General features: G+C 47.3%; 2 protein-coding genes across 4 annotated transcripts; both read right to left on the bottom strand.

The window, feature by feature from the left end:
- Positions 1-1,832: 1,832 nt before the first annotated feature.
- On the bottom strand, positions 1,833-9,596 carry ETV3L (ETS variant transcription factor 3 like). The gene is made up of 5 exons (XM_010381269.1): positions 9,253-9,596; positions 8,928-9,165; positions 8,492-8,681; positions 7,658-7,778; positions 1,833-2,915 (listed from the first exon to the last, which is right to left on the bottom strand). The coding sequence occupies exons 1-5, from the start codon at positions 9,308-9,310 to the stop codon at positions 2,437-2,439; spliced, it is 1,086 nt and encodes a 361-aa protein (XP_010379571.1). The 5' UTR covers positions 9,311-9,596; the 3' UTR covers positions 1,833-2,436.
- Positions 9,597-30,962: 21,366 nt separating this feature from the next.
- ETV3 (ETS variant transcription factor 3) lies at positions 30,963-48,036 on the bottom strand. 3 transcript variants are annotated; one of them, XM_010381267.1, is made up of 5 exons: positions 47,761-48,036; positions 45,747-45,805; positions 44,909-45,146; positions 43,552-43,667; positions 30,963-35,741 (listed from the first exon to the last, which is right to left on the bottom strand). In XM_010381267.1, the coding sequence occupies exons 2-5, from the start codon at positions 45,790-45,792 to the stop codon at positions 34,606-34,608; spliced, it is 1,536 nt and encodes a 511-aa protein (XP_010379569.1). In that variant the 5' UTR covers positions 45,793-45,805; positions 47,761-48,036; the 3' UTR covers positions 30,963-34,605. The 3 variants fall into 3 exon arrangements, with proteins under 3 accessions (XP_010379569.1, XP_030792316.1, XP_010379570.1); XM_030936456.1 differs by having other exon boundaries at positions 45,747-45,802; positions 47,761-48,025; XM_010381268.2 differs by lacking the exon at positions 30,963-35,741 and adding an exon at positions 42,630-43,200.
- Positions 48,037-62,534: the final 14,498 nt, after the last annotated feature.

The raw sequence follows: 62,534 nt of genomic DNA, 5'->3' as shown, positions 1-62,534 counted from the left end.
TCCAATGTGGGCATCACCCCTTCACCTTAGAGTTGGCTGTGGGCTCTCCATCCAGCCTAGGCCAGGGCTCTGAGCTCCTCTGGACCGCCGATACTGACTGTGGCCACCAGAGAGCACTCTTGCCTTGTGGAGACCAACAGTCTTGGGAGTCCGAGGAACTTGGTTCCCATCTTGGCCAGAACATCTGGATTTACTGAAGCCTTTCTTTACTTAAGTAGTTCTCCACTGGGAGCAGTTTCTCCCCTCTCCCCAGGAGACATTTGCCAATGTCTGGAGACAGTTTTGGTTGTCCTAACCGGGTTGGGGAGGGTGCTCCTGGAATCTACTGAGTAGGGGCCCCAAATGCTGCTAAATGCCCAGGAATGCTCAGGACAGCTGCCCACAACAGAGAATTATGCAACCGAAAATATCAACAGTGCCAAGGTTGAAAAAGTCTGCTCCACTGGAATCTATTGCCTAAACGCAGAGTGCACCACCTGGAAATGTAAGTCCTCTGGGGCTGAGCTTTTGGTCTCTCAGGTTCACCTACTCCAAAGAGAAATTTTAGAAGAGTGACCTCAAGGCATTTCCCATTGCCTGAGATGTGAGGGTCACAGACACCACAAAGCACTGAAGAGGCGGTGGGGTCAGGCAGAGGGGCATGTGAGGACCACTGTGAAGGAGAACAATTCTGTCCCAGGGGCTGGTCTCTCTGAACAGGGCACAAACCCCGTGACAAAACCATCCAGTTCCTTATGCTGGAGCAGACAACACTAGCCCTTTGTCTCCCAAAACTGGGCAGGGTGATGGGAAAGCCCCTGGGGGCTCGTCCTTCCTGCAGGGCCAGGGATGGGCCTGTGGCTTTGGGGGCAAGTGAGAAGCAGTTTTCATTGTAGCGCTGGGAACTCTTGGGAGAGAAACTCTGTGGTCCCCACTTTCTTGGCATCGGGGTGAAGGAGGGAGACTGAGATGAAAAACTCTCATAGATCCTTTCTCCTGGCCTAGATCCAGCTTGGAAACCCAGGGCCTGTGTGCTGTGTCCATCACCACCTTCCTGAGGAGCGAGGGCCCATCCTGCCCTGCTCCGGGTCTCTCCTGTCCCAGTTCCATGTGTGGCCCTGAGACCATGCATATGCCACTAAGAAGGGCTGAGAGGCTGCAGAAGCACATGCTCAGGGCGTCCCTGAGAAGGATGCGTCTCCTCCTGGGACTGAGGAACAGGGACAAGCATTGAGTAAAGGGGCCCTCTGTGCCACACGAGTCCCTGCTCCATGTCATAGAAAGGGAGTAGGGACAAATCCTAGGCTTGTAATTGGCAGCCTAGAGACAGTAGGGTGGTGGGATCAACAGTCTTGGCTCCTGGAGCACCCCTCTCTGTTGCCATGTCCTTGTTTGGGCAAAAAGTCCTCTCTGTCAGATGTGCCCTACTTCCTAGGCACCTGACGCCTCACTGCTGCTCTGCTTGGCATTCCTAGGGCCTGGGGTGCAGACGAAAAGGGGCCCCTGGCAGCGCCCTCCTCCTCACCCAACCCTTCTGCTCCGAGGTGGTCCACAGAGATCTGAGGACCGTTCTTTAAGGACCCCTGCTGTAGTCTGAAGTTCCTCCCTTGAGGCGGGTTTCCCACTGTGTCCAGGAAGCTCCTCATGCCCTGGCTTCCTTTCAGCCTTTCTCTCTGAGAGGAGATGCTAGCGGGAGAGAAGAGACTGGCTGGTGGGATGTGTAGCTCCACTCCAGGCCTCAGGTTCTCCTCCAAACTTCTGCTCGGGCCCTTTCCCATCACACCAGACCAGAACACAGGAGGAGCACAGTGGGAGGATGGGGGTCCACTGCAGGGGGGTGGTCAGCCAGAGGGCAGTTTGCAAGGACATTTTATTCATGGTCACAGTGGAGTATTACAGAGCAGAGAAGGCCAGTGTCTCCCTATCCCACCTGCCTGGGTCCTGGGGAAATGGAGAGAGGAGGAAGCGCCTGCATGGGACAGGGGTTTCCAGGGCCTCAGAAATTAGAGGGATGGGAGAGAAGTTGCATGGAGGGGTGAGAAAGGGGCTGGAGACCTTAGCCCAGAATGGGGAGATAGGCCCCGAAGAAGACAGAGGGAACACAACCACCCTTGTCCTCTCCCCAGGCTAGACCCTTAATTTTCCCCCTTACGTGGGCAGGATGGAAATTATGGAAATCTTATTCTCACCTCCCTGAAGAAAAGTTGAGATTAGGAATGTCTCCTTAATCTGATTAGCAATATGGTGAGAGAGGAGGGACACCCTGTCTTAGTTTTTCCCGTTTCCACATTCACACCTTCCCTGCAATGCTCCCCACCTTTGGTCCAACTCCACCTCTTCAAATCCTGCAATTTCAGCCCATGTCCAGCAATGGGAAGGGGCTGACTCAGAGGCGGTGGGCAAGAGGAGAGATGGATTTTGGAGGACTCCTCCCCAACTTCCCACCTTCCTCTCCAATTAAGGAGGATCCAAGGGCCACAATGCTTTGAGGTTCTCCAGATTGGGGGAAGTAAGTCTCTCCTCCCCAGTTTTGAGTCTGCAGGTCTCTGGGCAGAAGCCCTCCCTGGGATCCAGGCACCCCTTTGCCCTCATCATGGGAGCAGGCTTTACTTCCAGCCCCTCGGGCCTGAGGGACAAGAGCCAAAGCCTGTCACCCGCACCCTGTCCCAGCCCGGCCAAGAGAGGAAGCCCTGGAAAATGCCAGGCCCCTGGGAGGCTCCTAGGTCCTGGGAGCAGGATGTCTGGCTTAAAGGCCCCTGGGAGCTGCTGCTCTGACGGGAGAGGAGGCAAGAAGGGCCCCGAGAGGCAGGTCCAGTCGGAAGGGAGAGGGGGCGGGAGGGGAGGGGTGAAGGAGGCAACACCAGGCAGCTCGCCTTGGACTCTCCCCAAATGGCAGCAAGGGCCCAGCTGGCAGGGGACTGGGGCAGAGCCAAGTCCTAGAGAAAGAAAGAGAGAAAGGGTCAAGGGAGCCCAACCTCTCTCAGATGCCCGTTGCTCCTCCCATTTCCCAGGCCTTCTTATTTCTTGCTTGGAAGTCTCTCTTCCTCGCCCCACTGCCCTTCCTTTTCTTTCTGTCTTGTTTTTTTGAGAGAGAGTCTGTCTCTGTCACCCAGGCTGCAGTGTAGGCTTGAACCCTTCCTGGGTTCAAACGATCCTCCCACCTCAGTTTCCTGAGTAGCTGGGACTACAGGCACGTGCCACCATGCCCAGCCAAGTTTTGTGTTTTTTGTAGAGATGGAGTCTCGCCATGTTGCCGGGCTTGCCCTTCCTTTTTCTTTTTTTTTTTGAGACGCAGTCTCGCTCTGTCCCCCAGGCTGGGGTGCAGTGGCCGGATCTCAGCTCACTGCAAGTTCCGCCTCCCGGGTTTATGCCATTCTCCTGCCTCAGCCTCCCGAGTAGCTGGGACTACAGGCTCCCGCCACCACGCCCGGCTAATTTTTTCTATGTTTTGTAGTAGAGACGGGGTTTCACCGTGTTAGCCAGGATGGTCTCGATCTCCTGACCTCGTGATCCGCCCGTCTCAGCCTCCCAAAGTGCTGGGATTACAGACTTGAGCCACCGCGCCCGGCCTTGCCCTTCCTTTTATGCTTTTCTTTTCTTTTTTTCTTTTTTTCTTTTTTTTAAGACAGAGTCTTACTTTGTCACCCAGGCTGGAGTGCAGTGGCACGATCTTGGCCCACTGCAATCTCCACCTCCCGGGTTCAAGCAATTCTCCTGTCTCAGCCTCCTGAGTAGCTGAGATTACAGGTGCATGCCACCACATCTGGCTAATTTTTGTACTTTTTAGCAGAGACAGGGTTTCACCATATTGGTCAGGCTGGTCTCAAACTCCTGACTTCAGGTGATCCACCTGCCTTGGCCTCTCAAAGTGCTGGGATTACAAGCATGAGCCACCGCGCCCAGCCTCTTTTCTGCTTGTCTTTAGGCCTCATCATAAATACCATTCTTTGGAGAAGCCTTCCTAGACTCCCAGCCTAGGCGACAGTGTCTGCTGCCTGCCCTCGCCCTTCCCTGAACCTCTCCTCCAAGGGTGCTTGGCTGAGTTAGGGTCAGGTAGTCATTTGTGTGCTTTTCATTAATGTATGTGAGTCCAACTCTGTGGGGGCAGGAGCTGTATTTGTTTTATTTTCCCTCGAATCTACCCAGTCTGGACACAATCAGTGCTCAAGAAAAATGTGTCCAGCAAATTAAGGGAAGGATATTCTCTGCTATATCTCAATGGATCCATTCTTCTCTCCCTGTCCCTGCAGCAAGGGCCTCCAGTCTAGCCCGGCAAAGAACTGGTTGTGTGGCCTTGGCCTTGTCATTTAAATTTGCAGTCCTCTGTTTCTTCATCCATAAAATCCCCTCTCCTAGCTTAGATTAAGCTGTGTCATGGGTAAGAAGGGGCCCTGCAGAGTTCATGACTGGGAGGCCCAGGGCAGGTATGGGGAGCCCCAGCCTTCCTCTTCTCTGTCTCACTCAGGTCCGTAACTTTCCACCTCCAAAAAGGCTTCCTTCTTCCTGCTCCTTCCAATCCTGCCTCTTTCCCTCTCCCGGACCCTGCCAGGGCCCTACAGTAGGGCCTCCCAGCTGGGGGCCTTGGAGATGACTATATAGAACTTCACATCACTTTCTGTATTTCAAAAAGCCTAACTGCCGCTCCACATTTTTCTCAGCAAGACCACATCATTTAACTAAAAGAAGAAGCATCAACCCAACGTAGTCACATTGGTTGGGCTACAGCGAATAAAAACTGGAAAAACAGGCCGGGTGCAGTGGCTCACACCTGTAATCCCAGCACTTTGGGAGGCCGAGGCGAGCAGATCACCTGAGGTCAGGAGTTCGAGACCAGCCCGACCAATATGATGAAACTCCGTCTCTACTAAAAATACAAAAATTGGGCCGGTGTGGTGGCAGGCGCCTGTAATCCCAGCTACTCAGGAGGCTGAGACAGGAGAATCACTTGAACCCGGGAGGCGGAGGTTGCGGTGAGCCGAGATTGCGCCACTGCACTCCAGCCTGGGCAACAAGAGCGAAACTCTGTCTCAAAAAAACAAAACAAAACAAAAAACCACCAAAACAAACAAACAAGCAAAAAACTGGAAAAACAAGTTAGTTATTATTTAATGTGTCCAATGTATTTGATAGGAACAATATTTCTGAAGTCAGATCTATGTAGGGAGAAAACAGTGACAGTGATCCTCTAGGAGAACAAGTGTGGAGGCCCCTATCAGAGCACCTTTTCTCTGGGTCATTGTCTTTTCCTTGGGTCCTTAGATGAGGTGGAGACTGCTGTTGCACAGGAAGGCTGTGTCCCTCGGGGTTCCTGAGGTCAAGGCACGTGGAAGAGATATTTTATTTCTAAGAGTCCTCTCGTTCTCCCACCAGTTCCTTTCCATTCCCAGCACTGGCCCTGCAGCTCCCTACCTCTGGCTCAACAGACCCGGCACTCCCAGAAGCAGCTTCCTTTCTTGGCACCAAATGCTCTGAGTGAGGGTGGAGGTGAGGGGCTGGCACAGGCTTCTGGAATCTCAATCTAGAAGTGGGGCATGTGGCTGCTTCCAATCTTCTGGTGACCTACGCCTGCTTAGCATCCCTTAGGGCCCAAGCATAGGCAGGGCGTGTGTGTTTGCCTGCAGAGGGGAGGGAGGTGCAAAATAGCCCACTACAAATGGGGCTTGGGAGGGAACACTTTTTTCTTTCTTTCTTCTTCTTCTTCTTCTTCTTCGTTTTTTCTTCTAACACTATCCACCTGGAATGGGAACACTTTTTTCTTTCCCTCATAGTTTCCCAAAGAGAGAAGCTCTCTGCCTAAGGCATTCCCAGTGCTAGGTCAGGGTGGGTGGGAGTGGAGAAACAGGGAGGGCTGTTCAGGTGCTACTTAGCTGCAGGCTACCAGACCAGGCCCAGCGAGTCCCAGCAGGCCCTGGAGCACCCCACACCCATGGCCTCAGCTGCACTCCCAGGGGTGCAGAGCTTGGGCTTCCCAGCAGCCCAGGGGTGGGGTGAAGGCCATGGATCCTTCTTCCATGAAATTGGCTGGAGTGGAGGGGCAATTCTTGGACCTCTGCACAAGAGCCTTGGTTTGGTCAAGTGTCTCTGTGATCTTTTTCACGGAAAATCTAATATTGTAGGTTCCCAGCTCACAGCCTCTGTAAGAGCTGATGTCTGCCTACATTTCCACCTTCTTCTCCCACTCAATGGCCATGTGCTTCTGCACTGGCCTTCTCCCAGTCCTTCTGTCCCAGGGCCATTGTACACACTGTTCTCTCACTCGCTATGCTCTCCCTACTCCCTCTGAGCTCAGCTGACAGTCAAGTACACTTTGGGTGTCATCTCAAGTGTCACTTTGTCAAGGAAGTCTTCCCTGATGCCCTTGGCACTCTGCATTTCTCCTCTGCAGCAGTTAGCACAGTTATAATCACTCATCAATCATTAGTTGAATATCTGCACCCCCCCTTGCCTATAAGTCCTATAAAGGCCGTGTTGCTCACATTGGTTCCCCAGCCCCTAGGACAGTGCCTGGCACATTAAACAGGGGGTCATTAAGCATCTGCTGAAAGAAGAAATGAATGAGTGAGTGAATGAGTGAATGAACTCTGTCTTCCCAATCTCTCTCCCGCTGAGCCTCCGCCTTCATCCCATGGCCCTTGTCTTGGTTACCGCCCCGTCATCTCCTGCCTAGATTATCTTCAAAGGCCTTCCGACTCCAGTTGTATGCCTCCTCCAACCCAAAACTCTACACACACATAGTCATCTTTGTAAAATGAAAGTCTGACCATGACTCTCCCTCCCAGTCCCTCCTGCCCACAGGAGAAAGTCCTGCTCCCTTAGCATGGCTTGTGAGGCCTCTGTGACCTGACACCGGTTTACCTTGCCATTCCCATCTTTTATCCATCCTATTTGTTCCCACCCCATCACAAGACTTGCTCTCCAACAGCAAGCTACCAGCAGTTCTCCAGATTTGCTGCACTTGTTCCCAGCTTTTTGCTTTATAAATGCTATTTCCGACTAGGTGTGGTGGCTCACACCTGTAATCCCAGCACTTTGGGAGGCTGAGGCGGGTGGATCACCTGAGGTCAGGAGTTCGAGACCAGCCTGGCCAACATGGTGAAACCCCATCTCTACTATAGATACAAAAATTAGCCAGGCATGGTGGTGCACGCCTGTAGTCCCAGCTGCTCGGGAGGCTGAGGCATGAAAATCACTTGAACCCGGGAGGCAGAAGTTGCAGTGAGCTGATATCCTGCCACTGTGCTCCAGCCTGGGCAACAGTGAGACTCCATCTCAAAAAAAAAAAAATAAATAAATCAATAAAAATAAATAAATAAATGCTATTCCCTCTGCTTAGGCATCTTTTTCCATCTCCTTCACCTGCCCGAGTGTTGTGTCCTCTGGGAAGTCCCAGTTCCTTCTCTGGGCCTGAATGTACAGCACCTAGTGCTTACCTGAATGCCCGCAGCAGTCGCTGGCAGTAATCCCATCTCTGCTCCCCACTAGGTTCTGAGCCTCTTGAGCCTTTCATCTCTGAACCCCCACACTTAGTAAATAGCTGGTGTTCAATAAATGTTGGTCGAATGAATGAATGAGTACATAGTATCCCTTGTCTTATGCCCCCTCAGCCATGTACTCAGCCAGGAGGGCCCTTCCTCCTCTGGCTAGGATTCCCTGGGCCCTCCCAGCCCTGAGCACTTACGGTGGATGCTGCTGCTGCTCCCCTTCTTTTCACCAGGGGCCTCTGGTGCTTCCCAGGGGGTCTGCTCTCCTGCCAGCTGCTCCACCATGGCGTGATGGGCGAACAGCATGCTGTGCAGGAGCTGAGGGGTGAGAAGTAGATGTGGGGTAGGATGGACTCTCCCTGGCATGTATCCTCCAGTACACTCTAGTACTGTCAGCCAGTTGCTAAAACAATGAAATACTCTCATACTAACTTTTTTTTGAGTTGGAGTCTTGCTCTGTTGCCCAGGCTGGAGTGCAGTGGCACCATCTTGGCTCACTGCAACCTCTGCCTCCTGGGTTCAACCGATTCTCCTGCCTCAGCCTCCCTAGTAGCTGGGATTACAGACATATGCCACCATGCCCAGCTAATTTTGTATTTTTAGTGGAGATGGGGTTTTGCCATGTTGGCCAGGCTGGTCTTGAACTCCTGACCTCAAGTGATCCATCCACCTTGTCCTCCCAAAGTGCTGGGATTACAGGTTTCAGCCACCGCGCCTGGCCTCTGATACCTATTGTTAAAAGCCCACTGCCAAGGCTGCCTGAAGTCTCAGATGCCCTGGGCCCTTCCCTCTGATCCACCCCTAAAGGAGTGGCGCCTATCACAGAAGGAGCCACCCTTTCTCACAGGTGGGTCCCGTACCACCTGGATTGTTAACACCCCTGCCTCTGGGGCACTCAGGGACTAGGATGCAGGAGGAAAAGAAAACTGGAGGCTGATGGGCCGCAGAGGCAAAGAGGAGGGTGGGGGGCCTCCTGGGCAGAGGGGCAGGACCTGGTGGAGCCCTGAGACAGGGGCCACCTCTGCTCTTACCTTGCTCTGCACACCCACGGGCACCAGCGCCGGCTGACACAGGGCAGAGGCCCCCAGCAGCACGTGGGGGGATGGTGGCACCCACACTTCCCACAAAGGATAGTTGACTACGATGAACTTGCTGAAGTTGAACTTGTACGTGAACCTTTTGCCTTTGGTCTTATGTAGGATCCTCTTATTGTAGTAATATCTGGAGAATTCAAAGTTGAGAATAGAGTTGGCCCAGTGGTCAGAGAATAGAGTCAGGGACCCAGTCACATTCTCCTCCCTAGCCGGGCTGACCCTACGCTGTTCCCCAAGAACCACTACGCAGCTCACCACAGGCCAGGACACTTCCCAAGCCTTGGAGGGGGTGGAAATCAGTAGGGGTGCCAGAAACCACGGCCCTTTTCCTTGAACTCTTCCCTCTTTGGCCATGTCAGCCGCCTCCTCTCACCTGAGGGCCCGGCTCAGCTTGTCATAATTCATCTGTGGTTTGCATTTCCTGCGGCCCCAGAGGCGGGCCACCTCATCTGGATCCTTGATGACAAATTCCCCGTACTCTCCCTGCTGCCAGGCGATGACATGGCGGAACTCTTCCTTCTGCAGCAGCTCCAGGATGAAGTGCCACAGCTGGATCTGCCGGGAGCCTGGGGACGACTCGGCTTTGTAGGCCCAGTCAGGAAAGGCCAAGCCTGGGTGGACAGGGCAGAGTGAGGGCTCTGGAGGCCCTGCCCTAGGCCACCGTTGGATCAGGAGGTAGACCTGGCCAAGAGGCTCACCTGAGATCCAGTTGCCGGGGGTGGCTGGGATGCCCTCAGCCAAGCAGCTGCAGTGCATGGTCCACTCTGGCGAGAGGGGCTGTGTCTGGGCCTTGGGGAAGTGGTCACCACCTAACAGGAAGGGAAGGAAGGAGGGAGAGGGCAGGACAGTGAAAGAGGAAGGAAAAATGGAGGGAAAGAAGGAAGGAAGGGAGAGGGTCAGGAAAGAAAGAGAGAAAAGGGAAGGGACAAGAGGTTGCCAGTGAAGGGGAGAAAAGGGAACCAGCAAGCAGCAAGCTTCCCCATACCCAGACAGAGTTCAGCCTCCTCTGAGGAACTCCCCACTGCCCAGGGCTGACTTGGACTCAAGGCTTCCGGCTGAGCCGCTTATATAAATGGAGAGAAGTGCAAAGGGTCCTATATCCTGCCCTGCTGGGGGATTTAGACAGAGAATGAGATCTCTTCTTAGGGCTTAACAGGATTGGAGTTTTTCCCAAGAGAAGACAAAAGAAAATGTAATTAATCATGGGCTCATTCTAAATCTTGAGTGGGAAGGAGGTGGCTTATACACATACCTGTGCCTTTACAGTATGTCTTTTTTTTGAGACAGTCTCTCCCTGTCACCCATGCTGGAGTGCAATGGGGCTATCTCGGCTCACTGCAACCTCTGCCTCCCAGATTCAAGTAATTCTCCTGCCTCAGCCTCCTGAGTAGCTGGGATTACAGGTGCGTGCCATCATGCCCAGCTAATTTTTTTTTTTTTTTTTTTTTTTTTTTTGTATTTTTAGTAGCGATGGGGTTTCACCATATTGGCCAGGGTGATCTTGAACTCCTGACCTCATGATCCGCCCACCTCGGCCTCCCAAAGTGCTGGGATTACAGGTGTGAGCCACTGCACCTGGCTGCCTTTATAGTATCTCAAACAATTTCACATTTGAGACGAGCAGGAAGTTTTGTTTTTTGTTTGTTTGTTTGTTTGTTTTGAGTTGGAGTCTCGCTCTATCACCCAGGCTGGAGTGTAGTGGCGCTATCTCGGCTCACTGTAACCTCCGCCTCCCAGGTTCAAGCCATTCTTCTGCCTCAGCCTCCTGAGTAGATGGGATTACAGGTGCCCACCACCATGCCTGGCGTATTTTTGTATTTTTAGTAGAGACAGGTTTTGCCCTGTTGGCTAGGCTGGTCTCGAACTCCTGACCTCAGGTGATCCGCCTGCCTCCACCTCCCAAAGTGCTGGGATTACAGGTGTGAGCCACCACGCCCGGCCGAGCAGGAATTTTTGTGGGCTTTTTTTTGTCGGTCCCAAGGGCCTGGCACACAATAGGTGTTCAATAAATGATAGTTAATCGAATGAATGAATGGTAATGGACTTATAGATAGTGTCTTCTTTGTTGAACATCTGTACCCCACTCAGAGTGTCAAGCTTCGAGGTCAGGAACCCTATCTGTCTTGTTCTCCTCTGCTGGCTCCCCAGATCCCATCCTAGCACAGGACCTCGTACTCAAAGGAGCTCTATAGATGTTTGTTGAATTGGTGAACCATGGGCAGGAACTGGGAATCTTGTGGTTCTCAGCTGAGAAGGATGTGGAGTTTATGGAATAAGCCCAGTGAGATGTACTTGTCTGATATAGGAAAAGAGAAAAAATGTCTAAGCCCTCAAGCCTTCTGGATGGAACAGAAAGCCTTCTGGATGGTGCAAAAGGCTGGTTTCCACTATAACTAATGCAAGATGAAACAATATGCAAAGGGACTGAGGAGGGATGGGAGAGGCTGCGGTGGGGATGAAGCACGTGGGACCTGCTCCTGGTGGGCCAGGGCATTGGGAGGTTCCTGGGCGCTTAGGACTGCCTGTGAACAGGATTACGTGACCCGGGCCTGGCTCTCCATCTCTGATGGAGTTAGTGTGCAATACCTTCAGCGAGAACTTATTAGACTGTGAGGTCTGGAGGGCACGTGAGGATTTGTCTGGAGTTGCTTCCTCACTTTCCAGAGGAGGCTCAGACAGGGAAAGTGACTTGACCAAAGACAGATGGTGAGTTAGCTGCCCTGCCCCCTGACTCCTAATCCATAGCACTTTCTCATATACTGAGTTGCCTTCTTAAGGCTTACTTAAAAAAAAATCATCTATGTTGGTGCTTTTCAGACTCTAATGTGAATAGGAATGATCTGAAGGTCTCTTTAAAATACAGATTCTGATTCAGTGGGACTTGGGGGACCTAAGACTCTGTAATTCTATTTTTTTTTTTTTTTTTTTTTTTTGAGACGGAGTCTTGCTCTGTCGCCCAGGCTGGAGTGCAGCGGCACAATCTCAGCTCACTGCAACCTCCACCTCCCAGGTACAAGCGATTCTCCCACCTCAGCCTCCCAAGTAGCTAGGACTACAGGCACCCGCCACCACACCTGGCTAATTTTTGTATTTTTAGTAGAGACGGGGTTTCATCATGTTGGCCAGGCTGGTCTCAAACTCCTGACCTTAGGTGATCCGCCCACCTTGGCCTCCCAAAATGCTGGGATTATAGGCGTGAGCCACCACACCCAACCAAGACTCTGCACTTCTAACAAGCTCCTAGTTGATGCTGCTGCTGCCGGTCCGCAGACCATACTTTGAGCAGTGAGAACCCACAGAACCTGTGGGATGCAGCAAAAAGAGGCTGTGGGTGTCAGAAAGTCAGGGAACCCTAGACACGTCAGGTTGTAAGAACCCTGGCACCTCCCACTCCTGGCACCAAGAGATCATCTGGTCTCTTACTCTCCCTTTCCCAGGGAATGCTCAGTGCCAGGATGTAAACTGACAGGCAGTTAGGGCTGGGATCTTGGAAGCACACATTCTGCCCTGAGCTGAGAGTGTTTCTGGAAATTAAGGTGAATAGGGCAGTGAGTAGATCCAAGCTCACCCAGAAACTGGATGAATAGGTTATCCTACTCATTCCTCTGTCTCTAAACTGGCAGCTGACATTCTGGAGTCTTCTCTCCTTTCCTCCCCTGAAGCAGATGCCCCCACTCCTCTTCCAACCTCCTTTCCTTCCCTGTCCACTTGGGAATTCCTCCTTGGTTGAACCTCAATCTGATTAGGATCTCTTCCGCTTCACCTTGGGAAAATGGGCTGGGAAATGGGGCAGGGTGCAGAGGTGAGTTTTGAGAGATTCCAAGGCATGACTGTTCTCTGGAGGAAGCTGATAGAATTACCTATGGCTCGCCCTGGCACCTGCTGAGTCTGATGGTGTTTTCTGGTTTGAAGGATGTGAAATCTTAGGGTAGATTTAGGATCTGGCAAGAAGAGAATGATGAACCCCACCACTGACCAGACACTCAGTGTGCTCTGCACTACATTAAGAGATTGAAATAGACATATACTGAAACCTCACAGGAGGTAGCAGAGGGGTTGCATAACTTCTCTAAGGCCATACAGCTCTTAAATCAAAGAGGGGAAAGTAAGATCTTGAGGCAAGATTTAAAATGTTCTGCCATCTAGTTGGGCTCCCAACATCTCCTTCCCTACCCCCCCAAAAGAAAAAAAACCTCAAAATGCAAAACCAAAGTGGCATGAGTAGGCAAGGTCAAGTCTCCAAGCTTCCTGATGCCAGCAGCCTCCTCCCCAGCCTCTCCCGTGTCTGTGAGAGTCCCTGATGGATCCTTAAGTCTCTGAGGAGCTTGCCAGTTCTGGTGTGAAAATCCTTGCTGCTGACAAGTCCTGCCAAATGCCTTCCCTCCATCCTTCCTTTCCTACATGAGCCTCTGAGCTGACTGGTGAACACTCAGAAAACACCAGGTCTCAGTTCTGCCTTCGTATCCAAGAGCTGTTCTTGGCACTTAACCTTAACTCCATGTGCTTCACTTTAATCCGCACTCTGGTGGTGATGCTCCCAAGGCTGGGGGAGGTAGTCCCATTCTGTCCCCACCCCGCTCCTATCTTCCAGGCTCCCACTCCTCCCCTCTTGTGCTATGGGCTAGACACACAAAGCTTGGGGAAGCTCTAACCATGGGTTCTGCACAGCCTCTGATTCCCCAAGACCCCCCACGGCAAGATCAGTACAGTGGCCTTCTAGGAGAATGAGTATTGAAAACTATAAATCAAAAAGGATCATAACCCAATCTCGAATGATCAAAGTGCCTTCTCTTAAGCACTTTGTGTTTCTTGAAGAGTTGTAGCAGCAAGCAATTAGTATTGTTATAACCACCATCATTCTGATTACTAATAATATGATTAACCCCCTTGGCCAATGTAAGTGCTCATTACAACACATGTAGGTTTTAGGTCATTACTTAATAAAAGCAATACAGATGCTGAAGATAACAATAGAGAGTAAGCCTTAAGCTAGGGCTTGGAGCCAAAGGAAATGTCCAAAGCACAGTTCACCTTTTGAAGATTTTATTTAATATGAATTGGGCCTCTATCATGCTCCCAGTAGTGGATTTAACGTGTTTTCCTATGTTACTTCATTGACTCTTCACAATAACCCTTCTAGATGGGTATTATCTGTTTTGTATGCTAAGGAAATTGAGGCTCAAGAAGATTAAGAGACTTGCATAAGATCCTGGCCAAGTGGTGGAGCCGGATGGGAACAGGTCTGTCTGACTTCAGGCTCCAAGCCGTAATCAGTCAATCAGGGCAGAAAAGTTGAGAATGAAACTTCAGAGCAGAGAGGTGAGGCCGATGGGAGACCCTGGGCCCTGAAGGAGGCACTTCCAGTCTAAACCCTCCATGTGGGCTCTTTGCTGGAAAAAGTATCCACAGAGTCCCCAGAAAGCCAGAGGACAGCCAGCCAGATGGGCAGACAGCAATACAGAAAGCATGAGAAAGACAATAACATACACGATAAAAAAAAAAAAAAAAGAGTTTTCAAGACCAATGCTGCATGTATACAAAGTGGAAACTTGCATCAAAAGTTGCTTTGTTGTTGGGGCCTTTAAGGGTCTGAAGTGGATTGACTGCATAATCAGATTGATTGGCCAAACCAAGTGTTTTCAGTGACTGCTTGATTGATTCAGTGGGAAAATGGGACTGTGTGTAAATACAAAGGCAGCGGAAAGAGACGGCCATGTGAGTCAGCGAGAAAGAGAGTGAATCAGAGAGTATTAGACAGAGAAAGAGTGATGCAGAAATCAGAAGCTGTGGGGGGGAAGGAAAGATCAGAGTAGAGAAACCAGCTTAGAGGGGCGACAGTGCAGGGAGAAACCCCTTGGAGACATAGCGATGGTGATCTCCAGGGGGTATTTCGTGCTTGTTAGCCCTGAACAAACTGCATCCCCCACCCCTACACCAAATCCCCAATCTGATTAGAAGCCTCTGGTCTCTCCTCTTGATCTCAGCCCCAAGTGGAGAGTGGTTAGTCCTGAGACCTGCTTTAATGCTATTAGTTAAAGCTGCTTAGGTAGGAGAGCGAGAGCGGTTGGGGGCCTGGGAGGGTCAAAGCTGGTCGCCTTTTTCCTTGGGGAATTTGGGGGAAGGAGAGGGTTAGATGCCCTTCCTTCATGTCCCCTTAACCTCTCTTTCCTTCTCCTCTGGCCAAGGGATATGCTGGCAGTGACCCCAGAGACAAGGACATCTTGTCTCTCCCTGCCCAGGCAATAGAGAGGACCCTTTTTTCATGCTGGGTGCTGGGAATCAGCCAGATGAACCCTGTCTCCCTCCTGCAGCCTCAGCTCTTCCTTCTATCTCTGCAGCTGGGAGAGGCTCCCCCCGTGGGGTCCAGCAGCAGTCCTGCTTCTCCTTCTCTGTCCTCAGTCCTCAACCCCCCTCCAGGCTCCCTCGCAACTGCTGTCACTGCCCAGTCCCCTCATTCAGCCTCAGATCTCTGCCCAACCCCTCCTTAGTCCTCCCGCCCCTTGCAGATGCCTCCAACCCTTGTCTCTTGGGTCCCTGGGGGCCGTGATATTTAAAAGGTTTGTGTAACTCCATGGAGCAGAAATCCAAACCCAGACACTCCCATGCCCTGCCCCACAGACCTGTCATGATGGACAGCTGAAGGTCAGGGGGAAAGTAATCCGTTCAACACCTTCAGGGACCCAGGGGCTGGGGGAAGTGACATGGGTGTCTGGAGACCAGCTTCCAGCTCCGCACCCATCCCTCTGCCTGTCAGGCCCCTGCCAGTCTCCACTTTTCTCTGTTTGACCCGTTTATCTTTCTTCAGCTCATTTGCTCCTTCATTGTTCTCTCCTCTTCCCTCCCACTTTAATTCTTTTTCCTTCTTTCCACTTGCGACCCAGCAACCTTCTCTTGGCCTTTCTTCACCACCATTATTGATTTTGCCATATATTTTCCCACTCTTTTCTCTCTTCTCCCTTGTCCTCTCCTCTGCCAGTTTCTCTTGGTCTCTCCATTTCCGCCTTTACTTCCTGTGTCTGCTGATCCTGTGGCCTCTCTGTCGCCCTACCCGTCCTGCCCCCGTGAGATGCCCATTCCCCTGTTGCCTGTCTCACCACTTCCCTCCCAGCCTGGCGCTCTGTTTTGCTGTCTCTGTCACTGTCTCCTCTTGTTACTTTCTGTTTCCTTGTCTGTCTTTCCTCTCCTGCCCCCCATCTCTTATCCATGCTTTGGAGAAGGAAACCGACCACAGGCCTCCCAGTTTCCCTGCCCTGCCCTTACAGCACCACTTCCCTACTCCCCTACTTCCTCCTCAGATCCCCCCAGCACGCCTTGACCTTCCCCCAGTGGCAACCTCACTGTGGGTTCCTTTCATCTCATTCCCATCAGCTGTGCCTGGGGGAGTCCCCTGTCTGGACACCCCCTGATCCTTCCCTTTGTCCCCCAACACAGAAACAAGAAATCCCCTCCAGCAGGTGATGACGTGGCAGAGGAGCAGGCCAGAGGGAGAGGAAGTGAAAGCTCCTAGCAAACAGCTGAGCTGGATGAGTTGGCAGGGCCGGCATGGGGCTGAGTAACTGGGACCAGGGCACCAGCATCAGAAGCAGGCATCCGAGGCCATTCTCCTCAGCTGGGGGCCTCTGACACCTTCGGACTCAATCACCAACCCTCAACCCTCATGTCCGCTTTCAGCCTCAACCCCGACTCCAATCTTAACAAGAACCTTCAACTTCCACTAAGCCCCAAGCCTCATTGAAAGCTGCACTCATGCAGCCTGGTCCCTGTGCCCATGGGAGCCCCACTGCCCTTGGGCAGGACCAAGAAGGGGCTCAGAGGTGGAGAGACAGTGGCACCACACTCCCCAGCCTTTCTCCTCTTGTCTCCTTTGGGAAGGAGTTAGGGAGACAAGCAGGACTTCTCTCTGCCACGGGAACATCATCTCTGTGTCTCTCTAGCCTCACAAGCCTGCATCTGCCCTCACCATCTCAGGGGCTCTTGTGAGAAGTGGGGGACCCACGTTCTCAGACTTCAGGCTTCTTCTAGTTCCTTAAGAAGGATCCCAAGAGTCTGAGGAAGGGAGGGAGGTAGGTAGGTGAGTGGGGCAGAAATCTTCTCATCCCATCAGAGGTTTCAATTCAGAACACCCCAGCCCGGTTCAGGTGGGAGCACAATCCTGGTGGCCCTCTGGCCACCCCTCCTCCTTCCCATCCCCATGCTGTGAGGTCCACACCCTCACCTGCCTCCCTCTGCCCAGTGGTAGCCACCAACTGGTTGTCAATCTTCACCCACTGCTCTTCAACCTCAGCCACAGGGATGACAGCAGAGAGCTCCCTGAGACACAGAACCCTGGGGCAGAGAGATAGCTGAGACCAGCATTCAGTCAGTCCCAGGATCCAACTTGATCCATTCATCCCAAGAGCTGAATCTGCGAATAACTGACCCCAGTTATGCCCCATCTCGGGGGAGAAGAACCTATTGGCAGACTGGACCTGCTGTCATTATGATGTCCTTCTGTAGGTGCCAGGGTTCTCTCTCGCCTAAGTGCCCAACACCTGGCTCTGCGGCTATCCCGTTCCTGGATGGAAGAGCCCTGCCACCTCCCGTGCAGCTTCAGTGTGACTGTTGGGTTCCCCTCTCCACCCAGTGCCTAGCTCTCCTTATTTCTCCCCTTCCTAATTACCCACGATCGGCTACACCATTGAGGTGGTGGGGGACAGAGAAGGGCTCTTCCCTGCCAGCTGGCCCCAGCTGCAGACCTGCCATCAGAGTCCCTTACCTCGGAGCAGCAGCCAGGTCCCCGTTCTCCTCCGACTGGCTCCCTCTGGCGCTCTCCTCACCCAGCAAGGACCCCTCGCTCATCACACGCGTTAGGGTTACTTAAAATGAGAGCGGGATCTCCAAGCTCCCAGGGGAACCGATGTGGTTTTGAGACAATAGCTTTAACCCTTTGGGGGCCAGCAACACCATGGCCTTGAGCCCCCTCCCTTGCACCCCCGCCCCTTTGGGGGTGAGGTGGGAGGCAGTATCTCTTACTGGGTCCTTTGCATCCAGATCCTGCCTCTGGGGAAGACTGGACCTAAAACATCTGACCTACAGGGAGACTGGGGAGAGAGCTACCCCTTCTTTAATGCCAGGAAAAGGGACGCTGACCTATTGGGAAGGCCTTCTGCTGTCCACCCTTCCCACTTTGTCAGCCCTTCTTTTATGCAGCTTTCTGTGGAGATGGAGGCCAGACCTGCAGAAGAAACCCGCTTCCCAGCCTCTGATTCTTAGCACCCCCTCACTCTTCGTTTTCCCCTCTGACCCCCAGGCCGTGCTCTGCTCACCATGGTAGTGCTGGATCTTTGCAATTTGTAACTTTTCTTCCTAGTCTCCAGTAAAATAATACTAATCATTTACCTAATCTCTTTTCTCTGAGGATTTTAAAGCAGTGATTATGTCTCTTTCCTCTTAGAGTTGTAGAAAATGATTTTTCCTTTTTTTAAAAAAATTAATATGACTTGAAGTTAGACAGCAGGAAGAACTTCCAACTAAGGGATAAACCAGGCAGGAGAAAGTGATGACAGGGGCATCAGATAACCTGCCAAGGAAATATTAGAAACAAGAGAAGGGGTAGGAATCCAGAATATCCTGGGAGGGGACGGAGGACGTGGGTAACTGACCTCGGAAGAGGCTTTTCCAGGGAAACTGAAGGAGGGAGGATACTGAAGACCAGAGCCTCTGTCGTTAAAGTCTTGGGGATCAAGTGACCCTGGAGCCTGTCGGCCCTGTGTCCAATCTCCCCACTCACCATCGGGGAGAAGATTAATGGATGTCATTGGGGAAATCAATATGATTTTCTTTTTTTTCCCCCTGACTCTGCGATACCAAGTTTCCGCCTACCCTCCACTCCCCTCATTACACAGTCCCTCCCAACCCTGAGCTGATTGAGATGGGAATGGAGGGCCATGGAATTAAATTCTGGGGGTTGTTTTCTGGTTAAATCAACCGAAGCTAACATGATGGAAAAGTGAGAGAGAGGCTGATTGATGGAGGAGACAGGAGCTGGGGGCCATGGACAGAGGGTCCTGGTCAGGGGGACGCAGGGAGGACTGGGCTCCGGGCCCTCTAGGGCAAAGAGGAAAGGGGCTACAGGGTGAAATGGCACAGAACACTGTTCCAGGGAGTCAGATGGGTGGGGGGGATATTAGCAAGGATTAGACAGACTTGATCTCCATAGAGGACCGAGATCTATGGCAAGAAAGACTGAAGTTAGAGCCAAGATGCCGTAACCTGGGCATTTCTCTTAGGTGTCATTGGTACTTTCTCGTCTGGAAAGCTTATTCTGCCCCTTGCTCACCTCCCTACAATCCTCTCTTCTTCGTTGAAGAGTTTCAGGATCATTTGAGTTAGCTGCAGAAGATGCCAAGGCCAAGGAGGACTCCACTGGGAAGAACGACTGCCCCTCCTCTTCAGGAAGTCCCTGCCAATGAGGGGTCAGAGCAGAACTGAAGTGGGAGAACAGGGGCCTACACCCAGGCACTGGACTCCCGGGATCATTCGGACCTCCTCTTGCCTCTGTAGGCTTTCCTGAGGGGTAATATCTGAGAGACCTCCAGACAAGGAGGCTCCAAGCTATTGTGGGGGTCCCACTTCCTGCGACCATCCGGCTCCCAGCAAAGTCCCTCATGAGGCTATCTTCAAGATCTTTTTTTTTTTTTTTTTGGAGAGATGGGGTCTCAAACTTCTGGCCTCAAGTGATCTCCCTGCCTTCAGTCCTCCAAGTAGCTAAGATTACAGGTGTGCGCCACCATCCCTGGCCTTAGGAGCTGCTTCTGAGTGGGGTTTTCACTCTTCTCTTCTGCTGCTCCTTCCACTGTCCCTACCTGCTTCCTCTCATCTTCTAGGAAGCTAGATAAAGGTGGTTCTCCCTGCCTGCTCCCTACTTTCTGTCCAACTCACACTTCAGTGGTTGGCCCTTGTGGACTAGGCTGGGCATGGACACTATAGACCCTTGGCTCAGACCTTGGCTGCTAGAATGGCAAGCTGAGCCTCCTCTGCTTCTTCCTCTAAATATAGGCAGATGGCTTAGCTCCCTGTCAGTGGGTGGAGGAAATGGCAAATGGCAGTGGGTGGAGGATCTTCTGACCCAACCAAGACCCTTCTAGATTATGAGGCTTTCTGCGTGTATCCTAGTGTGTAGCACAGTGCCTGGATATGGGGGCTGCTGTATCACGACTGGGAAGTGAATAAACCACAAAGTACCCCATGCCTCAGTCAGCGCCCCACACTCTAGCCAGCCCAATTCCCTGGACTTACAATAGGCAGCCTCAACACATTTTATTTTATTTTTTGGGGATAGAGTCTCACTCTGTTATCCAGGCTGGAGTGCAGTGGTGCAATCTCAACTCACTGCTACATTCGCCTCCTGTACTTAAGTGATCCTCCTATCTCAGCATCCCAAGTAGCTGGGACTGCAGGCATGCACCACCATGCCCAGCTAAGTTTTGTATTTTTGGTAAAGATGGGTTTCACTGTGTTGCCCAGGCTGGTCTCAAACTCCTGAGCTCAAGTGATCCACCCGCCTCAGCCTCCCAAATTGCTGGGATTACAGGCGTGAGCCACCCAGCTTCATTTCCATTAACTGTCCGGCTTCCTAAACTCCCCTGACACAGTGAACAATAGTGGGGTTGGGCTAAAAGGGGGTGGGGGGTGGAGCTGTCTCTGTCTTGGGACAGAAACCCAGCAGGAGGCAGCCCTTCTTGCTTTGGTGCTTAGAGCTGGCTCTGGGTGTCTGTCAGCATCCACTTGGGCCCAGGGAGGCCAGGGAGGGAATGGGAACGGCCTCCTCTCCTGAGCTCCCCTCCCAGCCCCTAGAGAGTAATGGCACAGACTCAGGCAGGAAGGGTCCTCTCATAGGAGGATGCCAAAGTATATGCTATTTGAGCTTCAAGTAGACTTTTCCTGTTCTAGTTAGTGACGCTTTTTTCATACTTGAGTAACTACCAGCACAAGTGACTAAATTCAGAGTCTATTGACTTTGTATCAAGATCTCACCATCTGGAATGGGTTCTCTCAGGCCTCACTGTGCCTTTGTAATCATCTGACATTAAAATGGGCAGGACCAGAGAACACAGGGATGGGATCAGACGTTGGGGAGTGTTTCTCAAGGAGCTGCACAGGGCAGAGGGGTGGAGATGACAAGATGGTGCCATTGCCCTCCTGAGGAATAGGAGGAAGCCAGGAAAACAGGCTCATCTCTTCTCCACTGGCTCCTCACCCTTCTGCCAGGGATCTGGCCTGGACTCATGGCAGCCAGTGAAGTAAAGTTCAGGGGGGCCTGGCTGATTCCAGGAAGGTCTGTCTGGCCAGTCCAATAGTGTCAGAAGAATACCCACTCATAAGCACTCCTTGCCAGCTGTTGGAGAAAGAGGGCTCATTCTTTGCCATCCTGATGGGGTCCAATGCATCCCCATTAGAGGGGCAGGGGCCAAAGTGGTGACCGAGACTGAACTCAGAGGGAGGGGAGGGAAGAGGGGCGCTCCTGCAGGGAGGGACTAGGCCCCAGGTGGCCAGAAAGGGGACAGGAAAGGAGGCGCCAGGTAAGCACTGGGAAGGAGGAAGAAATCTGATTTAAGGAGACAAAGAAGAAGAAGGAGGGGGGAAGATTAGACGGAAATGATGAGGCCGAGGGAAGAGGAGAGGGACCAGAGAGGGCAGGAGGAGGCCTGGCTGAGGCAGCCCTGGAATGCTGCATCTGGAGGGACGCAGGGGCTGGGGGAGGGCAGGGGAGGAGGCTGTGTGTGAGTGTGCGGAGCCGGTGGCTACCGTGTCGGTGGAGACTCTTCACGTCCCATTAGTGGCAATGGAAGGTGACATGTGGGGATCGATACCAATCGAGGCAACAGACTCTCAGTAATAAACCCATTTCACTCACACTTCTCCACCCCTGCCAGCCCGACCCCGCAAGAGGGAGTGAGGGCTTCCCACCCCTGACCCACACTCCAGAGAGGCTGCGCTCAGAACCGTCCCCAGCCCTGGCACTGGGCAGGTTCTTGCTACCTGGCCCTGTGAATCCCAGGTCCAGTTCTTCCTTCTTTCTAGGGGTGAGGAGGAGCTAGGGCCACCTCCCAAACCCTGGGGCTATTTCCAAGTCAGAACAGAGAAAAGCTCTGGAATTTGTTGATCAGCTCACCCTGTGGGTGCAGGTGAAGGCGTCTTTGTACTCCTGGGTCTATAGAAAGACGTCTCTCCATATGTGCCTCCGTGTGGGAGTCTGAATGCGTGTCTGTCTGTCTCTGTTAGCAGGTGTGCGTCTGTATGTCTCAGGATTCGTGTGTTCGTGGCTGGATGTCTCTGCAACCACGTATTTTTGTGCGTAGGTGTTTGTGTCAGTTTTTGTGTTTCCAGTGTGTGTTGGTGGGCTGTGTGTGCCTGTGTCCATGCACACCTATCTCTGAGAATGTGGGTGTGTGAATCTGGGCTTGTTGTGTGTGAATCTGAGTGTGTGAGCCCATGTTTCTGGGGGTGTCTGCTCTGGGTGCGTGGGCTGTGCTTTGTTTCGGAGACTGTGCGGGGGTGTCTGTGTGTGTGTGTGTGCTGGGGGCTATGACTGTCTTTGTCCCCTGTACTTGTGGGAAAATGCTGTTGGCCTCTCAGTACTGGCACCAAAACCCTGCCCCAACCTGGCCCCTTGAGCTGGACCTCAAGCAATGTCCTACCTTCCAGGTGGGTGCTTCACTGTCCTGCTTTGCCTGGGACTGACAGGTTCCCCAGATGCAGTACTTTCAGTGCTAAAACTGGAACAGTCTCAGAAAAACAGGGCAAATTATTCCCCCTCCTTCCAGGCATGGACGTGAGAAGGCCAAAGTGAATGGCAGTGCGGGTGTCAGGGAAAGAAGAATGGAAGACCGGTAGGGTGAGGAGAGTGGAAGGAGTAGATGGAAAGGTTGAGACATTTGAATGGAGGAGGAACTAGGGGAAAAAAAGGCTGTGAGAGCAGCAGGAGGAATGATAGTTAGATCAAAGTGGGAACTTCCCCAGGGCACAGAGGGGACTCTGGAAACTAACACAGGAAGGAAAAGAGATGGGTTGTCCCCCGCCCTGCAGAACTCTAGAGGGAAGTCGTGCTGGGCTCTGCAGGGCACAGCAGCAGAGAGGGTGCTTGCCTGCGCGTGGCTGCTCATGGCTCATGCCTGCCTGCCCGTGGCTGGTGGGGTGCACCCAGACAGAGCACCTGTGGGGCTCCCACCCTCATCCACACCCCACGCCGCTCTCTCTGTCTTCCTACTGGGCGGGAATGAGAGCATGGCTCAGAGATGGGACTCCCTCAGCGCGCATTCCCGCATGGCTCAGAGATGGGACTCCCTCAGCGCGCATTCCCGCATGGCTCAGAGATGGGACTCCCTCAGCGCGCATTCCCGCATGGCTCAGAGATGGGACTCCCTCAGCGCGCATTCCCGCATGGCTCAGAGATGGGACTCCCTCAGCGCGCATTCCCGCATGGCTCAGAGATGGGACTCCCTCAGCGCGCATTCCCGCATGGCTCAGAGATGGGACTCCCTCAGCGCGCATTCCCGCATGGCTCAGAGATGGGACTCCCTCAGCGCGCATTCCCGCATGGCTCAGAGATGGGACTCCCTCAGCGCGCATTCCCGCATGGCTCAGAGATGGGACTCCCTCAGTGCACATTCCCGCATGGCTCAGAGATGGGAAATCCCTCAGCGCGCAGTGTGAGGGTATCTGGCTCTGTGTCCTTCCCTCTCTCTGTTTGGTGGGCCACCTCCCCCAAAGAGGACAGACTGGGCCCTGGATGGCCCTGGGTGATGGGCGCGGAGGTCAGGAGGCTTTGGGGAGGGAGAGCTTGTTTATGGTCTCCCAGAGTCTCTGAACTCCAGCAGGAGGGTTGGAGCCTTCATCATGTTTACCATGGAATTCCCAATCCCATCTCAGTGCCTGGCACATCGTGGCCCCTCAGGAAATGTGTCTTGACTAAACTCGCAGCTTTGCACCTGCTCCGGAGTGCTTTAGCCATCCTCCTCTCCTGGAGTGAGTGACAGACAGGCCCTTTTGGTTCTCTGGCTGTGCATTCTCTCAGCCCCATCCCTCTAATCCTTCCTGCTCCTGTCTTCCCTGGGGTCTCCTGCACTGGGCCTCACAGGTGAGCTCCTGCAGCTCTCATTCCTACAGAAGCCTCTGGTAAGTCAGACACAAGCTGGCTCCAGCGGAGGGGCCTCCAGCCTCTGCTGTCCCTTGCTGTTTTGTCTCAAGGCAGCGTCTTTCAAATTGCCCTGCCATTGCCCTTTGGAGCCTTTGAGGAGTTTGAGAGGTTGTCATAGTCATGAAGATTTGAACTTTGGAGGTCACACAAGGTTTTAAAAATCTGTTTTATAAACTGAGTTCTCAGTAGAAGTTTTGAAAACAGAGCCCCAGTACTAAAAATCTGTACGGCCTGGCCTGCTCCTGACATTTGCAGAGGCCTATGCGGGAGTGGAAACAGAACACCGCTCCCTCTCAGGAGGATGTGCCCAGGCAGAGGCTCGTGCACTCCTGGATGGGGCTCCTGTCATTTGGACAGGGAATTGCAGGGTGCCAGAGACCCAGAGTGTGTGCTAGAAAGGAACGTGGCTCCAGGTGGGCCCGTCTCCTTGGCCTTGAAGAGCCTCACCTGGGCTGGGGCACTGGCTGCCCTGGTCTCATTGTGATACCCTTTGAGAATGACAATTTCAGTATGTACTCTCTGCCTCTCTGTGCTACTGGTCTGTGAGCTGGTCTAGGGCTGTGTTCTGGAAGACGGTGAGAGAACTGAATCTTGCCAGGATCCCACCCTGTTGACTCTCCCTTGGGGACTTCCCATTTGATCTTTTGTGTAGTGCTCTTGGCTGGTCCTCACATGGCTCTTGTCTCTTCCCTCAGACTGGGGGCTTCAGGGAGCCAGGAGCTGTTGCCTCTCAGATGACGAGCTTCCTGGAGGAACTACATCTCCTTCTTTGGACTGGGGGGCCCTGGAGAAGGGGCTGAGTCCCCTTTCCAAGTCCTCCTTCCTCCAGGTGAAGGCCAGGTGTGTGGCCTGAGCACTAGGGGTTGGGGGCTCTTGGAGAATGGTAAGGGATGGGAGAGTGAGGGAGCTGGGTGGGAAGAATACATGCACAGGGGTGCAGACAGGCAGAACCCAACGGGCATGGTGCTCAGTTCCAGGGGCCCCAGAAGAGCAGTAAGAGGGTTGGATGCTCTTCAGACTTCATGAGGGCTGGCCAACAGCCAGGCATGGGAGCTGGGGGCACAGGATCGGGGCATGGTGAAAAGAGCACATAGAGGCTGAGGCTCTAGGCCTCTTGGGTTTGAGGTCAACCCTGGATTCTATTTCCCCTGTTCTTTTCCAGACCTCTGAGAAACTGGGATGGGCAGATATTTCCACTATCTGGAGCCAGGAAGGATTTCTTGGGAGAGGATAACTCAGGGGCTCCGAGGGGAGGCAGGTCTCTCCCTCCCTCCCACCCGCTTCCCCTTCCCCAAACACCAACCCAGGGCAGGCTAACCAAACTTCATATATATTCTGAGTTAAGGAGCCCTGTGTCAGGTTGATAGGAAAAAACAAGAGAGAGAGAAGGGGAAGCCAGGAGAATGCAGAGCTCAAATGAGAACCAAGATAAAGCAATTACCTGATCAATACGGGTGAAATTGAGTAATCTAGCAGATCAATACCATGGGCAGGAGGCTGGGGGGTGGGTGCTCCCTGCTCTCGGCCCTGCTCCCCTGCCCACCCCAGCTGCTGTCCCTCCTCCACTTGCTCCAGTCCCCTCCTTTGGGAATTCATCTCTAGGTCTGCCTTCCACCTCCACCTCTGCACTCCCATCCCCCAAGGTAACCCCCTGCTCCTCCCAGCCCCCAGTCTGTGCTCAGACTGCCACCCCTACTCAACTCCCACCTCAACTCCCCTCACTCATGTCCCTCTTCTTCCTTCCCAAACTGATCCCACTCTCTCAACAGCCCCACTGAATTGATGCCCCCTCTCCTGCTCCATACCCCAATGCACACACTGGGGCTGCAGCTCATGCCAGCTGGAGAGCCAGCTGCCCACATCTGTGTCCTGGGGGCAGGTGTGGGGAGGTGGTCTCGCTCCCTACACCAGGAAAAGAACTAGGTTTGCAGGGACCAAGTCTTCCCCCATCGGCCAGACCTGACTGGAGAGACAGCTGCGCTTCTTATTCCACTGTGTTATTGGTAATACAACCTATCATGCCATTTATGAAGCATTGATGACATGCTAGGCATGGGCTGAGCTGGGCTCTGGGGGCGGGGAGCTGGGAGGAGGCCCCTGGTTCCTGCTGATGCAAAGGCGACAGTCCCCACAGTGAAGGGCACTTGTCCATCTGGGGACTGCTGGTGTTTGGAAGGGGATCTTGGGGCTGTGGCTTTTTCAGAAGGGGACTGGGGGAGAAGGACAACTTTCCCAGTATTGTAGGAACACCTGAGTTCCTGCCGGCTGAAGTGAGTACTGAAAATTCTTTGGCGACCAGAAAAGTGACAGCTTGCTTGGTGTTGAAAAGCAAGGCTGAAGCATGTGGAAAGAGCACAAAGTAGGATCACAGCTCCCGATTTACTCCGTCCTCCGTCACTGCTGGACTGGAAGCTCCTGGCTGGTCAGGAGTGTGTTGATTTGACTTTATGACTACAGAACTGGGCCTGGTATCCAGCAGGCACTCGGAAACGTTGGATGAATGAATGAATGACTATTGTTACCTGGCCGCAGTCTGCCTTGTAGTTCAGTTCATTATATTGGCTTGCTTGGCCCCAGGGAGCAGGGACCTCCCATGTCTCCCAGCCACCGCCTGGCATCCAGCAGTCCTTCAGCAAATGTTTGTTTCATGTAATGAATGACTGCCTGAACATGTGTATGAGTCTCCGTCTCTGGGCCTTGAGATTGTTCCAGGGGAGCTCAAACTGGCAATGACTCCACAAAGTTCCTTAGAGAAATCAAGGGCCTCTTTAAAGCAGCTCAATGCCCGACCCCTCCTTCCAGCTGTCTGTATCACCACTGAGAGGCAGAGAGGTATTTGAGAAAAGACATGAACTTTGGAGTCAGGAACACTCTGTGAGTCCTGGTTGGGTTACTCACTAGCTGTGTTGAACTTGGGCAATTCACTAAACCTCATCTGCAAAATGGGCATAATAATAGTACTCTCCACAGAAGGTGATTTTGTGGATCAAGTTAGTTAACACAAGTGACAAGAACATATAGATGTTCACTGTTACTTTTAACATGGGGGAGGAGGAGTTGGTTAGCAGAGAGGCAACATTTTTCAACACGTGCGGATGAAGACTTCTTCCGGCTGGGCTACAAGTGGCAGAATAAAAACAAACTTTCCATACCTGTTTTATTCTGAAGGTAGATTGATGCCTACATACCTCAGTTTCCCCTTCACTTCCAGTTAGTTATGGAGGGGGCAGAAGTGATACAAAGAAGACACTTAAATTCTGGAACACTCACCAGATTGACCACCCTCCCTGTCATCATCTGTTCATGCTTCTCTTTGAGAGACCCTGGGAAAAAACAGAAGGCAGGCCTAATGACTCTCTGTAACAGAGTCCCTCCCCTGCAGCCAGAATCTGGTGCTGACCTCTGCCCCCTGGAGAGAGGGGTCCTTCTGTCTTCCCCTCCCTGGTGATGCCCTGAAGGACTCCAGGTGAGAGGTCAGTGGCTTCTCCCTTCACTGGCCCTTAGCTCTCTGGGACCCAGGTTGTAAGGCTTGGACTGTCTCCTAGACCAGGCTTTGGGCTGAAGGTGGGCTGGAGTTGACAACCTGATAGAACTGAGACAAGCTAGAAAGGCCTGCTGCCACCGGGTCCCAGACTTTCACTTCTTGTTTTGGCTGCCTCTGCAGGGCTCACGGCCCACTCTCCATTGTCTCTAGACCAGATCCCAGATACTGGAGCCAGGGGTCTGGAGACAGAGAGGGGGACCCCCCACCCCCAATTCCGCCCCATCTCTGTATCAACCCGGGCCCAGCCTCCACTGTCAGTCACGGGGGAGCCAGATAGGCTCACCTGCATTCTGGGAAGGCTTTGATCTTTGATCTTTCTCCTTCCTCTGTCAGTCCCCTGGAGCCTGTTTGACCAGAGCTGAGGGGACCCTCCCCTGGGCCTGCTCACAGGTGCTTGTTCCCCCTCCTGCTGTGTTCTTGCCAGGGTCTCAACACTCCAGACTGGGACACGTGGCCTGACACCTGGAGAAACACTTAAGTTTGGGCCTTCCCCCTCCTCTTCCTATTCTGCATGTCTGATTCTTAGACGTTGCTTACAACTGTCTCCATCCTCGCCTCAGAGATTTAAAGCAGTGGGGAAAGTATGTGATCTGGAGTCAGGAGACCTCGGTTTGAATCATTAGGATAGGCCACCCGCTCCGGGCCTCACTTGCCTCATCTGTCAGACAGGGATGGTGGTACCAAAAAAAGCCGATGTGAAGTCACAAAGCCGTAGAGTAAAATAACCATGATGATGGAGTGGGACCTCACTTAAACATTGTGGTCACTTCACTAAATGCTTTATGTGCATCATTTAATCCTTGAAACAGCCCTAAAACATAGGGAAACTGAGGCACAGAGAAGTTCCATAGCCCACCTGAGGCCTCACAGGCAGTAAGTGGCAGGGGTGGGACTATGGGATTTGAGCCAGTTCCAGAGCCTCTCCCTTCCCCAGGGAGGCAGCACAGCCAGCCTGGGAGAGGAGAGGTGCAGGGACACGTGGGAAACAGCAGGCCTCCTTGGGGTTTCCTGCTGTCCTCCTGCTCATCCTCTTCCTTTTTCTTTTTTTTGGGGGTGGGAACAAGAGGTAGGTGAGTGAAGTTGGAATTAGTGAGTCTGCCTGAATTCTAGGGAGGGGGCAGGAAGGGAAAGCCCAGGTGGGGCTCTTCAGGATTATAGGTGTCATGGAAACTGGGAGGCCAGAGGAGCACCCTTAGTGGGAGGGTTCTCTATAATTTCAGTTCATTTTTCTCTGCACATTCTGCTTGGGTAGATCAACACCCCACAAATATATCCTGTGTGTATTCTGAGGGGAGTCAGGGTTGAAGGAAGGGAGGAGGGAGTACAGTTGCAGATAGAGGGTAGGAGAGAGGCTGAAGATAGAGGAGAGGCAGGGAGCCATGGTAGACACAGGGGCCAGGAGGGTAGAAGAAGGTTGTGATCGAACAGGGGCCTCAAGGTGTAGCTCCTCGGGCAGGTGGCCCCTACACTGGGGCTGGGAGCTTGACACTATACCCATGTCACTCTCCCCTCATCCCTTTGCTCATCTTTATTCCAAACCTGCATCTTCTATTCCAACAGTCACACCTCCTTCATACATCTCTTGTTATTCACTTGTTAAACATTTATCAAGCATCCTCAGGCTCCAGGCAGCGTGCTAGGCACTGGAGAAAGGCCGTTGAATTGAACCCTGCGCTGGCCTGCAGCTTCTTGACTGTTCTGTGAAAAGCCAGACAAGCAGGCAATGACAACACAGTGTGGTGAGGGCTGTGATAGGACACGCAGGAGTGCCCCCTGACCTTCCAGGAAAGGCCATGGAGGCGGTGACATCTGAGTTGGATGTTGCATGGTAAGATGTAAAAATTGTCTGGTGAAGTGGGGGAAAGAAGGGTGTTCCAGGCAGAAGGGACAGAGCCAATGGGCAGTTTGTCAGCATGGCAGAGAGGCCTTGCAGCAGAGTGGTTATGAGCACAGAACTGGGGCGTGAATCCTGGGCAAGCCAGTTAGCTCCTCTGATACTCAGTGTTCCCACAGTAAAATGGTAATAAACATAGCTCCTACCTCAATGGGCTGTCATGAGGCTTAAATGAGTTGATACAAGTCAGTCCTGGCACAGGGCAACTGTTGTATTCGCACTGGGCGCAGCTTAGGCTTTGTGTAGTATGGGAGAGAGTGTGTCCGCATGGGTGTGTGGTGAAGGATGAGGCTGGAAGGGAAATCAGGGCCCAGGTTATAAAGGGCCTGCCGAGCTGCTAAAGACTGTTAACAGGGAAATCATGGTGAGTTGGTTATTCCCTAACTCACCATGAAGGGCTCTGAGGCTTACCTTTCCCCTTTGTCCTCACCCTCCAGGCCTCATCTCTTTCCTTACTTCTTTTCCAAATGCTGTCACTGTTTTCCTTCTTTGCTCAGAATTCAACTCATCACCATCCAATTCTAAGCACTGAGTGGCCAACTTAGGCTGGCAGAACCAGGTGTCTGGGATTCTGGTCTCAAAACTATGTGCAAGTTCATTCGTAAAACAGGTTTTCTTTTGCTTTCAGCAATGAGGAGGGAAGAGAAGCAGGAGGCTCTCCCAGTTGGAGGGTCTCATCCAAGCCCATACCCAGTTTCTTGACTTGGTTACTTCGGGACGTCGACCAGTCAGCCCATCACTTTTACTTTTTCTCACCTAAATGAGTTGTCTTTTTGAGCAGATATACTGACAGGGTAGTTAGTTTCTTAGGGCAATGTCCTTCAATGGTCCTCCCTGGCTCAGCCCACTCTTTTGTGAAATACCAGGGATGGCCATTGCTAGAATAAAATGCAATCCTTCCTAATCCATCCCAGTCGGACTCTTCAGCCACATCCCTCACCATTCAATTCCAGCCTTCCCCAACTACTCACAGTGCCCTTTAATAGATGCCAAATTGAACACCTGGCATATTGGGACCCCCCCCCAGAAAGTCACTTTGCCTATCTCCCACGGGTGAAATGAGATTACTGTCTGGCACCATTTTTCTGAAAGTGTGTTATATGATATTCAGTACTCCACCATTATCCTCTCCTACCCCTCTGGATTCTTGTCATCTACTGGGAAATACTGTTTCCCTAGTACTGGTTTGCCCTTAAAAAAGGTGTTTTGTACTTAAACCCCAAAACACCCAATGAAACCATCTTTACTGAGATATAATTTACATGCCACAAAATTCACCCTTTCGGAGTGATTGTCATTCAGTAGTTTTTGCTATATTCAAATAGTTGTCCAACTATCACTAAGTTCTGAACATTTTCATCACCCTAAAAACGAAATCTGACTTGTTAATGGTTACTCCCCACTTTACCCTAGCAACCACTAATGTGTGCTCAGTCTCTACAGATTTGCCCATTCTGGACACTTCATGTAAATGGAATCAGGCAATGTGTGGTCTTTTGTGTCTGGCTTTGACATGTACTCTTAAAGAATCTTCACAATAATCTTGAGATAGAGATTTCCACCTAACTTGGGTCTCTGGCTTCAGTTAGTTTTACCTGGTAGCAGCCATTCACTCAAGAAAATGGAAAATCTCCAGAACTGTTAAGAACCTATTTCCTTACTATGTTGGTACCTGTACAATAGGAATAAAAAAGCATAAGGGTGGGTGAGCGAGGACAGACTTGGCAAATTCTCTGGCGTGACCACCCCAGCACAGTGTATGATGAACAACAAAACCAACTCTCAGCAAACATTACTTAAAAGTATTTTTTTATTTAACTTTAATTTCTGAGGTAAAATACTTTTTTCTTTCAACTTCCATAACAAAATACAGAGCTATCAGATACCCCTGGAAAAAAATATGTATATTATACATATATTTCTATAACATTACATCATATATATAATATATATGCAAAAATTTGAAGACTTTATAGAAAGCGGAACATCTAAAAGGCACTGCACAATGGAGTTAAGATTACTTACATTTTATGTACATATACACACTTTGCTTAAGCAGGTAACTAGTGAAGTCACCGTTCACATGTAAATGTCTCATTCACAAATCCCTGCATCACAATTCTATAACTCAAAGAATGCTTAAATACCTCAAAACAAATTAACTGGTAACTTTTTTCCCCCTAAGAAGAAACCAAGAATGGAACAGTTCTTCAAAGACTGAATCAAAGTTGTCTTCTAAACAAAATAAAAATGTACGTTCCATTACTGTTTACCAAACAAAAAGCACAAAAATTAATTATGGAATAAATAAAAAACAAGGGACAAACAGCCAACTGACTCTACCCACTTCGTGAGAAGTGATATATTTCAACTATTTTTTTAATGCTTCTGAAAGTTTCTTGGCCCACATAGGACTAGGGTGCAATCCCTGTGTTAGTGAGTTGGGTTTAATGCAGCTTCAAAATTAGGGTGAAGGGACTTGGTGAAATGTTTATATTAAATATTTCACTCTTACCCATTCTTCAGGAAAAAAGGTGAGCTCAGCAAGGCTGGATGCCCTTAAGAGATACTTACTGTTTTCTTTTTCTATAGCTAAAAAAGCAAACTTTACACGAAGAAGCTCTTGATTAATGAAATTTCAATAGATTTATATTTGCAAAATTTTAAACATTTGGCACAGCAAAATTTGGAAAAAATGGGGGAGAAAAAATAGGTCTGGTTGTTTCCCCCCTTTTTCCACCTGCTGCTGGACAGTGATGAGATGCTCACAGAAGAGAAAGGCCTGGCTTTGTACCAGGCTGGCGACAGGTGCTACCAGGAGTGGGCTGAGGGGAGAAAAACTATCTCCCACTCTTTTGTCCCAGGCAATGTCAATGACCTCCACATTCCCTGGTTCACTTCCTGAGCAACCCCAAGTTCGGCTCTGTATGAGGACCCTCCCCCACCAACCCCAACCCCAGTGTGCAGTGCAAATCAACCAACAATTTACTGGTGGAATGGCAATCAAAGGAAACAGTTAAACACCAAACAATTTCTTAAAGCCAAAAAATATTTTTCATGGAGTTGAACATTTTTCGAGTGTGTTGTTTTTCAAGTGTAAAAGCAGTGATGTTTTGTTCAAACAGAAGCAGCATCTAGGAATTGATTCTGGCACTTGGGTTCTAGGGGGTTACAGGTATGCATCATGGATTCTTCTCCCTCTTATTTAAAAAGGCCTCGTGTTTCTATTCCTGAGTTCATACCAACACCTGCTGGCTCTCCCCTCTAGCGGACTGTGGGTGGCCAGTCAGCCTCCCTGGTTAGATTGGGCAATGCCAAGCAGACATCCCTCATTCACCTGCTGGGCTTGCTTTCTGATTCAGAGGTAAGTCGAAGTGCAGAGAAAGAAACTTACAAAAGCACAACCACCAAAGGCAGCCTGAACGGGGAGCCCTGTGCAGCCTGAGTTGCTGGGGACCACTCTCTCACTCCCGTTCCTGGGGAAAGGCAGGTCACTCCATGGAATTTGAATCAAACAAGGGGGAGGACACCTGCCAAACAATAGTATGATGGACTCAAGTCATCCCAGGCCATCTACTGTCTCCCTCACCACGCTAACCTTTTCTGAGTCCCTCCCTCTCTTGTCTAAGCAATGTAGTCTAAAAAGGAAAAAACACCCCCCACGATTAAAAGACAACCCTCAAATGTTACTCAGTATATAGTTTGTTTAGGCTAAGGTGGAGTCAGGAATGTCTCTAATTGTAGACACCATCCCTGTGCCACCCTTCCTCTCATCAGATATGGAGTGACTTCTTCTCTCCCTGCTGCTACGCAGATCTGAGCCACAGTCAGGTACTGATGTACACAACATAGGCACACGTGCACACACATAGAAGGTGAGCTGCTGCTTCTTTCTCTCTGCCCCTAGTCCAGGCTCCTTTGCTTCACGTAAGATGAATACTTTCCCATTCCTCTGAAGTTGTTGGAAGGGAATTTCCCGGGAAGAAACAATTCCTCACTGCCTACAAACTGGAGTCTCATGTGGGATAGTCAATTGAACATGAGAATCAGAACGATCTGGGCAAATGGGTATGGCAAGAATGGGAACACCACAACAGGACAGATGCCAACTCTTTCATTCATGCCAGGCCGTTTGGCATCTGGTTGCCTTCTGTATCTTCTTTCCACCTCTTTCTTCAGTCTCAACAAACATCCACTTGTACCCCCAGCTACCTTCCATGTTTCCAGGTATCATCGGCTCTTAACTCCCACAAGCCTGCCTTTTGGCTACCCATCCCAACAATATCAAGAGGGAATGACTAAATATCAGCTAGAAACTTAGCCATGTCTCAACATTCCTGGATTATCTGAAAAGCTGTCCATGCCCTTTACAGGTTTATGGTGACAGACCCGTATCATCTTAAAGTATGTTCATAGTTAAGGCTTGACTTAAGAAAATAAGAGAACCAGACATAATGGAAAGACCTCTTCAATAATGTTGTCACGCCTCTCAGTGAATCTGCTCACAGTCACACTTTGGTTTGGCTCCCCAAACCCACAATAGAAAAGCAAAAATGAATATTTTTTTTTCATTTGTTTTGTTTTTAAAGGCATTGGGTTACTTCCTCCTGCCCTCTTTTCTTCCCTGAACAAGAGTTTACAACTCCTCATGGCTTCTTAATAGGTGAAGTAGGTGAAAAGTCTGAGAAGCTCACAGCAGGGCTTGCTGTCTCAACTATGCAGCTGAGAGGCTGCCAGCTCCTGTGCCTTCCCAGTCCCACTATAACTGGCAGTATGTTTGTTCATGTTTCCTGAAAACATTTTCTTTAAAAAGGAAAAGAAAAAAATGCCAAACACCACCAATCCAAAAAAACAAAAAAGGGAAGAAGAAAAAGAGTAACATCTGAACATTCCCCAAGCCCCACCCCAGTAAGTCTGAGATTATCTTATTCCTCCCCTGAAATAATATAAAGAAGCATTTCAGGCAAAATACTTAGTATTAATGGTGTCTTACTGCCCAACCTCCCAACCATGCCCTTTTCCCTTTTATGTATATCTCTTGGAGCAAAATAAATTCATTAATGGCTTTCCACATATAAATACAATAGAAAAGAAAAGTCTGGAACCTGAACTATCATGGGACCAAAAAGTATCTTGGCCTTTTGGGAGTTTCCTTGTCAGAAAGTGTAAGCCTCAACAGGAAATAGAGGCTCCTTCTCCTTTGAGTTCAATACCCTCCCTGTGTCCTACTCACCAGGAAAATAAGTGTGTTCATATCCCACCTAATTTACAACAGAAGATAACCCCATCCCATCCCCAAAACATAAAAATGCAAGTCTATGCCCCCAGAATGATCAAACCGGTTTAACTCCCTCCCCCCTACCCTGAACTCTTGCTACATAAATACATGTATGTATTTGATTATAGTATAAACAGCTCCTAATCCACTTCCAGTTCTAAGCATCAGCTGCTGCTGTTGCCAAGCTCTGGGGTCCTGACCCATTCCAGAGGAACTTGCCACTCTTGCTCAGCTCTCGGGCTTCAGGGTCATCATTCCAGCGCCGCTTCAACCGAAGCTTGGGGGGCATCAGGGCATCTTCTTTCTTCTCAGGTGCAGTGGGCTCTTTGCCAGGCCTGTCCTCACCATCTTCAGTCACCTCCAGAGGTTCTTCACTTGGGGTGCTAATGGGCACAGAGGGCCAGATGGGTGGTGCAGGACGGGCAAAGATGGTGCCTTTTTCCTCCTCAACGGTCCGGCTTGGCACAGTGCCCTCTTCTTGAGTGTGCTCCTCCTTCCCTCGTGCCGACTGCCTGAGGCTCTCAGGATCCTTTTCAGAGGCAGGTTCCACCTTGATTCTTGGGGGAATAGAAGCCATGGTGGGCACGGTGACTGGTGCTGACTCCTCGCTGCTCTCAACCCTCTCCCGGTTCTTCCGCCCAACTGGTGGGGGCTGCAGCTTGATGGAGAACTGAGTTGACTCCTCAGGATGCATCTGGCACTGCAGTGGTGGAACCATGAGCCCCGGGTAACGGGGAAAAGTCCGAGGACTCAGATGGTAGTTGAACACAGAACAAGCTTGAGAATGAAGGTAGTGTTTCATTTCCTCAGGGTTGAAGGAGAAGCAGCTGCTGCTGGTGAAAGGACTCAGGCCTGGTGATGGGCTATAGGAGAAGATGGTGGGAGTCAGGGAGAGGGCTGGTGAAATGGGGACATTAAGGACACCTCCGCGGCCAGGGATTGGAGAAACAGCGAAGGGACTGTGGGGGTCAGGGTACATCCCTGGCCTAGCAAACAGAGGAAGCATTATGTCAGGCTTGCGTTTCTGATGGCCAATCCCTCCTCCACCAATGGCATTCCTGGAGGACATGGGATCCACACCCCGGCGCCAGTCAGCAGCTGAGCCATCCTCCAGCTCTGAAAGCTCAGCCTTTCTATCAGTACCATTACTGGACTCCTGGCCAGAAGCAGTTAGGGAGCTAGCAGAGAACCGTCCCGGCTGCACATCACTGGTTGGAGAATGGGTGTCCAGAGGTGGGAAATGGAACCGGGAAGAGGCTGTTGGCACTGGTGGCGCACTCTGAGGAACCACACCTGTGATGGTGGAAAATACAAAAGTCTCTATCAGAGGACTGCTCATTCATTATCATCACTTACGCTAACTAAGTGCAAAATATTTAGTAGTAATAGGAAACAATCATTCCAACTGGACTGAATCCCATAGTTCTCCAACTTCCTAGTAACTACTGTTCAGCTGCTTCTACTCAATTTGTCATCCTTTTCTAGGCTCTTTACTGTCTTCACAGTACTCCTTACTGTCAAAAACATTGTAATTGCTTATCCATATTCTAAAACCTAAATTCCACATGGCAGGGACTTCCTATTGTTCACAACTGTACACCTCGCGTTCAGGGCTTAACAATTAGGAAGTACACAATAAATATTAAGTGGAAGGAATGAATGGGTACAAGAGCCTTCTCTGCAACTCTAAATATTGTGTATATATTACCTGTTTCAATTTTTAGCTCTGCAAATAGTCTTATTTCCGTAATTTTGGCCATATATATATATTCGTGTGTGTGTGTGACGAGGTAGAGGTTTACTGAAATATAAACATTCAAGAACATTTAAGATAGAAAATAATAACAACATATAGATATTTGCTACAAGAGGACATCTGATGTTTACTCACTGCCTAGACTACCCACATGCTATCACATTTTTCCTTGTTGGAATAAAGATATATTTCAAGATGGGATGTGGGGAGGGGACAGAGCTGCTCTGGCTGCCTGTACCTTCAAAGAAGCTCTGCTTGGGCCAAGGCCCCATTCCTGGATGCACTGCTTGGCCACATATAAAAAGCAAGCAAACCAAACCAAACCAAACCAAAAAACAAATCAACAAAACTGGAAATGACATGCATGTAAAGTAATGCCTTAAAAACTCAAAGACCCTGTACCTGACATACACAGTACAGGGTCTGTTTTATTTTAGTAAAAACTGTTTATTTAAGCTGTTTTATTTTAGTAAAAACAGCTTAATTTTTAAAAAGGCTACACATTTGTTAAGGTAAGTTCTTATTGCCAAGTGTTTTATCATTCCTGATATACAATCACTACTTCACAGAGATTCAAATATTTTTCAATCTCTCCAAATCTACATTCCTCTAACAAATTCTACCGAATGATCTCCATTTGCAACCTGCTTTTAAACATTAAAGAGGCTGGGAGAAAATCCAGGACCTACTATTCCTTCTCCCAAGTTTGCTTACTAAAATGTAAAGCTCTAAGTGATAACATATACTGTGCTATTTATGTCTACTTTTTCTCTTCTTCTCTGAGACAGGATTTCGCTCTGTTGCCCAGGCTGGAGTGCACTGGCACCATCTTGGCTCAATGCAACCTCCACCTCCTGGGTTCAAGTGATTCTCGTGCCTCAGCCTCTGGAGTAGCTGGGATTACAGGCATGGGCCACCATGCCCAGCTAATTATTATTGTTTTTAGTAAAGACCGGGTTTCACCATGTTGGCCAGGCTGATCTCAAATTCCTGGCCTCAAATGATCCACTCGCTTCAGCCTCTCAAAGTGCTGGGATTACAGGTGTGAGCCACTGCGCCCAGCCCATGTCAACTTTAGTGGCTCATGGTTCTCAACTTCCCTCAGTGGTCCTCCTGATGAGACATGAAAAAGGTATGTCTTCTGAGGCCTCAGGAACCTGTGGGTTCCTGGGAAGTGTCAGCAGCTTCTAAAATAGTGTCAGCAGGGTTCTGAGGCAAAGATGAATAAGGAAGAAGGAAAAAGGGAGAAGAAAAAAAATAGAAAAAAAACCCCAAAATTTTAAGCAAAAGTATAGTGATCTATAAGTGGAAACAAAAAAGGCACACAGATATGGTATGGTTAGGAACTGCTTCCCATCAGCTGGTGCCTTCTCCTCTTGGTTTAGCATACTCTGGAGTCTGCTGGTATTTGTAAGACTGTAGCTTTCTAGGTACATGTGACTGAATAACACTATGACAGAGCCTCATTTCCTAAACTAATGTTCCACAGAAAACTGTTCTGCAGGCCTTTTTTTTTTTTTTAAGCGTCTGACTGAGAGGGCAGGACGTCTGGCTTCCGAGCAGGAACCTTCATAGCGTCAGTGATGAAAAAGAGAATTAAATATGGGTGATGTTGAGAAAGGCAAGAAGATTTGTGTTCAGAAGCGTGCCCAATGTCACACTGTGGAAAAGGGAGGCAAGCACGAGACTGGGCCTAATCTCCGTGTCTCTTTGGGTGGAAGACAGGTCAGGCCACTGGATTCTCTTACACAGATGCCAATAAGAACACTGATGGAGTATTTGGAGAATGCCAAAAAGTACATCCCTGGAACAAAAATGATCTTTGCCAACGTTAAGAAGAGGCAGAAAAGGGTAGACTTGATAGCTTATCTCAAAAAAACTACTAATGGGTAATAATGGGACACTGCCATTATTACAAAACAGAAGCCTTATGACTTTTTTACATGTACCATAATTTAACAGATCTCAAAAACCAGAATCCACATCATGAATGACTGACAGAATTATTTTTGTTGGGCAGTCCTGATTTAATTAAGACTGACTTGAGGTTAGATGAGTATGTTTGGCTTTTGGAATTTTAATAGTAATTCCGATTTAGTAAATGCTCTCTATCACTGTTTACCCCTTCTAAATATATGACTGGACTTCATTAGTAATGTTCAATTTTTCACAAAGATGATGAATGCCATCTTAAAACCTATTGGAGAATGGTTTTATATTTAGATTTACATAACTGGTTATGTGAATCTATTTAAATACTGGGGAAATTCCTTCACTGTCTGAGAACCAAGCAAGATTCACCAGTGTTTTATGTTCATTTGCCTCTTCAAGGCAAGGGATGAATATAAGGTAGCAATGTCTACTTTATATTTTTGGCCTTAACAATAGCCAATCTAATTAGAATTCTCTGTATCTAAAATGATTCCTTTTACTTATTGAAAGGCATTTTAGTGGGTTTATGTGTAATATCAAATAAAGATTTAACATTTCTCACATTTTATAGGTATTCTATAGGATCAGATACTTATTAATTCTTTACTATCTAATTCAGACTAAGTTATAATTTGGGATTGTCTTTAAACAGCCATTCAGAAACATAACACTGTAGAACTGCTATGTATTTGTGATTGGAAATGGTGCTTTTGCCAACTTAAAAGGAATTAAGTAGAGGAAATATACACATTTAAAAATTATGCATGATTATAAAACTTAAGATAATTAAAAACAAAATCACAGATTGAAAAAAAAAAATAAAGCCACTGATTTCATCTTAAAATTAGGAAGAACAGAGGGATGACCTTGCAAATGATTTGAGTAGAGCCAAGAGGGTCCCAGGCCAAATGTATTCTTCTACTAGCCAGTTACAGTGGCTACAATTCTACCCTTTTTGATTCTTTTGGATCTTGACGTTTAATTAAGAGTACATCTACTCAAAAGCAAAAAGCCACTTCTATGTACTCAGAAGAATGAAGTATGTCCTGCCCCGATCCTGAGAGTATCTTCTGTATCTTTCCAATGTGCAGGAAAAGGTCCTGTCTCCTAAGCAATTTAGAAATGCTCGATTCAATCTAGTTTTTTTGATGTTGTTTTGTTTTTTTGAGACAGAATCTTGCTCTGTCACCCAGGCTGGAGTGCAGTGGGGCGATCTCGGCTCACTGCAACCTCCAACTCCCAGAATCAAGCAATTCTTCTGCCTCAGCCTCCCAAGTAGCTGGGACTACAGGTGCGCGCCACCGTGACTGGCCGATTTTTGTATTTTTAGTAGAGATGGGGTTTCACCGTATTGGTCAGGCTGGTCTCAAACACCTGACGTCATGATCCACCCACCTCCGCCTCCCAAAGTGCAGGGATTATAGGCGTGAGCCACCGTGCCTGGCCCAAAATCTAGTTTTTTATTAAAAAAACTAATAATAATAAACTGGAGGAATCTCAGTCTTTACCTATGTTAAGGTATACTGTAAAGGAGACATAATAAGCAGTATTTTCCTAATGCATTTAGGTGGCGTAATGGGAGGTGAGACTAGAAGCAATACTGGGAAGGTAGCATTCTGGAACTCTTACCTCTGATTAAATGGAGTAGCCCTACTTTTATATGTTGATATATCAAACCTAAGGTTTTGCTTAGAAAGAAAGTTTGCTGCTAAAAAAGAAAGTTTGAATATCATTGCTTTATAAGACCACCTCCATGAAGTCACCATGAAATTCAAGTACTGGGGTTGAAAAAAACTGGCTCTGAATCTCAGTTCTGGCACCTTCTACCTTGTAGCTTAGTACAAGTAGCACACTGGAATCTTTGACCCCCTCTGGCAAAATGGAATTCATAAAGTCTTCGCCTAGGTTCAAATCTTGGTCCTACCACTTACTAGTTATGTGCCTCTGGACAGCTTACCTGTCTGTGCCTCACTTTCCTTACCTGTAACATAGGTCAGAACAGGGCCTATTGTTATGAGGATTAAGAGTTAATATTTGTAAAGCCCTTAGAATAGTACCAAGCATAGCAAATTGCATGTCATTGTTAAAATAATTTTTTTATTAATCATGGTACAAAAATTAAACCATAAAAAGACAACGATCATTCAAATATGGACTATGTATTAGATAACAGCATTATATCAATATTAAACATCCTGGGTGTGGTAATGTTATTGTGGTTACGGAGGAGAATGTCCTTGTTCCTGGGAAATACAAGCTGAAGTACACAGGGACGAAATGTCATGATGTCTGCAACTTAATCTCAAAAGATTTAAAAAGTATATATAAATAGAAAGAGATAAAGCAAATGTGGCTACAATATTAACCATTAGTGAAACTAGATAAAGGATATATGGGTGTTTACTGTCCTTTTTCCAATATTCCTATAGGTTTGGAGTTTTCCAAAATAAAAAAAAAAAAAACTGGGGTTGTTGGGAGTAGAGAGGCATAGACTGCGAGGTATCAAGTCCATCCCTAACTGGTCTGTCCTGCCCCGATCCTGACAGTATCTTCTGTATCTTTCCAATGTTTCTTACGCAAATATAAGAAAATATTTTAATAATGTATTATATAGGATGCTTTTCATGATAAAATACACAGACCAGAATACCCCAACTCTTATCAACCCACCTTGTAGACATGATCTCACTGGCCTCCAGGATCTATATCCACACAGCTCTATTTAGGGTACTTATCACATTTCACATTGCATTAAAGCCGGCATATCTTATCTCTCCTGCTAAATTCTAAGTTCCTTGAGGTAAAGAACTCCCATTATCTGTTGAACAAATGAATCCCAATCTAGAGGAGGAATATATGATCTATTAAATAAGAGCTAGATTTCAATAGCTCAATCTCTCAGGAATTGTTTCCCGAGGAACTGTTCAATAGATAACTATTCAACCTACCCTGATCAGTCTTTAACTTTGCTGTCGTTTTCCTAATTTTATCGTTTGTAAAATGTGGATATCAAGACATTCACCTTACTGGGTTGAAGAGTTGAATGAGATAATTCACATAACTACTAAGCAAAAGTACCTCCATAAAGTAGATGTTCAATAAATGTTACATTCCTTTGTTATCATAAAGTTAATCTTAAACAACATTTGGCCTTTCTGGTCAAAAAGTTCTTTATAAACTAATGACACTAGTTCTTTGGAGTTGTCTATATCTAGGATGTGAGCAACCAGGTAGTATAGATAGATGTACTAAAAGAAATGGACATTTTGAGACTGAGCCTCGCTGTCGCCCAGGCTGGAGTATAGTGGCATGATCTCAGCTCACTGCAACCTCTACCTCCCGGGTTCAAGTGATTCTCCTGCCTTGGCCTCCTGAGTAGCTGGGACTATAGGTGACTGCCACCTGTATTTTTTGTATTTTTAGTAGAGATGGGGGTTTCACCACGTTGGCCCGGCTAGTCTTGAACTCCTGACCTCAAGTGATCCACTGGCCTTGGCCTCCCAGAGTGTTGGGACTATAGGAGTGAGCCACCTGGCCTGGCCTCTTGTGGCTTTTTGATTAGGATCTTGAGCTCGGGTTAAAGATCAAAGTTGGTTCAATTGCCTTCAGGCAGAACAGGTGTGCTGGGCCACTACTGTTAAGTTTCTAGATCGGATTCTTCCCAGAGTGAGGATCCAGGTTTCCTTGCCCTGGAAAACCACATTATTTCCCAGGGCTGATGAATGCCTCATTCCAGGTTATCCAAGTGGCTGAAGTTCTGGATTTTCAATAGATAAAAAGGGTAAAAGACAGAAGAACAAGATGAATGAAACACTTTTTTGGGAGTGGGGTGAAGGGGTATAAAAACCAACAAATTCTTTAAAATTGTTGGTATATACATCTAGATTCCCAATTCCTCTAGGCATACAAGGAAGGGGCAAGAGTGAGAAATAGAGGAAGCAAGATTTGAGTGGCTAGAACAGGTCTGATTTCCTAACGCCTCTCCCTCAGGCACAAGGAAAGAAAACAGGTTGTAATTAGAGAGATGCATTCCAATACCACTTTTTTTTTTTTTTTTTTTTTTTTTTTAAATGCATGCCCCAGGGACAGGAGGGAGTGGTTACAGAAGGAGAGATGAAACTGTAATGACAGCAGAGTCAAGCTAAAACTGCCCTAACTTGTTGTGTAGTAATTACATATCTGCAATGGATCTCAACATTATGTTCTCTCAGCCACACCCCCACTAATTTTTCAGGTTTCTTCCAGCTTTTCTGAGAAGTTGTATTACTGCATGATCAGCATTCTTTGCCTTAGCATACAAGGCCACAATGACAGAGTACTTACTGATGGACTGGTCAGAAAACAGTTAAATACAATCTACAGTAGTCCTTTCTTATCTGAGGTTTTGCTTTCCACTGTTTTAGTTACCCACAGAGGTCTGAAAACAGGTCTGCACAGTACACAAAGATATTTTGAGAAAGACCACATTCACATAATTTTATTACAGCATATTGTTATAATTTTTCTATTTTATTATTGTCATTAATCTCTTACTGTGCCTCATTTATAAATTCAACTTTATCACAGATACATACGAGTGGGGTTAAGGGAAGAAAAATCATATATAAGAATGGAGTTTGGTACTATCTGTGGTTTGAGAATCTACTAGGGGTCTTAGAGCATATACTGCTCAGATAAAGGGGAACTACTGTATTTTCTTGGGCAGGAGTATGATTTGCATACGGAAAAAAATCACAAACAAAAAACCACACAACAACAAAGTCTTTTGAGAGACTGCTTTCAACATCAAGAGAGAATGTGGGGAGCTGTGATGGAAAGCTATAACTAGGAAAGTCAGGAGGGGAAGCCCTACTGCACTTAACAGGAGAGAAGGTCAAGTAACCCCAGAATCTTTTTCTCTGAGGATTTGCTGGTGCAGATCAAAGACACTGCTTTTCACTGTAAACATGTGAACCTCCCCCTTCTCTGATCAAGGATGCTGTGGTTTTGATGATATTCACTTGATAAGGGAGAGCATGCTAGTTTCACAGAAAATCGGAAGTGTTTGTAGAAACAGGTTCCCATCTATGAAAGAACCATTGGGCTGGGTGTTAAAACTGAGTCCTGAACTTAAAGATCATCACAAACCTATGAAACATCATTCCCAAACAAGACAGTGTAATAGTATCTAGGAGATTACAAACAATATGCAGAAAAGGGAACCAACCAAATAAACCAAAGAAATCTATCTTGATACTGCACAGCCTGTAACTCTATGAGTGAGATGACTTGAGCGAGAACATTGAGGTAATCCAAAGGATCACATTATTTTAGTGTTTCTAAAATCTTCCTAAACATGTTATGTCTTAGATTTGGAGTTTTAAAAATTCTTTTCAATGCAAAATTCATTCCCTACCAAGAGAGTTTGTATCTTACCACTTGACCGAATGTTGATGAACGGGTAGTTGGGCATCACCAGTTTGTTGAAGTTAAATTTATAGGTAAATCTTTTCCCTTTCGTTTTATGAAGGATCCTCTTGTTGTAATAGTATCTGTAAAAACAGGAATGCATGTCAATTTATCTTGTAGCTACTGACAGCTTTCAATACACTTAGGTAGCCACTGAGACCAACAATTCTTGCTCTTAAGTATTACAAAAATCACTACCAATCTTTTGCAGCCTGGCCCTCCAGGTAGATCTAGGAGACCTAAGAGCTTAATTTTCTTACTCAATTTTCAACTCAGCTCCAGTTTTTGCCGAGAGGTTTACAAAGACAACTTCACTTTAAGATTCTGAACACCTATCCTAGCCCCAAACATTTTCTTCTCCATCTCTCTACAATTTCAATTCTATAGTCCATTTCCTTCCGGTTGCACTGCATGTCACTAACTGCTTAGTTTCTCTTTTTGGTCTTGCCCAGGTGGGGGCAGACAAGTCACTAAGCAGACCTGATGTGGTTAGTCTGGAGGCCTAAGCTCAAAAGATAGACAAAGGAATGTAGAACTGGTTTATGGTGGCAGGTCAAACAATGGCATGCCCTGATCTGGAAAACAGCAGCTAGTGTGGCCTGCTTCACCTTCAAAGACTCAAAGGGATGTGAAAGAATACAGCAAAGCCACTGCACAGATTGTACATTTCAGGACAGGAGAACTTTAATTATCTGGAACCTTTAGTCTTACATCTATGCAGTAGCAGAGGTCATAAACTACCTTCTAGCCCCTTGAGGGCTAACGGGCTATGAAATTTAAGACCGACAAGGGGAAAAAAGAACCTGAGAAAACTTATAGTGATCAATCTTTAGACATGTTGCAGCAGACTATGGACAACTTGAGCTCACAGACACAGTTCCTGAATAGATAGGTCAGTATCATTGAATCTTCCTCCCGTGACTTGCTTCATCCTTTTCTAAGTTTCTTCCAGGAGAGCCCAAAGAAAGAAATTCTGACAGATTCTAATAGAGAAGTCTAAATTAATCTTTTGGATTATAAATGAGCTCCAATCCATGCTTCACCATATACTCTCGCCCACTACAGAGCAGAATCGGCTGTCTGTCAGGATCCAGTGCCAGCCACATTGGAATCCCCTCCTACATATAACCAAAGATACGCCTTTTCTCCTCCTGTGCCTATGCTACTCACATTCAACAGCTCTTCTACTCCCACTTTAAAGTGACACATTATTCACTAAGATAGTGTAGTCTTTTATTACCTGATACCCTTTTATCTAGCATTCACCAAACAGCTTAGTCTCCTTCCAATCTGTTAACACAGATTTGAGAATCCTTTCCCTTACCTGAGGGCCCGGCTCAGCTTGTCATAATTCATCTGTGGTTTACATTTCCTGCGGCCCCAGAGGCGGGCCACCTCATCTGGATCCTTGATGACAAATTCCCCGTACTCTCCCTGCTGCCAGGCGATGACATGGCGGAACTCTTCCTTCTGCAGCAGCTCCAGGATGAAGTGCCACAGCTGGATCTGCCGGGAGCCTGGGGACGACTCTGTTTTGTAGGCCCAATCAGGAAACTGATACCCTTTCATGTGAGAAGGTCAAGATTAAGCTAGTTAAGAGCTAGGTACATACATACCAGCAACCCCAACTGCACATTCCACTGCTCTGAATCTAGAGTGCTTTGCAAACATGCTGTAAGTACTCTCAGTCAGCTGGGCCTAACCACAATGGGGAGAGGAAAGCAGAGAGAAGTCACCTATCCTTGTGGCAATCATTAAATCTGATAAGAGTTGGGCAGCAGCAACCAGATGTCCTAATCTTACCATTTCATACATTACTAAATCTCACACCTACTTTCTATGAGGACATGAAAGTGCTAAAGGGAACAAACAGGAAAGATAAACTAATGTTTTAGGAAAATACAGCTGAAAATTCCTTTTCCCTAAGGTTGGAACTGTGTCTCTAACAGCAAAGAGACTCCAAAGCTTGGGATATGGGTGTGGTGACCAGACATGTTAAATATACATCCATAGGAAACAAGCCTACAACTGTCCTGCCAGTATCCACCTAGCCAAGAGGCTGTCAGTCATGGTCTGACATTTGTGAACAGAGCTCAAGTTGAGAGAACAGGAACCACTGAGGGACCTTCCAGGTACATCAGAGATGATTAACTTCTGCTCACCTCCACCTCCTTCTGGCTTTTCCACGATGCTACAGCCGGCTTTCATTTTCACCCTCCTGCTGAGAGACACAAGCCACACAATTACTCTAAGATGCTATTTTATTTAGTATCCTGTCAAAGTTTTCTGGCAGTCTTTCCCCAAACTTCCTTTCCCCTGTTCTTTCCTTATGCAACTCTCTTTCTTTCAAACATGTCACCTCCAAACTGCTACTCCCCAAATTATCAAATGATGGGCCTCAGGTCATCAGCTTCAAAAGTCGTAATTATCTCTCACCTGACTTTAAACCACAAAGTGTAAACACTATCTTTAATATTTGCTTTCCTCCTCCTGACCAACCCTTCAAATGTACAAAAATAAAAATAAAAAAGGAGGGTACAGTGAAATGGGTCCAAAAATGCAGCCCAAACAAGTCAAACAGTTTGTCTTCTATTACTAGACAAGCCCACATGCCAAGATACACAAGCCTGAGTTCACCCAGATGTACCAGTTTAAAGGGTGAAAAAAACCCAAATCCATCTGATTCCCACTCAAGAATGAACATCTGATTTTGATTTATTTTGCTGAATTATGTGAGATGGGAGAAGGAAGATTCTTCCCAGTCAGAAACTGCTCCCTCCTCCTTGAAAAATACCCTGGGATATAGGAAGTAAACACATCATATGTACACTTACTCTATACAAAAAACACACACAAACTCCTAAAAAGTTTTTGAGAAAAATTATACATTTTCTCCATTTAACAGGAAGGGGTGAAAAGCAGGCATTTCTGAAGCCCTTCTGGCCAGTGAGTGGAGGGAGTCTTGCTGCGATTTGAATTCATTCCATCCAGATTTACAGTTCCTCAATAAATTTCCTGTTCCTCCCAGCAAGCAGCTTTGTGTCAATCACTTAGCAAAAAGGAGGGAGGGGTGAAACTGCCAGAGGGACATGGAGGCAGGAGAGAGCAGATCTACCCTCGCAGTTCCCCAGGGTGGATGACAGGCCCTTAGCATCCACATTAGCAGGAATCGAGAGAATGCAGGTGCCTAAGTGGCCCCCGGGTAGGGACAAATTCCTTATCTTGGAAATCTCACCTAACCTAGGATTCCTCTAGATCTTTTGAATATTTTTTCTCACCAAACACATTAAGGAGACCAGCCAGTGTCAGTCTACAGAACTACTAGCGGCCGAGGACAAGATAAACATCCCAAAGGAAGGAGAAGACAGACAAGGAAAACACACACACACACACACACACACACACACACACACACACGAGATATACAATAACAAGGCACCGGGGCTGAGGCAGGAGCTTCCTCTTCCATCTTAGTGACAATGAGGGAGGAAAAACACGAATTTCCCCACTGCTCCAGGAAGCTGCCCTGGACTCTTAACTCCTAGGATGTGCTGTCGGATCGTGAGGCCTTTTACCCTGTCACAGAACTCCCTCCAACCATCACGACTCTGAGGTTCAAATCCCGTTGCAACAATGACCTGACAAGGAAGCCCTCTCTTGACACTCCAGCTCTCCAATTTTCCCCATAAAAGTCCCTTTCCCAGGAGCCCTGAGGCGCCTCTGCACGCCTTTCGCATATTCACTGCAAGGACACTTCATCCAAGCAGGGCCACTCGTCTCAACTCTGCAAACCACAGGACCCCTGCCCTTCCTCTGATCGCGACCACTCCCCGAAGAGTGAGGCATGCACAGTCTGGCGCTGCGGATTTCCCGCAGCAGCTCCGGGTCCTGGCTTCCACAGGCCCCAGAACCTCCTTGCCATTCACCTCCCGGGCTGGACCTCCCTTAACCGTGGCCTCAGGGCTGCGCGGGGCCACCGCATGAACGCTGACCTGGGTCCCTGTCGCCCCTCAGACAGACACGGGCTCCCACCCTCCCCCGCCCCCCGTACTGGGTGAGGCCCAGCTGGTTGGGTACGCGGCCCGGCGGCCGGCCCCGATCCCAGGGACGCCATCCCCGCCGGGATCCCAGATCCGACCCAGACGGCCCGGCGGCCGAGGCGAGGCCGGGGCTCACCTCTTCCCGGCACGGTCCGTCTTCAGTCCGGTCTCCTCCGCGGCGTCTCCGGCTCCTCCTCATCCACCCCAGCAGGAAGTGACCTTCTCGGCTGCTGTCGTCACTTCCATCCTCAGCAGAAAGGGCGGGGGAGGAGGAGGCGCCCTCCCGCCGGTTCCCAGCCTCACCTCGCCGCACCCAGCCGCGTCTCCCTTTCCTTTCTCCTTTCAGCAGACGCCGACTTCCGCCCGCACTCCGCCCCCTGCGCGCTCCTCCCGACACGCATCCCGCGCATCCGCCCCGGCGCGGCCCGTGCGTCACGCTGCGGGGGCACGTTACGCACGCTCGTGGCGGGCCGGCTGGCTGCTGGGCCAGGGTCCTGCAGACGCTGGGGGGTGACGCGGCGCGAGAGGGCGCTGGGCTGGTACATGCTTCCCCCGCGAGTTCCGCGCAGTGAGGCAGAACGGAATTTGCGGGGCGAGGCGCTGCCCCGGGGTCCCACCTCCCGAGGGGAGGGGACCTTGCAGACCCCACAGGAAGGCCCAGGCGCCAGGAAACAGTCTCTCCCACACAACACAGAGGCGGCCAGAAAAGGGCCCTGCGACCTCCCAGAGAGGGGATCCCTCACAATGGGAAGACGGGACCCGCAGACTTCAGACGCAGTTCCCTACCTTTTAAGAAAGGGCCCTTTCATATGCCTATGAAAGAAACCGCAAAGCTTTCTCTGAAACACGTCGCTTTGGCATTTCCTCCCTGGGAAGACTGGGGAGCATGACCGCTTTCCCGCTAGTTCCCACCCTACAGCATTTAGTCTTAAGTTCGTCCCAGTCTAAGCAGCTTGCAAGTCCTCTCCCTAAGTCATTAAAACTCGTGTCCCCTTTTTCTTTTACCTTTTGTTCCTGCTCGGGCAATTACAAATATCTGTCCAAAGCATGTTTTTTTCTTTCTTTCAAGGCTAATTAAGGATAAAGAATCTCAAGCAGTTCAGCTTTATCTCCAGTCCCACCCCCGTAAATCTTAGTGGTGTCCAGGCATAGTTTCACTCCAGAGGCAGAAGAAAGGGAGGAGTGAGGATCAGTGAAGGTTAAAGAATTTAGAATACGAGCGTGGGGGAGGTGAAGAAGAGAGATGGGATTGAAGGAGAATTAAAGATCAATTTTGATCAAATGGATCAAAACTTTGTTTTGTACCTCTACTCTGGTAAGACTTTTGCGCCGTGTCTGCCACATGGGACTTGGAAATATTAGTTGTTACAAAAATTGCTTCCAGTTTTGAATGTGCTACTAGTCATTGTCTAACTTTTGATAAATTAACTAGTAAATTGGCTCCCTCTGGCCTAAAATTACCTTACCTGTTTTTTGAAAAAGATAGCATTGTTTTATCCTTTCTAGTTAGAAATTTCTACTCTGTAGGTGAATAAGGAGTGGAACTTCAACACCATAGAGAGGGTTACCAATATCTGCAACTAGTCCATTAGCTCTTTGTAGGAACTGTCTATATATTCTTTGCATCTTCTGCATAGTACCTAGAACAGCAACTTACATGTAGATATCAGATGTTTGCTAGAACATTCCTTTAAAATAATGGAGTTTAGCTAAATGGAAATTAAGTCCTTGTGCCTTCATCTACTAGCTTTGTGACCTTAGTTAAGTGACTTCTCTGTGTCAGTTCCTCATCTATGTGAACATAATACCTATAGTATCTACTCGTGATTGTTAGATGTGTTAATACATGTAGAGTGGTTAGAACGGAGAATGGTATATTTTAAATATGGCAGATGAAAAATGTTGGCAAAGATAATAATCATAACAATCATTCTTATGAGAATTCTCAATTTCCCATACCACCCATGCAAATCTTAGTAATTGTTACAACTCAGAAACCAGGGTGATCGGGAATGAGTAGTTTCTTCTGAAAGTCTGAAATTGCTCATCTTTGGCTCATAGCTCAAGTGGTTATGGTTAGAGCCAGCACGGTTGACTCCAAGAATTCTGTGCTCTACAAAGGGCCGGGAGTCGGAGTATAGGGACTCTTTCTGCATATTTTTACTCAAGCCAGACTCCTGGGGTTCTCTGCTGATGCTTCTCTAATTAACGTCACAAAAGATGTCTTGAGTAAATACAATTAACAGAGATAAACAAGTCTCTACCTGGCTGGAGTCTAAATTGATACATTGAGAAATGTTTATATTCCAGCAGAACTCAACAGTTTTTACATTAAGAATCTAATCACTGACCTGAAACTCAAGAGGTGAATTTGGGTTTGATGAAGGAAACTGGAAATTCCTTAATAATTAGTGGGTCTGAATAAATGAGTTGTGGCTGGGATCCTCTCCTGTGGTGGTAGGATCTGGGGACATTTGGATGGCTAGGGATTTCTGGCCCAGCATACCTAGGGCCCCTATCCACTGTTTCCTTCACCATGGCACTGCTGCCTTCTCCATCTGCTGCAAACAGGTTTTCAAAACGTGGAGACTTTTCATGTTCCTGAAATAGGGAGAGCATGAGCTTTCTGAAAAGCTTGGGGGTGGAAACACTTAAGACACTTAGCATGAAAGTCAAGAAAGGTTGTAATCTCTCTTGAATTTCCACTTGCTCAAAGCTGTCTTTGTCCACTTGACATTACCTTCCTACCCTCTTCCCACCCATCTTTACAATTGTTCCATATGTCTAGGATAAGTTCCTGTTCTAAATCTCATGCTCTCAATTCCACTGTCACCACAACACAGCCATTTCATTGCTTCTTAAAAAAAGAGAAAGGAAATAATTTTTTAAAGTATTTTTCTTCGGAAAAACCCTTTCTGGATTGTTGTGTGTGAGTGTGTGTGTTTCTTCCCTGGCTTGTGCTTCTTTATTGCCCCCATTTTCATTTATATTCTCCACACCCTGAACTAATCTGGGCATGTATATGATGTAAATGCTTTCCTCTCTACTCTTGTAGTAGATGACTGTCTTGTTCTACCATCTGTGTGTCACAGAAGTATTTGTTCTTGCTAGTGTGTTTGTCTCAGATTGCAGGCCCTCAGGGGGGGTTGCAGCCACAGTCAGTAGGTCCCCACACTGCCTAGAGTAGTTCCCTGTCATCATTTGAGATGTCTAATGATGATAATTTCCTTCTCTGCTATCATGTATGCTGATGTGCTGATGCTGATGAGACTAGCTTCTGTCTCCTCCCTTAGTCTTCACTAAGTCTCCCAGTTAAAGGCTAGTGACCTCTTAACCCCAGTTTGTTTTCACTAAACTTGGATTCAGAAGACCTGAGTTTCAGTCCCAGTTCTGTCCTTTGCTAACTCTATTCTCTGACAAGTCACTGACCTCTGAGGTCCAGCCTTCTCATCTCTAAAAGGGGATGCTACTGGTGTCCCTGATAAGGACAGAAATGTAATAGCAGCTGTGGAGCACTTGTAAACTCTGAAACCCTTTACAAAGCTCAAGGATGCGGATTACGCTTGCTGCCATCCCAGACCTCGCACTGTTCTTTAGTATCAACAATTCAAACTTTACAGCAATTTACACCTCATTTCACAAACTTTGAGTGGAGATTTAATGTTTTAGATTTGGGTAGGACTCTAATTCTCAGGACAAAATTCTTTTTTATAATTTAAGTTCCGGAGTTTCTTATCTAGGCACTATTTTATGAGGCGTAGCTTGAGGTAATACATTGTAATCACTCTGTGCTTCAGTTTCCCCATTCCAGAAAATGACCATAATAAGGATTTCCAGAAGGAAAAATAGTGTAACATGAAAACATTATTGATGAAGTAAAAGAGTGAAGGGCAAATATGAAATTGATTTATTCTCACCCTTTGTGACTCAGTTTCCCCTTCAGTAAAGTGAAGATAAATTCTTACAAGAAAGAAAACTTTATTATTTGCATTTTACCACATTGGACTCCAGTAGCTCATAAGATCTTGTGTTTTGGTTTATTTTTCCCATCAACTCAAGGTTGTTGTGAGGATAGAGGAATTAATGTCAGTAACATGATTGGGGATCCCCAGACTAAAGGTTAAGTGAGTCCAAAGCAGAAGTAACTTAGCCCAAAGTTACAGCTCAACCAGAAGGAGCAGAGAGTCTGGCTGTTTATGTAGCAGTGACTTGGGGACTCAAGGACTCTCCCCAATTCCACGTCCATGGTAGTCCACAAATACCCCTTCCTCTCACTTCCCTTTTTCAGGTGTTGGTTCCCCTCTCTAAAATCAGTGCAATGGAGAGGGTAGTGAAAGATCACGAAGGAACAGAATGGGAGACAGGATTAACAAGAGGAAATGACCATTTAAGCTATTTTGCTGACCCTCCCACCCCCACCCCTGCCTTCCCGCTGGCAGCCCAGGAGAAAGATTCCCCTGACCAAATGTGACTACCAGAATCTATATATTTCTGAAGGCTTACTTATTCCAGGAAGCCTGCTAAGTTAATTGGAGTGGAGAGCTAGCTTCTTCTGGTCTTAACCTATCTAGGGTGTGTTTTCCAAGGCCTGGCATTTTTCCCCACACTGACAATACCAGAAACTTTGACCTGTTTACCACATAAACCTTTTTGCTTTCTTTTGTATTTATTCACTGTTCATATCCGGCTCTCATTGTGTTTTCCTTATGACTGTCCATATCATTTGTCATCCTAAGAGGGCAGAGGCTGTGCCTATCATTATATAGTGACCAATAAAAATGAGAATCACTGTGCTAGAGACATAGGGATCATAGTCTAACAAATGCCAGTAATGGTTGTAATGAACAGTGGAGTGAGTCCTCAAATCAAGTTAATTAAGACTATCTCTTTAAGAATATTTTAGAATAACTTTGCTTTAATAATTACCCATGTATTTATGGACTTGTAGAATCTTAGAGATGGAGCAAATGTCAGAGGTCATCTATCTCATCCTGTCATGCAGTTGCCATCAGCCTTTCCTCGAAGTCTCACGATGATGTCATTACTTTGCCCAAAACTAGTCAGTGTTTTTCATCATAAAATATATCTACAAAGAGTATATAAAAATGTATATGGATCAGTTGAAGGAAAATAATAAAACACTTCAGTACCTACCACTCAGGCAAATAATCAAAATTAGCATGGCCCAAAGTCTTCTTTTGCCTCTCTTGGATTTCATCCAAGTTCAATGCTTAGATCACCCTAATCTGAGAATGTTCTTATATGGAGCTGAAATGTGTTCTGTGGACTCTACACATGACTCCTGCTGTGGTGCTGTGATTACATTTAATGTAATTAAATTTGATGTTTCTTCCATGTGACAATCCGTCAACTATTTGAAGGCAGGTATTATGCCAGAGTTGCCAGAAGAAACATCCTCATCCTTAGTTCCTTTCCTCTTCTAATGTGGCTTCCATAGCCAAACACAATCCTCCACAGACCTGGTCTGACTAGCAAAGTATAGAGTGAAACTCTTCCCTCCTTGATCCGGACATTTTTTTTTTTTTCTTTTTTTTTTTTAAGATGGCCTTGGACAGGATTGACTGTTTCAGAGATGATAGTACACTGCCGAATTGATAGTCAAACTCCTCATGGTTTTCTTATAAGGACTATTAATCCAGGTGTCTTCTGTTAAGTAGTTTTTAAACCTAAATGCAAGACTTTACATCAATTACATTAATTCCATTAATTCCTGTCAATTTTATTTTGTTAGTTTTGTCTGTTATTCACTCCAGCCTGTCTATATCATCTTAATTTATTGCAATGTATAATTGTAATAAATTATTTAATAAATTAAATAATTGTAATAAATAAATAATTTATTACAAATTGTATAATTTGATAGACTACTTGGAGCAAGCATGAAAACAACTTCTATGGAACACATTCAAACACCAGTGTTAAATTATCCCAAACACAATCAAATATTTTCAGAATGTTTCAGAAGTCACTGCAGGATGGTGCAGTGTCTCATGCATTATTGCGCCTTTGATCTGTGGGATGCCAGTCACTCGTGTTGCAGGTAATGAGATTCCAAATAGCAGAGTGCTTAGTGCATGAAACTCTGGCAGAGAGTTAAAGCCACTGTGGAAAGCAGAGAACATCAAAGTAAGCTAGTCATTATGTTGGCAGTGGGGAGAGGGGTGTGGGAGTTCATGTACAGTAGTTAGAAGTCATAAGGAACTGGGAATCTATCATATTTTGGCATCAATTCAGAAGGCGGAACTTCTAGATACATGTGTTGCCAGGATATATTTCTCTCAACAATAGATTATTGTAATGGGCTTGGCTAATGTGCTTGCATTAATGTGTGAGGACCGGCTTCGTTGGCACAATTTTTAAAAACTCGCCATCATGATAGCAACAGTTCTTGATTTCATAGCAAAAAGTTGGGCTGCCAATACTTTAAGGAAAGAAGAAAAACTCAAAACTTGTGAGGAAAACGCCCTAGCATGCACCTCCTTCCCCTGACACTTAGGAAAGCACCTGGGGCACAGAGAACAGGCACTGCAGAAGCACAAACACACACAAGTGCCATCTTGTCCAGCTTCTCCATTATGCAGATGCTGGTTGCAGACCAAGTCTTCTCCTGCCCCTGCATGCCAGTCTGGTCCAGAACAGCACTAGTTTCTCTTAAGTTCTTTCTGGAAAATATTTTGCCCTGAGACTGCTCCTAAAGCCTTGAAACACACATTGAACCTGAATATTTTAATTGAACCTCATTACTTGAACTGTGTGTGTGAGGCATGGGTCCCTTGGGTCTGAAATAAGGCTAGAGAAGACTCAACTCTCAGTTACACAGTTTATCTCATGGTGCCAAAATACACTGCCGCTGGGAACTCAGTTACTTGTGGGAACTCAGTTACTTGTGGTAACTGATTTTTTGCCTCCCCTGCTTCTCATTTACTCCACATAATTTGCACCTTATCTGCCTGAGTCCTCTCAACTTGATGCCAAGGGAGAAGTAGGAATTCAATGCAAATTATGAGAATCTCTAACATTAGGAGGGTAGCCAGAATCTGGGAAACAACCAACTCAGTTACTCGCCCTCAAAACCAGTGACACTAATTAGTTAGGTGCTTGGTTCTTCCCTATTCTGTAGAACATGGAAGGTCAGATATGTGGGGTTTCGTGGAGCAAAAGTGACTCATACTAGAATCCAGCAGTGCTTTGTGTGGATTTGTGATTTGCTTCCTGAAATTCCACAGAACTGAAATCAAACACCATTTCAAACAGTTCAATCTTAGAGTTACTCGTGTATCTTTATTTCTCAGTTGAAATTGCTCTGAGCATATCAGAGCATTATGGGTCTATTGGCCAAGTTCACTAAGATCATTCTTTTTTTTTTTGAGACAGGGTCTTACTCTGTTGCTCAGGCTGGAGTTCAGTGGCATGATCTCAGCTCACTGTAGCCTCGACATCCTGGGCTCAAGCCATCTTCCGACCTCAGCCTTCTGAGTAGTTGGGACTACAGGCATGCACCACTCACAACTACACCTGGAGATATATATATATATATTTTTGTAGAAACGAGATCTCACTGTGTTGTCCAGGCTGGTCTTAAACTTCTGGGCTCAAACAGTTCCCCCCTCCTCGGCGTCCTAAAGTGTTGGGATATAGGTGTGAGCCACTGTGCCCAGCCAAAATTATTCTTTATTAGAATAGAAATGGCTTGGTGATATAAATACTTGCTGACATACCACCTTTGCTAGTACCAACAGAACAGAAGGGCTGCCCAGTTCTGAAAGATGTTTTTCTAGAAAATGCAATAACTCCTTAGATTTGTATAATTATATTTTTCAAAGCATTTTGAAAACTTTAATTATTAATTCATCCATTATTATTTATTCATTCCAGAAAAATTCATACAGCAGCTACTGTGTGCCATTCACTATGCCAGATTTTGGGGAGACAAAGCTTACAGAATTTGGTTTCCTCTTATTATAATAACAGTTCTATTAGCAATACTCCCTGCAATCATTTAAGGTGTGAACCATAGCTTTAAATAAGTTAAATATTAAAGGTGTTCATATATTATGCAAGCCAAAACATATGAACAGAGTAAAATATGAACTGAGTTTAATGTAATCAAATATAACACAAACAGGTTTATCTAGTTCATTGAATTCTATTTGTGCATTCTTTTAACAGATATTGGTTGAGCACCTACTATGAATCAGGCACAGTGCTTTGCTGGGGGTACACAGATGATTTTAACACTGGTCTCCGCTTCAAAGAGCTAATGGGAGAGGTAGACCCATAAGCAGACAAATATGACCCAACGTGGGAGCAGAGTGCAACAGTTTGTTAACCTACCCAGTAGTCATTCCCAACCCTTTCTGGCTACCAGAGCCCTCTTCCCATTGTAAAAATGAGAATACTTTCCCAGCTTTCCTTGTAACCAGGAAAAGGGCAGATTACCAAATCCTGTTCAGTCTACTGGAAGGATTTTAGCAAAGATTTTTCACCTGAGAACAGAGAGGAACTCCTATCCCCGAATCTCCTTCTGTTATGGGCTGAATCGTATTCTCTTAGAATTCGTTATATTCAAGTCCTAACTCCCGGGACCTCAGAATGTGACTGTATTTGGAAATAAGGTCTGTAAAGAGGTAATGAGGTTAAAATAAGGCCATTAGGGTGGACCTAATCCAGTATGACTGGTGTTCTTATAGGAAGAGGACATTAGAATATGGACATTCAACAGAGGGAAGACCATGTTAGGACACAGTGAGAAGAGGCCATCTGTAAGCCAAGGAGAGAGGTGTCCAAAGGAGCCAATCCTGCCAACACTTTGATCTTGGACTGCTAGCCTCCAGTATTGTGAGAAAATAATATTCCTGTTGCTTAGGTCACCCACTCTAAGGTACTTTGTTATGGCAGCTTTAGCAAGTGAATATACCTTTCCTGGTTTTAAATGTTGTCACGTGAATTGGAATGGCTGCAGCCATCCTGCAGAAGGGCCGAGAGAATTGCAGAGATGCTGACTTAGAACCCTGACATCACTAAGCCAACCCTCAAATCATCTACTTTCAGACTTCTTGTGAAGAGACAATAAGTCCGTATTGTTTCAGTTGCTTTAGGTGTGGGAGTTCTGTTACTCACAACCACAAACATCCTAATTGATATAAGCAAGGATAGAGACATTGTGGTATTGCAGGGACACCAAGAAGAGGTGTCTAGATGAAAATTAAGCTTGGGTTTTTTTAAGATGTTCAGCAATTAACAAAATGAGGAACTGGACAAAGGGCATTTCAGGCGAAGGGGATAATAACAAGAGCAGAGAACACCAGATATGTGAGAGAAACTTAGTTACAAGCCTTTGGGTGCTATAGGAGTTCAAGTGTGGAGCCAAAAGTGGCAAGAAATGAGGCTGCAAAGGTTGGCAGGAACTGGATAGTGGAGTGAGGCCTCAGTTGCTGCTAAGAAGATGTGACTTTTTCCCTATTGGCTTGGTCAGAATTATGTGAATGGAAGATAAATTTAAGGAGTCAAAATTGGAGGCAGGATTCTAACCAGAAATTTTATGAGCATTCAAGAGAGAGGAGGGAACAGAATCAAGGCAGTAGAATAGAAAGAGACAGAGGAATGACTGATACTAGAAAATTCACAAGGCATATTTTGAAGATGCTGCATATCAACATTATTGTGCTGTATGGCAATTAGGTATAAAAGGTAAAGCACTATAATTTATAGTGTAGCTGAGAACAGAAAGCTGAACTTTATCCTGAATGCCACACTATTTTTATAATTTTTAATGCAAACTTTATAAAAATGTACTATCCACTTCCTTGTTTTCTTCCACAGAGTTTACTAGATGTAAACTAACCTTTTCTTGATGACTCATGGTCATCATTATGAAAAAGGGAGGCATGATGGTATAGAGGAAAGGGCAAAATCATGGTGTAGTGGAAAGGAGCTTGCATTAGATATCATGCAATCTGGGTTTATTCCCAGCTTTGCTACTCACTAATCTGTATGGTCATGAAAAAGTCACTGAGCCTCTCTGAGTATTTGTTTCCTCCTTGATTGCCTGTTTCACTGTGTGGGAAAGGGCTTGCTAAAGCACCGGGCACCATACAATAAGATGTTAGGATACTTTTTCTAAGATGAAGTGACATATAACACAATGCTTGTCTACTTTTGAATCCTATTGTCCTTTGCTCCTAAAGCAAATCTTTGAGGTTGTCTGTCTCTTTGCTCTCAAAATGCTTCCTTCTCTAGAAGGCCTTTCACCCACACCCCACCTTGCTCATCAAGGGCCATGGGCTGGGAAGCCAGAGGTCAAACTTCTTAAATATTTTTTCCGATGTAACCCAGTAAGGCTCCGTGTGGAGGCTGAAGGACCTGGCTTTGGTTCAATTCGTGTCAGTTATTTTTGGTGCTTAAAGGCCTTTTTCACTTCCGGATTTGGTGCTGCATTCCACAGAATTGAGGGTGTCAGAGCTTAACTTACAGTTAAGCGGGTGTAACTACGGTGCTTTTATACTGCCAAATGAACTGTTCAGTTTTAATCTTTCCTGTTGAATTAGTTCTCTTTTATCTGTCTGTAACCAGTTTTCTATGATATCTTGGACAGATCTATCCTTGCCACCATCCATACACCATGACATAAATTAAGACAAAAATCTTGACCATAAGTTTTCGACGGAGATTTATTGCATTCCCTCTTTTAAGGATTTAGGGTCCCTGAGTTTCCTCCTCCCTTCCCCTGCAATCTAAAGAAGTCCTTGACAGCATTTTGAGGGGCTTTCAGCCCCACCAACACTGTTTGTGGGAGCCTAGGATATAAGGCTCAGGCATAAGAACATGAGTAGTTCATTTAAATCATAGTAGATAATTACATGAGAAGATGTATAGCATCATGCTTAAAGCCTGGACTTTTGAATTGGACCACTTGAGCTTGGGTGTGTTGCATATCTCTCTGGGTCTCAGTTTCCTCTTCTGTAAAATAAGAGTAATACTTTCTGGCAAGGAGTCAATGTAATAGCACATATAAAGCACTTAGCACAGACCCTGGTACAAAGTAAGTGCCCTTAAATGGAAGGTGACCATATTGGTTAGATAAACCAGCCATGGGAGATAGTAAAGCTTACAGGAGAAGGATCTGGATTCCTACAAACAAAAGGAGAAGATGGAAGTTGTTTGGAGATGGAGAGTAGAGGATCTCAGAAGAAGGTTAGGTGTTTGGGTAGAGTGGGTTCTAGACAACAAGCTAGATTTTGGATTATCCATTGAGGGCAATTTCTGGGTTCTGACCAGGCCAAGTTAGGTCTGGGATGTGGAAATGAGAGATACCTGGGAGACTGAGGTGTTCACTACCTTCTTTGGTGACCTCAACCAAGTATGAAACTTCAGCCACCACATCAAGAAACTCTAGTCTTCATTACCCCAGGTATCCTCTTTTCTCTCTCACACATCTTTCCTTCTGAGTCCCCATGAAGTTACCTTGTGTGATAGGTTAAAGATGGCATAAATTCTTTGACATGCCTCCCTTGAGAGGTGGGATCTATATCCCCTTCTCCTGAATTTTGGCTGGCCTTTGACTGCTTTGGCCAGTAGAATACAGCAGAAGTGACATTGTATGAGTTCTGAGTGTAGACTTTAAGAGGATTTGCAGCTCCCACCTTGCTCTCTTGTAATTCTCTTGAGCTGCTAAGAAGTTTGATTTCCCTACTAGAGAAAGCACATACACAGACCCTGAGACTACATGGAAAGGGGAAAGTAACCAGTTAAGTCCAGCCTTCTCGCCACTTCAGGCAAGGTGGAAGACATGTAAGCAAAGCCATCTTGGGCTGTCCAGCCCAGCTGAGCCACCAACTGAATGTCACTGAGTTAGTCCAGTCAATGCTTCATGGAGCAGAAGAATCACCCAGCTGAGCCTTGCCCAAATTCCTGACCTACAAAATCATAATTTACAATAAACTTCTTCCTGTTTCAGGCAGCTAAAATTTGGGGCAGTTTATTATGTAGCTATAGATAACAAAGCAAAATGACAAAGTAAGGCTTATTTATAGTTTTTTGAGTGGGTACAAGGGAACTTCAGGGATAAAAAGGGCTCCCCATGATCTCCATCAAAGTATTTTCAGAGATAATTATTGGAATGAGGAGTACAATCAATCACATCATTGTTACTAATGAAAGGCCCAACGTTCAATTGACCTGGGAAAGGCAATTGACTAAAACTTACCTCACTCCTGTAAGAATGGATTCTACCATTCAAATTATTTCATGTTTAAATGAAAAAATTTAGGAAAATATTTGGAGGGCCTCCTCCCACTGAATAATGGAAGAGGGTAGAAGGAATCTGGGATAAAAGAATTGGAAAGAGGACTGCAGAACAGTTTCTGGAACTTGACAGTTTTGCTTAGAACAAGAGCTCATTTTCCTTCAATCGTAAGTGGAAAAAAAAAAAAAATCTCTGCCCCAGGTATCTTGGAGGGGCCAGCCATACACACAGCCTGGGGTGGGTAGGCACTATCCTCAAAATTCAGAACCAAACTCAGAAAAACTGAATTTGGAGAAGTTCCTTGCTCAGGAGCTGAAATTCAGATGCCGGCTCTCCTGGCTCTTTTTCTGAGGGATTTTTCTATTGCATTGTGGTGTTTCCTTCACCCATGTTGCCAAAGACAGAAGTACTTATAAACAGTAATTATCTTGCAGTTCTCTGGAACTCCAATTCTCAGAAGTTCAACCTGCTTCTCAGAGTGGTAACCTTCTGTCATTTTGAGAAGGTGAGAAAGGGCAGGCGTGTTCCATTATCTTTGATGAAGATGGAAACTAAACATGGAGACGTGGGCTTGAACACAGCTCATGCTTCGGAGAGAGGCATATTGATGTGGTGGGCAGAATTTCAAAGGGTTCAGGTGTCTGGCTGCAGGCATTTACCTTCTAGATGGAGATATGGCATCTACTTCCTCTAAGCAGGATCCGAGCAACTGCAATGTAATGCTGCTCCAGAATCAAGGAGAGATGGGGTAGAGAAGGTACTAGCCAAATGTGGTCTTGCAGAGGAGGTGATAGGCATGAGCTGGGAAGGAGGAGTAAGGGAGGATATTCTAGGAGGAAATGCTTTGTGCAGAGTTTCAGAAGCAGAGACAAGCAATGTTCATGTTCAAAACATGATAAGAAAATTGCCTGAGATACAGCACCGGCCCTCGCTGAGGAGGTGGAGAGGTATGATTAGGAAATTGGAGGGAAAGAGTGATTAATCATGAAGGGAGGTCTGCACTCTTTGGGCCTGTTCCTTTCTGTGGATCTCTGGACCTCCAGTAAGAGTCCTTTGGTCTCAAGACTCAGCCTCCAGCTCTTCCCAGTTCCATTTACATTCCTAACTCCCATCTGTATCTCCTGTCTCAGCAGTGATCACCGTAGCACTCACAGTAGCCACCATTTGTGGAGTGCTAGGCACTGCACGAAGCTCTTTCCCTACATTTCTCTTTTGACCCTCCTGGAAGCACTAAAAGGGGGTCTGCACTTTATAGATGAGGAATTGGTGAGACTGAGACAGAGCTGGGAGTAGGTTGAGAAAGATTTGGTAACTTGCCCCACGAATCCCTCATCACTCATAAGCGGCAGAGCCAGGAAGGAGCCCAGGCTGTTCGACATCAGGCTGTGTTTTCACTGTAATCTATGTGGGCTTTGGCTTTGTGGATATACGCAGGGCCAGCTACGTAATGCGTGGGTCCTAGTGCAAAATAAAAATCTGGGGTCCCCTGTTCAAAAATTATTAAGAATTTCAAGATGAAGACAGTAAGCACAGATCTGAGTGCAGGACCTTGTATGATTGTATGGATTGCTAGCACATGAGGCTGGGCCTGATTGTGTCGGTCACTGCAAGACGTGGGAGGGTCAGACACAGTGGGCTCAGTGCTGTCAGCAGCCCCTTATACCCCAGCCCCACTATCGGCTCCCCTCTCCTTCCTTCTGGTAAATCTCTCAGCACTCTCCTATATGGAGGATAGGAAGGAAGGAAGGCCAAGGAATGGGTACTGCCAGTGGGGAGGGGTGGGCACAGCAGCCCTTTGGCTGATCTGTCTTCAAAGGACCCACAGTCCCAGAAGCCTAGCAGGGAGCTGCCTTCAGCTCATGTTTATGCTGCATTCACGGTAACATATTGCATAGATATGCATCCATATAATAAGATACGAGCATGATTAATAATCTGGGAATTCCTGGCTCTGCAATGCCCTTTAAGTCTCTATTTATCTAAGGTGACTGAATGCTAGCACTCTGCTAAGTGTTAAGAGGAGGAGGCAAAATAACTAAACGGAAAGTCAAGGTTCTTGCCCTCAAAGAATTTTTGCACTCTGACTGGGGACACGAGATTTCTAAACATTAAATAACTAGAAGATAAAGCCAAATAATACATAATTACACTGTCAATTAAATATGACCAAGTGCCAAAATATATGTCACTTGCTGAGTGCTGTCTGAAGGAAGAGAAGCCAGGGTTGGCTTGAACAGCATGCAGGCAGGGCTTTGTGAGAAGGTGGTATTTTAACTGGGTCTTGAGCAGTGGGTAGGAATTGGAAAGGGGGATGGGGCAGTTCAGAGGTGGTGTATAGACTGGGTGGGAGTTTTAACAAAGCAAGAAGGCAGAACACAGGGTGATTGCATGGATCTGGGAGGTGACTAGATGGGCTGAGCTGAGGGTGGATACTGGGCAAAAGAGAGAACTCTGGAGTCAGATAGACTCAGGTTTAAGTCTGGCTCTGCAGGGAACTAGCTGCCCAACCTTTCACATTACTTAACCTTTCTGATCTTCAGTTTCCTCAAAATATAATAGTATTTGCCATTCAGGGTTGTTCTAAGGATTAAATGCAAGTAAAGCAATCAACTTAGAGCCAGGCACAAAGTATGTTAAAAAAAGTT

Source organism: Rhinopithecus roxellana, chromosome 8 (genome assembly GCF_007565055.1).
Source record: "Rhinopithecus roxellana isolate Shanxi Qingling chromosome 8, ASM756505v1, whole genome shotgun sequence".
Taxonomy (NCBI): domain Eukaryota; kingdom Metazoa; phylum Chordata; class Mammalia; order Primates; family Cercopithecidae; genus Rhinopithecus; species Rhinopithecus roxellana.
The sequence above is the reverse complement of the archived record's forward strand: the minus strand, read 5'-3'. Positions and strand labels throughout refer to the sequence as shown.

Bases quoted from the DNA above. Each gene is read 5' to 3' on its own strand.
- ETV3L (XM_010381269.1), bottom strand. From the start codon at position 9,310: ATGCACTGCAGCTGCTTGGCTGAGGGCATCCCAGCCACCCCCGGCAAC. The intron at 9,166-9,252 runs GTGAGCCTCTTG...CTGTCCACCCAG, and splicing joins CCCCGGCAACTGGATCTCAG to GCTTGGCCTTTCCTGACTGG. The intron at 8,682-8,927 runs GTGAGAGGAGGC...TGAATTCTCCAG, and splicing joins AAGCTGAGCCGGGCCCTCAG to ATATTACTACAATAAGAGGA.
- ETV3 (XM_010381267.1), bottom strand. From the start codon at position 45,792: ATGAAAGCCGGCTGTAGCATCGTGGAAAAGCCAGAAGGAGGTGGAG. The intron at 43,668-44,908 runs GTAAGGGAAAGG...CTGTTTTTACAG, and splicing joins AAGCTGAGCCGGGCCCTCAG to ATACTATTACAACAAGAGGA. The intron at 35,742-43,551 runs GTAAGATACAAA...CCACCATCACAG, and splicing joins CATCAACATTCGGTCAAGTG to GTGTGGTTCCTCAGAGTGCG.